Consider the following 68,387-nt stretch of genomic DNA (forward strand, 5'->3'; position numbering starts at 1 on the left):
TATATATATTTAAAAAATAAAAAATTTAATTAGGTGGCCACGTCATCACTGATGATGTGGCCACTTATGCTAGGTGTCGTATTTTAATTGGTCCACGTGTTAGTGACGTGGACTTCCGTTAAGTCAACTAACAATCAATGGATGGAATGACCAATTTAGTCTTTATCAAAACCACAGGTACCTCCTGTGATACAAATCAAAACCTAGGGGGAAAAAATAAAGTGTCCAAACCTTAGGAGGTTTTTAGTATTTAACACTTAAAAAAATAAGAATATTAAGAATTAAATTTTATAAATAAATAGTAACATGCTCGTGCCAAATGGTGCCTAATAGTCATTGATTCGAATATTCAAGGATTTTTTTTTTTTCTATTTAAAAATGGTAGGCTGTGGAGACCAATTGTGGCTATCCTATATGAGCGTAACCATAGTAATATTTACCTACTGAGAGCCGCACATAAGAGTCTTAGACGATGAGAATCGCAAATGTTTCCTCAAGTTTAATTGAACCATAGAGCTCTATCCTAAGTGGACAGCAACGCTTGTGTTGCCGAGCCTCACTAGTCACTAGTTTTGAAGAAAAAAAAAAAAATAGGCTTGATTGGGCCCCTCATAGGCTCCCAGAGATGGAGAGATGGAGGGCATTTCCCACCACCACTCAAATTTGTCATCTTCCACTTTTCCTTGAACTAAAGTTTATCTCATGTCAATCTCAACCTTAAATTTTGTCCTTCTTTTTTCTACACTATTCTATAATAACAACTTTATGCGAACCATTTTGTAACTTTTGAAAAAATACGAAAAAAATCTGATTTCGTACATTTACTTATATTTATGTATCAAACGTTTACATAAAATTCAAACAAAACAAAAATTCCAACTGAATAATGGAAAGCAACCTTGTGATTTTTTTTTTTTTTTTAAAAAAAAATGTACTTTATTCTCCTATAAATTTATATGTTCTTTTCTAACTCGTACTTTATTCTCCTATAAATTTATATGTTAGAAAATATATATATATATATATATATATATATATATATATAATCAACAAAAATCTTGTCTGAAATTATCAATCAAACGTGATTTTATGAATTTTGAAAAAAAAAAAATTATACCTACTTTTTTAAACTATCATTTAATTTGCAATGTCTTTCAAATTTTAAAAGAATACAATATATCTTACCAATTTATCAAGCCCTTCTATTTTGCCCTTACCTCAAAATGTTTCATTAACTTAGACCGATAATGCATCACGTGATATAAAATATCCGTTATATCTCATTAAATTTATGCAAATACAACTATATATGTTCTTGAATTAACAAAAAAAAATTCAAAAAAAAAAAAGAAAAAAAAGAAGAAAGAAATCACTAAAACAAATAGTTTTTTTTTTTTCATTTTTTATTTAACATAGTATTTTTGTTATTTTTATTCTTTCTTTAGCATTCAAAAAAAAAAAAAAAAAAAATTTAATAGAAGAATAATTAAATGGCTTGGTATATTAATAAGGTAGATTTGAAAAACATTTTAAATTAGATAATAATTTGAAAGGTTAAGTAATAGTTTCCGCATCAATTTTTTTTCTCCAAATTGGGTTGGAGGAATTTTTTTCAACGTAATTTATAAAAGTGATATGTTTCCTTTGAACATGTGAGATACATATGTTTTTTTAATAGAATGGACAAAGTTATAATATATTTTATTAAAAATTCATATACATCTCATCTATTATTAAAAAAAGACAAAGTTTTCCTTCAAACTGAATTGAAAGAATTTCCTTCAACCTACTCTATAAAAGTGACATGTGTTCATTTTTTTTTTTTTGTAAAATATGTTTAATTTTTTTAATAATATATCAGATGCACATGGGTTTTTAATAAAATTTATTTTAACTTTGTCTCTGCCATTAAAAAAACATGTACATCTCACATATTCAAATGACACATATCACTTTTATAGAGTAAGTTGAAAGAAATTCCTCTAACCCAATTTATAAAAAAACTTTGTCCTTAAAAAAATAGATACATATCACTTTTATAAACTAAGTTAAAAAATATTATTTCAACTCAGTTTAAAGAAAAATTTTATGCTTTAGAAAATAATATCCACAATATTAATATATATAACATGAACTTAACATTTTCCTTTTATCATCTTGTACTAATAACCTTCGCAATCAGATTTGATACCCGTATTAGATTCTCAAATTTTTAAGGCAAACTTAAAAAAAAAAAAAAAAAAAAAAAAAAAAGTTGGGAAAGCGAAAAGGACGACGGTTCCTTAGTCAATATAAAGACTAGAAGCACCTCACAGAAAACAGCTACAGAAGCGAGAAAGAAAGCAAGACCAAGAGGCCATTGTCGCCAGAGAGAAACACAAACACCAACACCAACACCAAGAAGAAGGGAGAGAAAATGGGTAACTGTAACTTGCCCATCTTGATGACCATTGTGGTGTTATCCGTGGTGGGTTTCGCGAATTTAGCAGGGGCGCAGACCCCATCTTGCGCCCAGAACCTGATCCCGTGCGCCGCCTACATCAACTCCAGCACCCCAGCAGCCAACTGCTGCACCTCAATCAAAGATGCCGTCGACACCCAGCTCGACTGCCTCTGCGGCCTCTACACCAGCCCTGGTTTGCTCCAGTCTTTCGGCATCACCGTCCAACAGGCTCTCAATCTCTCCCGGAACTGTAATGTTACCACAGATATCACTAAATGCAGCAATGGTAATTTTTTTTTTTTTCATTTTTTTATTCTTATTTTTATTTTTTAACTTCTTATAATTTTTTTCTTCTTGTTGATCAACCTCAATCAGATTGGGTTTGGTCCACCCGTTTATTTATATGGGCCACTAACTGTCTCTATAATTTCAAAAGAATTTTGTATTTATCTGGAAATTATTACCAAATTAACTTAAATTTGTCTCTCAATTTCCTAATCTTTCTTCAACTTCAAGAATCTTGGATTTTCTATATTTCGTTTGAATTTCCTAATTTATGGAGATTGTTCATATGGATTTGAGGAATTGAAGAGGATCTCTTGATCCAAATTTTTTACCGTCGCTCAGCTTGATTCACCCTGTTTTAATATGCTTTTTTTAACTAAGCTAGTTATAGAATTCTATTGCCAGAACTTCAATTTCATACCCAAGTTGTTTTTTTTTGTTTTTTCGATTTACTTTTGTATATTACCTGATTTTATGTTTATTTCTCTAATTTTTCCTACCACATGCACTGCAGCTTCGTCTCCTACATCTCCAACCCCAGGTAACAGCTTCTCACTAATTGCCCTTTTTTTTTTTTTTTTGAGTGCAGAAAGGGGTTGGGAAAAAACTTAGAATTCGAAACATGGTTGTTACTATTGATTGAACAGAAGCAAATATCATGATCTTTTAGTTTACTCAATTGCTCTGAGGTCAAACTTTTGATCATTGGACTCTTTGAATACATAGAGTTAGACGCCTCGTAATGGTGAATATTGGGGTTAGGTGCATCCACTACAGCTCTTCTACCATTCTTTTGGTTATTTTAGGTGAGCTGATTGGCCTGCCCCACGCCAGCTCAATTCTTGGGAAGAATCTTTCCAATAATTCAGTTGCTCAAGTTTTTTTTTTTATCATTTCTTTTTATGGGGGTGTCAATAGCCAGCCTAGTCTATCCGAATTGTCAAAAGTTTTTAGTGTTTGAGAAGAAGAAAGTCAAGAATAGCTAATCTCTTATATATATATACATCCAATAGATACATGAAAGTATATAATATGCACATCTATAAGAAATATTGTTCTCTTCTGCTGGTGGGGTCATAATTATCATTTTTCTTTTAGGAATATATGGGCATAACAGTTTTAGGGTGAAAATTTTTGTGACTCTACTTTCAAATATGGTTCCTAGCCTCTTTTCACTGTTGACTTTAAAGGGGTACAGCCATTAGGCCACTTAGCTCTCTTATATAGTCATAACTCGATTCTTTGCTTCTCTTATAAGGCATGATAGTGGCCGTTTAACTTCGATGACTCATTCTTGCTACCATGGATTCTGCATAATAGATCAATTTTGGCCTTTTAAGTGTCTAGGTTTGTTTGTGTTAGGACTCATTGGGTAACAGACTTTTGTAATACTGGTGTTGAAAGCATCTGGGGCTTTGCTAACATGTCAAAATTGTTTTGTTTTGAGATCATAATTATAAAAAGAAAATAATTTGGGAAACTTCACCAAACCCTCATAAATTTTCACGTGTTTTGAAATTTCCCCCCGAAGTTTAAAAACTTTCGGTTAAGGGTATCCAATTTTCAATTTCTTTCAATTACCCAATTCTATTAAATGTTTTTGTGGCGTGGCATCTTGATCACACAAGATTATGGTATCAAGTCTTATTAAATGTTTCTACTTCTGAAGCATAAAAGTGCATGGAGAATTACATTTTTGCCTACTTATTTAGCAATTTACATCCATCCATTTTGTCCTTCTTGTTAAATCACCACTCATTTTAAAAGTTTAAGCTAATAGGAAAGAAATGATAAATTAAGATTCTAATACTTTCCTTCACGTGTGGGCTAAAACTCTCCTTAAGTGAGACCCAATAAGAAGTGTTATACATCCTCTCTTTGTCCTTCTCCCACCCATTGGATCTGTGGAGCTTAATTGGGTTTCAACATGAGCTCCACAGATCCAATGGTGCTTTTAAAAAGTGGGAAGATGGGAGAAGGACCAATGGAGGAAATTAATCATTTTTCGAGACCCAACACTTGAAATATTTAATTGAAATAAGAGGTGAATTGATGGAGATAACTTTTGAACTCAAGACTTTTAATTCTGAAACCATGTTAAATTACAACTTATCCCAAAAATTTAATATTGTGAATTTAATCATTTAATTAATATTATAACACTCTTTAACATTCTTGTCCAGGAAAGGACAACAATGGAGCAGGCAAGATAGGGTGGACTGGCGGTTCTACTTTATTCCTTGTCTTGGGTTCTATGATGTTTTGTTAGGGCTACCTACACATAGGAATATATATCATGGTAAATAATATTAATACTGAGATCATTTCAGTATTAGGCAGCTGCCTTCCGAGATCTTATTTGTAATTTTTACATGTTCACTATTGATATTTAATTGATTTGAACAATATTATTATCCCAGATGATCTACTTAATCATGTTTGTGTCCAATTTTAGTCCGGCCTACTGCATTATTCAATATTACATTGATGTCGTGCTTCGTATAATTGTATGGTATGAGATCATTGCGTTATTTTCCCTTTACATATCGTTTGAAACATGTTCATATTCAATTTCTAAAGCATATATAATCAACATATTTTTGCTATGGATGGAGTACTGTTGATTTGGTTTTATGTACTTGAATTGTGGTATTTTATATAATTTAACATTTTGTTTTCTGGTGGCATGCAAAGAAAGTGGTATGAACATACTACTGCTATGAGAAATTGAGAAATTAGGGTTTTGCTTCAAGAGTGTGAACTAAATTAGTGAAATGGGATGTTGTGCGAAGCTCTACCATAAGGATTTCTATGGTTGGATATATGAAAATAACAATAAAATTAAAGAGAGAGAGAGGGAAATGATCTCTGTGAGGGGATCGGGTCTCCTAGTATTGCTCAACCAATTGTATTATTTCTTGGAAATCTTCCATACGGTGTCTACATCTCTAGCCCCCTCCCCTCTCTGCTAGGATTTTAGCTCTAGCAACCATTGGAGGGGGAGAACCTTTGTTCTCCCCCTCTGGCTCTCTTCCTCTCTCCCTCTTTTGCCTCCTCCCTCCTTTCTCATCGCCCTCTTTCGCTTAGCGAACTAGCTTATTTACTTGATGCCCCTAACTCTTTGGGCCTTTTTTTCTTTTCCATTCCTCACAGCCTCTTCCCCCTCCTTTAGTCCCTAGTTGTTTTTGTTTCTTCCTGTATTTGCTTTTGTTGTTTTTTCTGCTTACTTAGGTACATTTTGTGGGCGATGCTCTTGGAGTTTCACTCAAACTTCTCCCTCCATTTGAGTGCGCCGCCGATCTCTTCCACGTGCTCCGCCGCTCACCGTCCTCTGCTGGGCCTTTTCTCGCTCCCCCACCACAATAAGCTTCCAACGCCCCTTCCGTTTTTGGTTTCCGGCGAGCGCGCGATCAGCTCTTCTTTCCGGCTGTTGTCATCCTCTTGATGTGCTTTTTATGTGGTTTATTTCCATGTAATTTTGTTTGACTTTTCTTTTTTTGTTTTTTCTGTCTTGTTTTGTTTTCTTGTAATCGCTTTTTGCTTTTGCTTGTAATAATGCTCGGTCTTCTCTCTGGATCTGTCCGCCTGATGTCCTTCGGGTTTGTTGTTTTGGTCCAGACCTTTGGGTTGTGGATGTGAATGTTATCCTGGCTTTCTAATTGAAGAGGATGAGCTTTGGCTTGGGGTTTTCTACCCTTAGTGCCAACTGTCAAGGAATAAGAGCTACCTATGCATTGGTTTGAGTTTGTTTGGCGTAGATCTGCTGTTTAATTTGAAAATTAGTTATAGATTAGCGGATTTTGTTTGAGTTTGGAATATAATACGTCATCGTTGTCGCTTGTAATCTCGTAACTTCGGCTATGATTGATTCAGAGCTTTTGCTTGGTGTTATTTGAACTTTATGCTCATTTATCAATGAATGTGACTAAACTGATTCCTTATATATATATATATATATATATATATATGGATGGAATCAAAACGCTTTGATATCATTTGTTGGATAGTTACATTTAGGGAGAATTTTGAAGTGGGAATTTGGTACAACATGTTTGAATATCATCTCAACTAAAAAGCCTAAACATATGGGTTTAAATTCAATTACGTTATTTCAATCACCCACTCGTGACTATTTCATACACGGATTTGTATATTATTTAGATTAAGCTGACTTCAATTGTTAAAAGGCTATGTCATTGAATTGATTGGTAAAGGTATACTGGTTTTAGCTAGTATACTGTTTATATAACATCTAATGCTCAGAGGAAATTAACTATTAATTGATTTCACGACGCTTTACCTCATTTCTATTTGGACAAAATGGAAATACAGGAGGACATTTAACTCCTTTTATAAAAGAGAGTGTATGTAGCGGAAGACTTCACTTAGTAAAACAAATGATATAGCCTCTAATTAATCCACAATAGATAATCACCATAATTAAATTAAAGCATCAAAAGATAATATAAATATCCATCAAATATTACCATCTAAGATTGATCATCAAGTCAAGAAGAAAATATTACAAACCAAGACTAAAATCACTAAAGCATATTAGACACACAAAGTTAAGCTTGTCATGGTCCTCATAAAATCACAAATATGAATAATCTCAACCATAGGTTCGTAGTCAATATGAGGAGTTTTACTCCAAACACACTGAATAAGATAAACACAAGAAACAGTCAACTTCTTTTTCCCGTGTATGCTTGGTCATCACAATTTTTGACAATTCATAGTCCAACTCCTCAAAAATAATCTAGGCTACGTTTGCCAAGGTTATTGGGAAAATGGCTCTTTCTGTGCCATTTATGCTATCCTCAAAGCTCAACTATATAAGACAACACATGTTTTAAAAGTGGAAGGACACAATTGTAAGTCAACAACCTAAGCAAAATACCCATTAATAAAATGTTAGTTATGTAGTGAACTCAGTTGGTTGTCAATTTTTTCATAAATCACAATCAGCGATAAAATAAGATTATCAGTTCAAAGATTGTATGACAATGACATGATAATGCAATATAGAGAAAACTTTTAGTCCTCAACTCAAACTCCGAATTTTGTATTTACTTTTTCCACATACTATTTTGACTTAAGTATCATAACTATCTCTAGTTGGAATACACTTTCAAGTTCTTATGCTCTCAATTTTCTAAATTATGTCACATGTCCCCCAACTACATAAAACAACACATATTTTACTGGTGGAAAGACACAATTGTAAGTCAACATCCTCGTGAGCAAAATATCCATTAATAAAATGTTAGTTATGCAGTGAATTCAGTTGGTTGTCAATTTTTTCATAAATCATAATAGCAATAAAATAAGATTATCAGTTTATAGATCATATGACAATGACATGATAATGCAATATAGAGAGAACTTTTAGCCCTCAACTCAAACTCCGAATGTTATATCTACTTTTCTCAATTACCATTTTGACTTAAGTATCATAACTATCATAACTATGCTCACAATTTTCTACATTATGTCACATGTCCAAATTAATGATATATTTTCTGAAGAGCCATATTTTAATATACCACAAGGGGGAAGTAAGCAGAAAATAAAGATTTATTTTAAATAACATTATTCATCTACAACATCAAAACTTTTGTGCATGTCCCAAACAAAAAGGATCAAAACCATAATGGGCTGTTCAAAGTTAAAACCCAATAAAAATTGGCCAATTTAGAAATGAATCCGAGTAAACATTTTCCTTTGAAAAATTGAACAAACAATTGGCATGAGCTTACCGGCTCACTCACTGGAGTAACGTGTGTCAACCGGCCCACAGTTTTCAAAAGTGAAAACCAGACCCTACCTTAATTACATCCATATCCAATAGAATCTACTAGAAGTCTACTTAACACAGTCTCGCCGCTTTTGTTCTCTCTAGAAGAGAGAAGAGAAAACCGATAGAAAAGCTACCGATCCACAAGAGAAAATGGACGCCGCGAAGCTAAATCAGTTGAAGCAATTCGTCGAGCAGGTGAAGTCCAATCCCTCCATTCTCACCGACCCTTCCCTCTCCTTCTTCCGCGACTATCTCGAAAGGTATAAATCCATTCCTAAGAACTCGCTGTTTCAATTTCCTATTTCATATCTGTTTAATCGCGTCAAAACGATCCGTTTCAGCCTCGGCGCCCAGCTCCCTCCCTCTCCGTACGAGCATGGCGACTCCAAATCCGTACTCTTCTCTCACTCTCTCGTTGGCTTTTTTATTTCTAGGGTTTATCACGTGTATTTGAGTGTGTATGTATGTGTGTGTGATTGGGGGTGCAGGGGAGCTTCGTGGTGGAGGAGAGCGACGATGACATGGCTGACATGGATGGCGGGAAGGGAAATGCGGACGAGGAAGTAGAAGAGGACGAGATAGTTGAGTCGGATATCGAGCTCGAGGGGGAGACTGTGGAGCCTGATAGTGATCCTCCGCAGAAGGTCTTCTTCCTCCTCTTCGAATTAAAATCGCATTTCTATTGCATTGTGATCTTTTTGGTGTTTATGTGTCGTATTGATGGAGGATCTGATATATTTGCAGATGGGAGATCCGTCGGTCGAGGTCACCGAAGAGAGCCGTGATGCCGCCCAGGCTGCTAAGGCCAAAGCCGTTGAAGCCATTTCTGAAGGTATTGAATAAGAATAATAATACATATAGATGTGGATGTGTGCCATGAGGCATTTTGTGAATGGTGTATTATTGTGGAAATGTAGGCAATTTAGAGGAGGCGATTGAGAATCTCACGGAGGCGATTTTGCTCAATCCGACGTCGGCCATTATGTATGGGACCAGAGGTACGATTTTGCTTTAGCATTCATAGTGTTACTATACGTGTTTTTTGTTTGAACATGTGAGATAATTTTTGGTTTTCTAAAATGTTAATAATTGGATTTTGTATGATGTTTTTCTACAGCTAGTGTTTATATCAAGATGAAGAAACCAAATGCGGCTATTCGTGACGCCAATGCAGCTTTGGAGGTCAGTATTGTTTTCTTTATATGTTACGAATAAATGTGTTTGTACTTTTACTTGCGGTTCACAGCGATGCCCTCTAAGTATGCATATGCTTGTATATATGTATGATTGATAAATATAGTTCCATACATACTACTTTGATCTAGTTGTGGATGATTGAGCTATTAAAGCCATAGTAAGGTAGTTTGTCATTAGTGTATAAGGAATTATGTTACTATGTTTAACTGTGTTTGGTACTTGACATCTGGTGCTGGAGAAACTCTTTCAGCAATTACAAACTTAATTTTTTGCCCTCCCTTTCTCCTCCTAGGTGGTGCGTGTAGGCACGTGCCACTATCTCTCTGCGTTGGTCCTTCGGTTCTCTTTGTATTGTAGCATTTCTTGTATTGGGTTGGTGAAGGTGGTTACGGGTTGATTCTGTTGAAGCTGTTTGGAGGGATTGTTGCATGGTCTCTGTTACTTTGAGTCTATTGGTATAATGAAAGACCCACGAGGAGGTTTTTCTTTGTAGCCAAAGAGCCTCGCTCTCATTCGTATATCTCCAAAGTCATTTTCCCAATAGAGCTTGGTTAAACTTATGCATCTTCCAAATGCGAAGACCACCGGCACGCAAAGGATGGCAGACTTGATTCCAGCTTACAAGATGCAACTTAGGCTCATCTCCCATTCCTCCCCACAAGAAATCTCTTTGGACTTTTTCAAGTCTTTTTGCTACACTCATAGGAATAGGAAACAGAGACAAAAAGTAAGTTGGAAGATTAGACAATGTACTCTTGATGAGAGTTAATCGGCTTCCCTTAGAAATATACATTTTCTTCCAACCAGCCATCTGACGCTCCGACTGTTCAGTCACATAATTCCACATAATCGTATCCTTATACGACGCCCCAAGAGGCAAAACCCAAATACTTCATAGGCAAAGCAGCAATACTACACCCAAGGATATTAGCTAAAGCCCCAATGTTCTCTACCTCACCAATAGCCACAATTACTGACTTACCAAGATTCCTCTTTGTCTTATGTGGTGTTTATGGAGTGAAAGAAATGTTAAATGCTTTGAAAATTCCACTAGGACTTTAGAGAAACTTATTCATTTTTTCCTCTTTACTCTTTACTCTTGGATGTCTGCTTGGTTAGCTGCATTAGTGACTAGTTTTTCTGACTTTCTTTTTCATTTTTCTCCCTCTTAGGCGCTCTCTCTTTATACCTCCCGTGTAATTGGGTTGCGCCTCTTTGCGCTTTTTATATCAACATTACTTATCCAAAAAAGAATTGAAATCATTTGAGTTCATTCTCAAGCTAGGGGTAACTCCTTTAAGCTTCGAGTTGTAGAACATGGGAAGGGTTACCGTCGATTGATTTATATGGGCAAGGGAAGGTGCTATTTGGTTGCTTGTGACGGTTGATGGTGTGGCTAGGTTGGGAAGCAGTGTGGGCTTCATCCGTAAGTTTAGAGATTTGCAGAGTGCATTATTGGGTTAGTGTTGCTGCAACCACTATGGTAGTTACATGGCCCTTGAAGAGTTCAACGACAACAAGCGCGGGGGGAGGGGGGTGGTTCTTTTGATCACCGAAGGGCAAGGAGAAATGGGGGTGGCAAGGGTTCGTGGAGGTGATGCGTTATTTGTTGTCCCCGTATACATTTGAGAGGCGTGCTCCCTTGGCTGTCTTTTCACACTCAACATAGCCTCAATATGCTTTTGTGGACCACTCCATTGCGTAGGTGGTGGTCGGACAAAGTGGTTTGATCACTTCATAAGGTAGGGGTGCTAGAGTGTAACACCTTGCTCAAAGTGGTATTATATTGTCCGCTTTGGGCCAAACCCGCACGGTTTTATTATTTGCTTTACCCCAAAAGGCCTCATACTATTTATAGAGAGTATGCTCTACATAAGCGCATCCCCTTTCTCACACCCAGACAATGTGGGATGTCACAATTACCCCTTCTTGGGACCCAACGCCCTTGTTGGGGACCCTCATGGGCTTGTGCACACTCCCCCTATCTCGGGCTGAGCTACTCATCTCCTCTCGATATAGGACTGGGGTGTTACAAACTCCCTTTCTTGAATTCCTAATGTCCACGTCAAGGCCACGTCATACAGTGCTCGAACACTACATGACTTGATGTTATTAGGTGGCTCTCATACCATTTGTAACGATCCAGAAAAAAGTGCTAGTTATATTTGCGCTATCACCCCAGAATGACTAGTCAATTTAGAGCTTCTCTATAATTCATTATAAATCTCAGTTTCACCTAACAACTAGGTAATGTGGGACTTAGCACTCATGACTCTTATAAACTACCAATTTCATGTGGGCTACTCATCTCTTCCCTATATGGGATGGGTGTGTTACATGGAGGGGTACTCCTAGTGACGCATTACAGAATTCCAACCGCCAGGTCCGCCCAGAGAGAAGCAACACAGCCGTCTAGTGCTGACTTGGCTACGACCCACCCATCATTCAAAAATGGCCAAAAATTGACGAGAAGGGTAGTTAGGTTGGAGCACTATATCTCTCTTGCGCGGAAGATACATAAGTTCCAAAGAGTACGTCTCTTCTAGCAATCCTAACGCTGGTAGTAGCCGTTGTTTGTGTCTATGTAGTCGAGAGTGAGAAGTGACACGCTTTGGTGGGTCTGTTTGGGTTTCTTGTGGGTGCTTGCTCCTTGCGAGTATAGGGTCTTTTTTGGGTGCTCCTAGGCGCTCTTTGTTATACTTCCTGTGTAATAAGGTTGCGCCCTTTTAAATTTGCGCTTTTTGATATATACAATATTACTTATCAAAAAAAAAAAAAAAAAGAGAGAAAAAAACTTGGCTGATTCCTGTGTGGGTCTCACGCTAAAACAAAAACTACAAGGCCTTGGAGCAAGTTTGGCCTGGGTATCACTCTCCTAGTAGGCTTTTACCTTTTGCAATTTGTATGAGTGGGGCCTCTTGTGATTCCTAGTAGTTTCGGTTGACTTTATGTATGGCTATGATAGGGATGAGTCCAACCTTTTTGTGGATTCTAACATAGCTGAAACTGAGTGCTCCAGTCCATTTGATGTAATGGCTTCCCCGTGCAAAGAGGGTACCCTCTGTATTGATTCCATGTATTCCCATTTAATTCCTCAATTCCTAGTGCAAGGCAAAAGGAGAGCTCATAATGGTGGGTTAAGAGACATGCATGGTTTAGAAAAGATTTTGGGGGTTTCTTACGAAGGGTTTGAATAGGAGGTTTCAGAGCTGTTCCTTGCTATAGAATACAAATGCAAGGGTTAAAAAGAAGTGCTGGGTTCTATCAAAAGAAATACTGGGAGCATGGTTAAAGGATTTAGAGAACTTCTCAATTTGGCAAGTTTAGTGAACTATGATGCCAAAAGGAACCCACGCAAACCCCACCCATCTTCTTGGTATCGTCTTAAGTCTTGTACTTTGTTATGAATCTAAAAATTATTAGTTGGAATGTTAGAGGTCTTAACGACGCAGGGAAAAAGCTCAGCATTGGCAATTTATTTAGAAATTGGAAGCCTGACTTGGTGTGTCTTCAAGAAACAAAAATGGAGTGGATTTCTGCTAGTATTGTACAGGGTTTGTGGGGTGGATCATTCACCGGGTGGACTGTTTTGCCACCCTCATGAGCCTCAAATGGTATTCTCTTAATGTGGGATAAACGAGCAGTGGAATGTATTGAAGAGGTGGTGGGCACTTTCTCCATCTCCTGCAAATTCAAACGTGTTATGGACTAGTTTGTTTGGGCTTTCTTATGCATCTATGGTCCCAATACTGATTTTGAAAGCCATTATTTGTGGATGGAATTGTTAGGGGTTTTCAGTTGGTGGGAAGTCCCTTGGTTCATTGGGGGAAGACTTCAATGTTACTTGTTTTCCGAACAAAAGGGTGGGGGCGACTCGATTGCCGTCTGCCATGTTGGAATTTTTAGATTTCATTTTAGAGCAAGGGTTGATGGATATTCTGTTGGCTGGAGGCTAGGGGAGGTGGATAGAATGATGTGGATGCCAATTAGCAATCATGGCTTTGAAGTGAAGCGATATTATAAATCTTTACAATTTGGAGAACTTGGTTCGTTCCTTGGAGAAGTGTTTAGAAGGTTGGGGCCCTGCCTTGCATTGCTTTCTTTACTTGGTCTGCAGCTTTGGATAGAATCGATTATCTTAGAAGATGGTGTTTCACTCTTGTAAATTGGTGTTTCGTATGCAAAAGGGTGAGGAGACAATTAATCAGCTCTTCTTCCATTGTGAGTACTCTAGCACTTGGTTCTCAATTTGTTTGGAATTTCATGGGCTAAGCTTAACAACCTCCTAGAGTTGCTCCATTGCTCGAAGACTCAAGGGTGGGGACATCTTGAAGAGGTATTTGAAAAGTTATTCATACACTCTTCATGTGGAGCATTTGGAGAAAAATGAATTGGGGCCTGTTCGAGGACTGCGAATCTAATGTGCTTAGTTAAAATCTGTCTTTTTAAGCTCTCTTTTTGGATTGGGCCGTACTCTATGTTCCAAGTTTCACCTCTTTGAATCTTTTAAATCTAGTTAACTTTTTGGATTTTCAACACCCTTGGGGTAGTTCTATCTCTTGTATACTTTTCGTGCACGGCTTTGCCCTTTTTTATTTATTTTTATTTTTTTTAATTAATTATTATTGATAAAAAATGTATCACATTTATCAGCTTGAATACATGTATTCTTATTTTCATGAGATGAATTGACTCCTGTAAAGTCGTGACTTCATGGTTGATTAAGACATCCTGTGATGTGCATAGTCAGATGCACAATTTTTTTTATTAGGATCTATTGTGATTTTTGTTTTGAAATATGTTTATTTTATTCGCGTTTATATTCTAAGTTAAGCTACATGTTCAAATCCGTGTTTTAGAGCTAGTTGTATTGTGCAATGTGACAGTCTGAAAAGTGAGATTACATTTTCGCAGATTAACCCAGATTCTGCTAAAGGCTACAAGTCTCGTGGCATGGCAAAAGCAATGCTTGGTCACTGGGAAGAGGCTGCAAAGGATCTTCACCTGGCATCAACGCTAGACTATGATGAGGAAATCAAAGCTGTTCTTAAGGAGGTTTCTTTTCTCTCTTTCTCTCTCTTCAATAAGTTGTCCCATAAGTGACTGATTCTTAGTTTTAGGAATTCTGTATTCTTTAGATATGTTGATATGTCTGGTTTTTGCACCATGTATTGTACCATATACTGTTAAAGACATACTCTTAGACATCCACATAAGTTGGATATGTGCTAAATAAATGTTTATACTTTGCAATTAAATTACTCTTCTCTTCTTGGCCATGTAAAGAAAATGTTTTTATCCACTCAGGTAGTTAAAGATTGTAAATGAGTTTATTGCTAATGTGCTTAGGTGCAATTAAAAAAATACATGTAAATGAGTTTGATGGATAGCTAGGCTTATTCTTTCTCATTTTCAAAGAAGTGGTTTCTCACTGTTTTTTGAAATGAAAATGAACTTACAATTGTCATTTTATCTTTTGGAGAAAGATTGAGAACTGGTCTGCTTATCTATAGCTGACCAGCTTTTGAGTTTACGAGTAGCCTTTTCTTGCCTATTTAAAGATGCAGTTATGATTTTAGCATCTAGAAGGTGCAAATTGTTTTTGCATATGAAACATATCGTATTAAATGTATTTTGTGATGCTGATAACATTCAAATTGGCACATTTGACATGGCTAAATATGCCAGCACAGGAGACTTGTTGTGGCATAAGTTTTTACTTATTTAGGCATCTCTCTCTCTCTCTCTCTTGCATCTCACTGACTGCTGGACTGTCCAGGTGGAACCAAATGCACACAGGATTGAGGAACACCGCCGGAAGTATGAAAGGTTGCACAAGGAAAGAGAGGAGAGAAAAATTGAGCGTGAAAGACAACGTCGCCGTGCAGAAGCTCAGGTGACCTTTTTATGTTTGGCTCCTTACAAAATTATCCAGCAACCTTTTTGCTATGAGAATGACAATTTGCTTGTGCATTCTGTTTAAGGCTGCATACGAGAAGGCCAAGAAGCAAGAGGAGTCATCTTCCAGTAAGAAACCTGGAGGCTTCCCGGGAGGTATGCCTGGAGGCTTCCCTGGAGGTATGCCTGGAGGCTTCCCTGGAGGTATGCCTGGAGGCATGCCTGGAGGTATGCCGGGGGGTATGCCTGGAGGTATGCCGGGAGGTATGCCTGGAGGTATGCCGGGTTTCCCTGGTAGCATGCCAGGAGGGGTTCCTGGAAATGTTGATTTTGGCAAAATATTGAAGGTAAGTTTGATGGGACTTTGTAGATTTTTATTTAATATTAATATGTTCAGCATGATATTGGTGATGCTTTCTAGCTAAGTACTACAATCGAGTCTGAATATTTGAGCTAAATGTTAGTATTTTTTGCAAATTTCTTTGTGGCTCTACTACAGAAAAATATGCTATGCGATGAGCTATTTTTTGCATATGTTCTATCTCTTCTTCCATAGGGTTATATCATGCAATGCAGTGTTTAAGTCAGGGATGTGTTTCATAGACTGGTTCTTTGATGTGTTTTTGCTTTCTATTTGTTGAGTAGGACCCTGAACTGATGGCGGCATTTAGTGATCCAGAAGTCATGGCTGCTCTTCAAGATGGTACATATTCTATTATCTAACTCTTTTTTTAACTACGACTATTTTTCACTTTTTCTTAGTTATTTTAGTCATTTTTCATAATTTTTTTTGTATTTGGATTGAACAGATTTTACTTGAAACAAAAAAAGAGTTGGGTTACATATATTTAAATTCTAGTCTATTTAAGTTGTATGACGTCAACTCTAGTCTCATCCATTAATATCTCAAGCTTCTGCTATCTTTTTGATACATGAATTTGCAATTACATCGTCCCTACAATTCTTTAGTCGATATTTAGGCATTCTTTACTGTAAGGGTTAGCACTTACTAGCTTTTTAGGGGCTCAATTATTTTGTATGGTATAAAGGCTGCATAGGTTGTGTCCTGGTTGGCGCTTTAAAAAAGGTTCTTGCTTCTCAAAAACTTGAAAAAGAAAATAAAAAACAAAAACAAAAGGTGCATCCTAGATACACTTGAAGGGGCACTGAAATTATAAGAAGCATTTAATACGTCCACTCTAATCAGAATAACATGAACTACATCTTTTACTTAGTAGGTGAAAGCAGACTTGAGATTTTCTTAGTTTTGCCTTCACAATTTGCAAGGTACAAAAGGCCACCAGATGGTGGGGTGTGAATTGTAAGAGTACCTTGTTGATAAGATGATAGATTTCTTTTGTGAACGGTATTTCTTGTAGCTTGAGAAAGTGAATATCTTCTGTTAGATCACATTAGAAAGAGTGAATTTAATCATTTAATTACTATTTAAACATCTTCTCTAGCTTTCGGTATGTGCCACCATAGTTGTCCTGCAGGGGGCAGTTTTGGAAAGAAAGTGGTTCTAGTAGAATTGAGTTACAAAACAGAAATAGATATTAATACATTACATGAACATAGACGGCATAGCAATAAGTTGGAACATACTCTTGAAAAGGTTCTCTCCTGCCAAATGATAAAAGGAAAGAGACTTGAAGGTGAGAAAGCAATAATGAATCATGTTTATGTTCTGATGCATGTTGTTGGATGATCTGGTCGAATCTATGGCATATGCAAGTGTGGAATGTCCATCGAAGTAGGATCCATTGAGCTTGTATGTATTTTATTTTTTTCGTCTTTGCACATTACTTCTACTGGTGATCTTGTCCAGTGTATCTTTGGTCATCTGGTATTGAATATTGAGCGTGTTAATATCTCAATGAACTTAATTTAGAACTCAAAGGGAGTTTATAATTATTTTCCTTAAGAAGTATATGTCAATGTAACATGATGTGGCTAATACTGTCAAAATATGCTCATGAAAGGGCTGATTGTTTTCTCTCTACGTTTTTGTGTGTGAAAACTACTTGATCTTGCTGTATCATTAGAACTTCCCCTTTCCCTCAGAAACTTGCTGTGTGTATAGATAGATGGGTCACAAAGCTTTATAGGCTGTTTGACTGTTATCCTTTCCTCATCTTTGGCTGATAATTTTGCAGTAATGAAGAACCCTGCTAATCTTTCGAAGCATCAAGGAAATCCCAAGGTGGCTCCCGTAATTGCAAAGATGATGAGCGAATTTGCAGGACCTAAGTAGTAAACTGTTTCAATATTAAAATCGTGTTTGTGGGAGATCAACTTGGTGTAAGTTATGGCAGGCAGGATCCTCTATGTTACATTGGGGTGATTTTGTCAGTTTCAACATCCAAAACCATGGTGGTGGTGTGAGCAACGATACCTGTTTATTTCAGATTTGAAAAATGGTTTAATAGAATGGTGGCTTGATATGATATCCTTGAGTTGTATGCACTGTCAATACTGTCGGAAAAATCACCCCCCCTTTTTTTATTTTTTATTTTTATTTCTTTTTAGGCAATTCAAATTTGTTCCTAGAAAGCAAAAGTACAAAATAGAGGTCGAGATCTAAAAGATCCAGCCCATGCCGATCCAGAAATGGTTGAAGGTCCAGCACAACCAGGTTAGCTCCAAAGGCCTAATAAGGGCTGGTGGTGAAGAACCGATTGTTGGAAGATATACCTGTCTTATTGAGGGTTGATCGGTGTTTGGAGGGGATGAAACCTCAACAGGAAAGGGCCCGCACCGGATCCATGGATGGTTGCTTGGGATCTAGCTGCACTGTTTACAGAGGATGGATCTGTGTTGGTGGGCACCTAACGTTGAGAAAAAGGTGACTACTGGTTAAGGAGGCAGAGAGGGAATCGAAAGAGGCAGGGGATATACAATACGTGTCATAATTCTGTTATGCGAAAAGGAGGTGGCGCGTGATTATGCCAAGTAAGGGGTAGAGGAGGCGGAGAAGAGGTCGGAGGATGACTGGAGGGCATGTGGGTGGGTGGCAGACGGTAGCATAACTGGCGTACAAAACATGGAAAAGAAAAAGAAAAAAAGAAAGAAAGAACAAGAGAGAAAATGAGAGAGTGGGTGGGTGGCAGACGGTACCTTAACTGGCCTACAAAACATGGAAAAGAAAAAGAAAAAGAAAAAAAAGTAAGAAAGAAAGAACAATAGAGAAAATGAGAGAATGAAACTGGAGAAAATAAGTGGGGGGTGCCAGGGGCAGGGAGGACTTCTCTTGGTGGGCTTTTACAGAGGACGAGACTTGTTAAGAAAGTGGGAATTACTATGTCAATAATGTTGGATAAGAAAGAAAGAAATAAACTACCGTCTTCCACAAATTTTCCAAATTGTTTTTTTTTGAAAAAAAAAGAAAAGGATTCTTTGTTTTCTTTTTTCTTTTTCCAGTTGCTTCAAAAACATGTTAATCGTCGTTTGTACGTCAATTTCATATTTTGAGAGGTCCGTAGTACCAAAGCAAAGCAAAGACCTCAAATATTAATGGCGGCTAATCTGGGGTTGATTTTGAAGAAGAAACGGAAGCCCGTAGTGCGTACGTTTTTTCAGACCCCAAATTCAAGTTGATTATGATGTTGATTTCTTTGCCCACCACTCATATGTCTCTCTCATCTTCGAATAGAAAGAAAGCCCCTTCATTCATCAACGCCATAGGTGAGATATCCTCCTCAGCCATGCTCCTCTCCAGAGCACTCATACAACGACCATCAACACAAAAATAAATTACAAAAAAAAAAGTGAGATCAAATTTTGCTTTCGTGGGGTGTTTATGTTTGTGGGATGGGATGCATGGTGTCATTTAGTTTATTATCGTTTTCTGACCACATAAAAAGCTGAAACAAAATTTCCATACCAAGACGAAACAAGTCATTGCATCTACTCTTGAAGAAAGTATATTCAGAAAGTATAAAGCTTTTGGGTCTAAATCACCACCACCTAAGCTGCTTGTCTTCATCACTTAATTTTGATTGGCCATTTTTTAGGTCCACAATGTAACAAATATATATTTATATACACATCAAACTTTCTTTTCTGATTTCCTACCAACCTTTCTTTTTCTCTCCCATTAGACATTTATTCTACCTCTGATGTGTGTTGTGGGACAAAAAGCAACAAAATCTTGGCTTCACCCAAAAAAATCAAGATATTCTATCCATGGGATGTCTTATCTTATGACCACTATTTTAGGGAAGTGATTGTTTGGAGCTTTCAGATTCTGAAAAATGGTCTCCCTTCTAATTGAGTGCTTTAGATGTTTCAGCGGGTCTGATTAGCTCTCAAGTGTGTGACCCATTTGCTAATCCTCCGCTTCAACGCTATACTTTTGGCTTTGCATGTCGGTCTTAGCGGCCGATACTCAGTACTCTTATACATTCCTTAAACATTGGGTAACCTATAATACTACCCAATGCACTTTAATTTTATCAATTATTTTAATAAAAAATATTTCTTTATCATCTCTCTTTTCATAGGGACTGTACTAAAATTTTTGTAAAAAATATGAACGTACGTGAGAACTTGAATTTTGTTAAAAAAGAAAAAAGAAGAAATATTGTAATGATATAAGAAAACTATTATAGAATGTATTTTAACAGAGAAATGCTAGGTGTTCTCATAATCTTAGGTGTGTATTATTTTTTAAAATTTGAGTGAGAAATAAGTGTCCGTTTATTTTTTATTTTTTATTTTTTTTAAAAAAATAATATTTATTAGGACCAAAAAAATACTCAGCATTCTCCATTTTAATGGACTTAAAAAGTAATTTTGTTCCTTAATTCTTTTTTTTTTTTTTAAAAAAAGAAAAGAAATAAAAGGCAGTTAATAGTGGTATTAGACAAAGTTGTACCGAGTTAGTGTGGTATTTTTAGTTGTTAATTAAAATGTATACCTTAATGACGAGTGCATTACCCTCTAATTACGTAATTGAGATGACTTTTGGAAATACAAAAAGCATATAATTCAACGGCTGTGGAGAATAGTTACCGCCACGTAAGGTGAATTTCAATGTGGTAGCTAGTCTGTCAATTTAAGCTGTCCTTTGATGGTTGCTTCAGCCATGATGATGATGTCATTTAGGCTTCGGCCTTCTCATCACCATCATCATCTTACACTCTACACACTTTTTTAAGACATGAAAAAAAGAGAGGCTAAAATGGTGTTTACACTGTACACAGGTCTCACAATTTATAAAATTGCAACTCGAAATGAAAATTTTTCTTAGGATCATAATTGTGTGCCAGAAAGTTGATGTATATCTGAAATAATGTTCATAATCACCAACGTTCTTTGTACATGAGAGTTGCGAAAGGAGGCAACGCGGGTGGTGTTGAGGGAACTCTGGGTACTTTATGGTCTTTGAAGGGCCGGACTAATATAAGCAATATTGGTAAAACTTTATTTATCCCATCTAACGTTTTATCGTTTTTGTAATCATACCTTCAAAGTTTTAAACGTAGGATTGTTAAGTTTAAAAAATTAGGAATGTCATTCCCCAATTAGAATTTTTTGTTAAATCATAATAAGGGTGTGAAAATTTCAAAATACATTTAGTGACCCATGACCAAGCTGGCTATGGCTTTTTATTTATTTATTTTTTTGAGTAAAGTCCACTTAACCCCCTCAAATTATCACAGTGTAATAGTACACTGAACGTTTGCCCATAGTACCGAATGTTCGGTGATGGTCTAAAAAGTATTTTTAACCTATTCTCCACCTTTTTAGAAGGGAGCATGCCTTGCCACCCCTATAAATACCACCCCTTTGACCCTTAACCTTCTCTTACACCAGAAATACTAACCCTAGAGTAAGAGGATATTTTTCTTGAGAGGAAGGGAGAAGGTTTTGGGGGATTATTGCTATCTTCAAGGTAACTCTTGACCTTTCATCAAGCCTTTATGTTATCTTGATATTATCCTTGCTTTCTTGAAGTTTTTAAAGATGCCATGACTTGTGCGTCATTTCTTCTTAGAAGAAATGAGTGGTTTTCAAATGGTTTAGAAACGCTCATTGTTTTCTTTGGTTTTCTTATGTATCATGCTTCCCTATGTTGGTATAAACATGTTTAGAGCCTAGGGTGTAGTTTGTAACATGGTGACTTAAGGATAAAAGCTCAAACTTTGTATTTTTGACTCTTCCTGAACGTTCTCTACCCATTCTGGCCGAACGTTCGACTAGAGCCCAAAATGCATATCGGTAGGGTTTTGTGACGTTTTGGCTAGACGTACTCGCTTAGGACCTTTTTGTGTATTTAGTAAACCCTCTAGCATTGTGTATAACAATAGCCATGTTTTGTTATAGCAGGGATTTGGAATGTCTGAAGACTTGAGCGAGCGTATGAGGTAAAAGTAAACACTTATGACTATTTTTCTTAAGAACGTGCTATATGTCAGCTGATTGAGTATGTGTATGATATGAACATATTTATTCTTTTACGTAACTTGGTAACTGTCTTAATAATCGGTTGATGAGATGCATCGTATAATATGGTACACCGGTATGTGCGGTATAATGGCCATGAGCTTACTATATATACTTGATTCTATGGTCAATCATGTGCGTATGAGTTATATAGGCCTTGGATCTAATGGTTGTTTTGTGATTGGTGCAACCATGATTGGCGAGTCACTATAAGACGTACATTATTAGTAGCATGGGTCACCCGAGGTTGGACTCGGTCTGGTTGCTAGTATATGAACGGTAGCGTACAACGGCCAGGGCACCGGCGTTGTATTACAGGTCCCTCGGGACAGCGCCAACCCTGCTGAGAATGGGTAATATCTTGGGTAGACCATATATAATAGTTAAAACCTATTAAAGCATTAGTTTTTCGCATCAAAACTCTTAGGCGATTGTGTAGGAAAATTGTTACAAGGATCTTTATGTAGAAGGATTTATCTTGTTAGGGTAGAAATCCAATAGAGGACCAAAGTGAAGAGAGAAAACAGATTGTCTATAAAATATGATTGAATGAATGTTACGTACTGTTTTCTCCATATATATACTATTGCAATGCAACTCTTCATGAAGAGTTGTATTGTTCTCTTCTATCTCTAATCTCTATGGAAGTTATCACCTTCCATGGAGATGATTAAGTGTGGGGGATGACCACACTAATAATGGCGTGATCACCCTTACGTCTATATTTCACACTTGATTACACTATAACATTTGGTGATAAACTCTAGTAGTGCATGATTACTATGATAGTAATATTTTTAACTCATGCCTACTCTCATCTATAAAAGCTATAGATTGGCATCAGATTACGACATGATTCCATGTGTGCACGTTTTGTCATTTAATCTAACCACATCTTTTACCATATACTGTTAAACAAACAACATATTAGAGATGACTTCATCTCGTTATCTTACTAACGAATGTCATCAATTCTCCTTGGTTGGGAGTATAGTCCATACCCATTCTATAATTGACGACTACAACCATACACAAAATCATGTGTTGACTTGTTGTAACACCGCACCCAATGACACAATATTGTTTACTTTTGGCTCCCCTGAACCACACTTCCCAGGAGGTCACCCATCCTGGTACTACTCTCGCAGAAACACGCTTAACTACAGAGTTCTGATGGGTTGTAACACCTCGGTCCCATAGTGGGAAGATGAGAAGAAGCCCACATAGAGTGGGTGGTTTATAAAGATAGTCATGGGTATTAAGTCCTACATTGCCTAGTTACTAGGTGAAACTAGGCTTTATAATGAATTCTAGGGAAGCTCCAAATTCACTAGTTCTTTTGGAGTAATAGCGTAGATGTGGTTAGCGCTTTTCCCTGGGTCATTATAAGTGGTATCAGAGCCACCTAGTAATGTCAAGTCATGCGGTACTCGAGCACTGCATGACGTGGCCTTGACGAGGACGTTAGAAATTTAAGAGGGAGAGTTTGTAACACCTCGGTCCCATATTGGAAAAATGAGAAGAAGCTCACATAGAGTGAGAGATTTATAAAGATAGTCATGGGTGCTAAGTCCCACATTGCCTAGTTACAAGGTGAAACTGGGCTTTATAATGAATTCTAAGGAAGCTCCAAATTGACCAGTCCTTTTGGGGTAGGATAATACTAGACATCCCAACACTTTTTTCCAAATGATCTAGTCCATTCAATAAATAAATAGATTTATATATTTTTTTTCTTAAATGAATGTGGGGTCTAGATCTTTTGGGAAAGGGAATTTGGGAAAAAGTGTTGGGATGCCTAGTAGCCCTCTTTGGGGTAATAGTGTAGATGTGGCTAGCGCTTTTCCCTAGGTAGTTACAAATGGTATCAAAGCCACCTAATAATGTTAGGTCATGTGGTACTGGAGCACGGAATGACATGACCCTGACGAGGACGTCAGGAATTTAAGAGGGGGAGTTTGTAACACCTCGGTCTCGTATTGGGAAGAAGAGAAGAAGTCCACATAGAGTGAGTGGTTTATAAAAATATTCATGGGTGCTAAGTTCCACATTGTCTACTCACTAGGTGAAATTGGGCTTTATAATGAATTCTAGGAAAGCTCCAAATTGACTAGTCATTTTGGAGTAATAGCGCAGATGTGGATAGCGCTTTTTCTTAGGTCGTTATAAGTTTGTAATGACCCAGGGAAAAGTGCTAGCAACATCTGCGCTATCACCCCAAAATGACTAGTCCTTTTGGGGTAATAGCGCAGATGTGGTCATTTTGGGGTGATAGAGCAGATGTGGCTAGCGCTTTTCACTGGGTCGTTACAAATGGTATTAGAGCCACCTAATAATATCAGGTCACATGGTACTAGAGCACTACATGACGTGGCCCTGACGAGGATGTCATAAATTTAAGAGAAGGAGTTTGTAACACCCCAGTTCCATATTGCAAAGATGAGAAGAATCCCACATAGAGTGAGTGGTTTATAAAGATAGTCATGGGTGCTAAGTCCCGCATTGTTTAGTTACTAGGTAAAACTGAGCTTTATAAGTTCCAAATTGACTAGTCCTTTTAGGGGTAATAGCATAGATGTGGCTAGCGCTTTCCCTGGGTCGTTTGTAACACCCTGGTCTCATATTGAGAAGATGAGAAGAAGCCCACATAGAGTGAGTCGTTTATAAAGATAGTCATAGGTGCTAAGTCCCACATTTCCTAGTTACTTGGTGAAATAGGGCATTATAATGAATTCTAGGGAAGCTCCAAATTGACTAGTTCTTTTGGAGTAATAGCACAGATGTGGCTAGCGCTTTTCTCTGGGTCGTTACACCTGTACTAAGCTTTTGATCAAGTACTTCCTAAAACATCACTATTGTTAAAGTTTTTCCTTGATTCACCTTATTAGTGTCTTTAACACTTTTAGAGCATAGATATTACTCAAATTCAACAAAATACCTTTTAATAGACTTTGCATTTATGTAAAATCTAATATCTGTTCCTCGTAGTTGTGATGTGCCCTTAATTGACCAATTATTCTATATTAGGCAGAAAAGCATAGAATCATTCTTTCAGGCGTCCCCGAATCCTTCTGTTTCATGCGTCAACCTCATCTAGATGTATCTTAACCCCATTGTTGCGACATGCCCTTTGAATTTATCCAAAGGCAATCACTTGGTCATAGGATCGGCTACCATCTCTATTGATGAAATAAATTCAACCTTTATTTCACCTTTCTCCACTATATCTTGAATATAATGATAATTTCTATCAATGTGTTTGCCTTTGGAGTTATGTGCTCCACTTTTTATTAAGAGATAGCAGACCTATTGTCACAAAACTTATTGACCGGTCTAATAGGTATACGTAAATTTAAACTTTCATTGAAACGCCCAATCTAGATTGCGTTGCTTACTGTTGTGCCGCATGAAATATACTCAGCCTCCATAGTGGATTTTGCAACACAATTCTGTTTTTTGCTAGACTAAGAAATAGATGTTCCACCAAATAGGAACACATATCCACTTGTAGATTTTCTATCATTTGCATCACCTGCAAAATCTGCATCGGTGTATCTTGCAATTTTTACATCACTTAAACCAAAACATAGCTTGATATTTTTGGTGCCTTGCAAATATCTAAATATTCGCTTTACAGCTTGCAAGTGTTCCTTCCCTGGATTGGACTGATATCTACTCACCAATCCTACCGCATGACAAATGTCAAGTCTTGTATTTGTCATGGCATACATGAGACTACCGACTGCTTGAGCATATGGAACTGATTCCATTTCTATGATCTCTATCTCATTTTGGGGACACATTGTTTTGCTTAAATGTTGACCCTTTGAAATGGGTATACTTAATGGTTTACAATTAGACATATTAAACTTTCTAAGTATCTTTTCCAGATATTTTTCCTAATCCAAGTATAATAATTTTGAATTTCTATTTCTAGAGATTCTTATACCCAAGACATATTTAGCAATGCCCATGTCTTTCATTTCAAACTTGAATGCTAAGAAAGCTTTAGTGTCGTTTATCATATCTAGATAATTTCTAGTCAACAATATATCATCTACATAAAACTTTAGTGTCGTTTATCATATCTGGATAATTTCTAGTCAACAATATATCATCTACATATAATGACAATATGGTTAAATGCCGTGATCTAGTGGACTTACCTCGAAACCATATTCAAGTATAGCTTGGTGGAACTTCAAATACCATTGTCTCGAAGATTGTTGATAAGTGCTGAATGTTACACATTCTAGCCTCTTAATTCATATATGTTAATATCTTAGTTTCGTTATTATTTGATGTTTTGTATTGTTTTTATGTTTTCTAGCATTTTTAGAGTTTTAAAGAAAAGAAGGGGATTCCTGCAAGTTTCAGAGTTTCAAGGACATTTTTTGAAAGAAAGCTGGGATGCATGTGCACAAGCATCCAAGCTCGAACGCATCAATGCTCAAGCACAAAAGCCAAAGGATCAATCGCAGCAATGCGATCGAGCGCATTCGTGCCCTTGGAGGTAGAGACACAGTTTCATTGACTAAAATCCAATTCCAACTCAATTTGTGAGTTGATTGGCTACACTAGAACGTATAGGGTTGTTCCCAAGCCTATAAATAGACCCTCTATTCATACAATTTGATATTCAATCTTGGAGATAAGAATTGGAGGCTCAAGCTAGAAGCGTTTTCGGTTTCTTCTTTTTCCATTTTAGTTTTATTTTCATTATGTGTAACTAAACCCTTGTTAGGGGCTAGATTGAAGCCCTAGTCATGTTTTTTTAGGATTTCAATATTGGCGCCTGGGCTACAATTATATTTAAGTGCTTAACTTGATTATTTCTTATTTGATTGAATGCCTCCTATGATTGTGCCTAATAAACATACGCATGTGTTTGGGTTTTTTTAACTGAGTCAATTTGGATGACCAAGTCCTGGGGTTAATAAAGTGACAAAAGAACCTCATCATGGGTTCTTGAATTAATCAACATGGAAAACCGGGAGTGGATACCATGCCCTAGGCTTCATGTGTTTGTTGATTTTTATTGATTTATGCTTTCTTGAAGAACAACTTAGTAGAAACCATACTAAATCCTTTTAGAAAGAAAAGAATTAGAGTAGATACCATGCATAATTCTTTGCTTAGGAAAATCAATAGCTTAAGGAGTAGATCCTTTAGGTTGGCAAGCATTAAGTACATTAGTATAATTGCTAGCATTGGCATATTGTTATCTTAATTAGTTCTGATAAGTGGTGGATGTCGAAACCCTAACCCTAGTTCTTATTTTTATCTTTTTTTACCTTTTTATTTTATTATTAAATTCAATCTGTGACAATTGGTTTAATTCCGTTAATTAATTAAGAAATTATTTTTAAACATAATTTACCAATCCTCTTGGGAATGATCTCGTATTTGCCTACTATACTATCGTTTTGATCTTGGGCACTTGCGAGTAAAACGTACTAAATATTTGCCTATGAATTTAGGTGGGTATTTGGCATTACAAGTTTTTGGCGTCGTTGCTGAGGATTGTGTTAAATTTTGTTTAGAATTTTTTTTTCCTTAAGATTTAGCTCAATTCTTTTTTGTTTCTCAATTTGTTTATTTTGTTTCTGTTTTTAGTTTTTGTGTCAATTTCCTTTTGTTTTTCTAATCGTTTTGTTTTTTGTTCTACAGCCCTGTCTTCAATCAGCAGTAGTGCGATCGATCGCACCTCTATAGCGATCGAGTGCACCAGACAACACTATTTCCACACGTAGCAGTGCGATCGAGCGCACCTTTTCTAGAGAGGAGCATGAAGCTGCTGTAATTACAACATCTAATTTTCTTTAATTTTGTCTTCATGTTGGGTCATCGATCTCATAGTTTAGCCATCCTTTAGTACGATCCAGAAATTGAACGGACCCTTCAACGAAGGCAAAGAGAAAACTCCGATACAGAAGAAGTTTCTGAAGTTGAGGAAAATATGGAAGTCCTTGTTGCGGATCCACCACTGGTGCGAAGACCTATGAAAAATTCCTTCATCCCCCAAAACCTCGACCAGCCATCATGCATTGATTTTCAGCCCAGTGTTCAAAGGAAAATTACAACTTATCTCCACATTTGCTCAATTTAGTTCCACACTATAGAGGCACACCTTCTGAGAATCCATACTTGCACATAAGGGATTTCTTTGATCTTTGCAAGACTCAGAATGTCCAGGGTTTAACCGTAGAGGGAATCAGGTTAATTCGCTTTCTTTTTTCCTTGAAAGATAATGCTAAGCTATGGTTAAATTCCTTGGCTGCAGGTTCTATTCACAACTGGGAGGAGTTGACCACAAAGATCTTAAAGAAGTTCTTTCCAGCTCAAAAGACAAGGCAACTTAGAAGGGAGATTCTAACCTTTCAACAAAAAGATGGAGACATTTTCTTTGAAGCATGGGAGCACTTCAACGAGCTGTGTCTCAAATGCCCACATCACAACTTAGCTCAAGACAATTAGGTGCAAGCCTTTTACGAAGATTTAAATGATCCTAACAAAAGTGTTGTAGATTTAGGTTGTGGTGGCATGCTAATGGAGAAAAGTAGTGATGAAGCCATAGAACTATTTGCCACTTTAAGTGAGAACTCCCAACAATCTCACCCAGAGGGAGACAAGGACTCAAAGAATAGGGCATACATGAAGAGAGCACAAATGGTGGAGCTCAAACTCAAATGGCTACCATGGAGAGAAAGCTGAATATGATAGTAGAAGCCATGACTAGTCATAACATTTTCCCTCTTCAACAAATTGCACAAGTTGAGGTATGTGCCATATGTTCCCATCTTGACCACACCACTGAAACTTGTCCCATGTTTTCAATTGCAGATCAGGAGCCGAAAAAGAATGACCTTGAAGGTGCCCTGATCTAGTTCTTGACTATGCAGCAACAGACAAATGCTCATACTAGTCAAACAATTCAGAAATTGAAAGCAACACAACCAGTCAATCCATCCAGAGATTGGAGGTGCAGGTAGGGTAATTGGCTAGGGAGTTGAGCGAAGGAGAGAGGGGCGAATTTCCAGCCCAAAAAATACCCAATCCAAGAGGTCACAAGCAACTAGAGGCTGTAACAACCCTAAAAAATGGTAAGAATGCTGACAACAAGGTGAGGACAGATGAGATTGATGAGACAATACAAGAACCCCCAACTAAAGCCACAAATTCAAAGGTAAGTGAAAAGGAGAAGGTGAATGCACCACCCTTCCCTGAGAGATTAGTAAAACCAAAGAAAGAAAAACAACTTTTGGATATTTTTGAAACTTTGAGAAAAGTTGAAATAAACATTCCTTTATTAGATGCAATTCAGCAACTTCATGCTTATGCTAAATTTTTAAAGGACTGTTGAACTCATAAAAGAAAGTTTCAGGGTCATGAAAAAGTGTTTTTAACAGAAGAGGTAAGTACGATGTTGGTGAGAAAATTGCGACAAAAGCTGAAAGATCCAGGTAGTTTCACTATTCCTTGCAAGAAAGGTGACCAGCTTTTTGATCATGCATTACTAGATCTCGGAGTGGGTGTTAATTTACTGCCATACACTGTGTATGAGACATTGGGATTGGGGGAGCTTCAACCAACCTCGATCACCTTACAATTTGTAGACAGATGCATTAAAAGACCAAGAGGTATCCTGGAGGATGTCTTGGTTAAGGTAAATCAATTTATCCTACCAACTGATTTTATTGTACTAGATATGGAAGAATCCCCTATGCTCTTAACTTTGCCCATTATCTTGGCAATACCCTTTATGAGAACTACAGATACAAAAATTTGTGTGAAAAAGGGTATTGTGAGTATGAAGGTGAATGGGAAGAAGATAGAGTTTAAAATTTGGGGAAAATTTACTTTACTCCCCTAAAGTTTCAGGAGTTTTTCAATTCGAACCCTAATATTTAAAAATTGGCAATTACCCCCATAATGTTTCAAAAATTTTCAATTTAGACCCTCCATTACTAATTTCTGTCTAATTGGACAAAAATTAGACACACATGGGATTTTGATGCCCTCTATTCCAATTTTGCCCTTATTAAAACCTATAAAATTATGTAATTACCCTCATTAAAACCTATGAAATTGAGGGTAATTACGTAATTTCATAGGTTTTTAATGAGGGCAAAATTAGAATAGAGGGCATCAAAATCCCATGTGAGATGCACGTGGGATGATTTCCATCCAATTAGATGAAAATTAGTAGCGGAGGGTCTGAATTGAAATTTTTTGAAATATTAGGCGGGTACATTACCATTTTTAAACATTGGAGTTTGAATTGAAAAACTCAGAAACTTCAGGGGGTAAAGTGAATTTAACCCTTAAAATTTTTGATGCATTGAAATTACCCTAAGATGATCTCGATTGCTTTAATGTCTGTATAATTCAAAGTGCTGTTGAGAACATTTTTATGTTCATCATATTGATTCGTTGGAGGACACCCTCATTCATAGTCTCACAAGACAAGACATTGAGCTAGATTTTGAGGATGTCATGGATGATATCATTGAGGCCGTGCAATACACCAAGATGATCTTGATTGCTTTAATGTTTGTATAATTCAAAGTGCTATTGAGAACGTTTTTTACGTTCATCATATTGATTCGTTGGAGGCCACCCTCATTCACAATCTCAGAAGACAAGACATTGAGCCAGATTTTGAGGATGTCACAGATGATATCATTGAGGCCGTGCAATACCTTGAGGCCTCTCCTCCTCATCCAAGTATGGATCCTTTTTTGAGAATCTTATACCAAATATAACTACTCGTGTTCTGTCTATTGTCTAGGCACCAGTTTTAGAGTTGAAGTAGCTACCTACCCATTTGAAATATGTCTACCTGAGGGACAATCAGACATTACCTGTGATTATTGCTTCAGAATTAAGTTTTGGGGAAGTGGAAAAGCTTTTAAGGGTTCTCAAAGAACATAAAACTGCACTAGGGTGGACTATTGCCGACATCAAAGGAATAAGTCCAGCCAAATGCATGCATCAAATTCTCCTTGAGGACGAAGCAAAGCCAACCAGGGACGCATAAAGAAGACTTAACCCACACATGAAGGATGTGGTCAGGGCTGAAGTTCTAAAGTTGCTAGAAGTTGGCATTATCTATCCCATCTTAGATAGTAAATGGTTAAGTCTTGTTCAAATAGTGCTGAAAAAAAGTGGAATCACTGTGGTGAAAAACAAAGAGGATGAGCTAGTACCTGCAAGAATGACCACCGGGTGGAGGGTATGTATTGAATACCGAAGGCTCAGCAAGGTCACACGAAAAGACCACTTTCCTCTGCCCTTTATTGGTCAAATGCTAGAGAGGTTAGTAGACCATAAGTATTACTGCTTCCTGGATGGGTACAGTGGTGACAATCAAATTGCAATAGCACCAGAGGATCAAGAAAAGATCACCTTCACGTGTCCCTTTGGCACATTTGCCTATAAAAGGATGTCATTTGAATTATGCAATGCACCAGCCACGTTTCAAAGATACATGATGAGCATTTTCTCAGACATGGTGAAAAAATTCATCGAGGTATTTATGAATGACTTCAATGTTTTTGGTTCTAACTTTGATGAATGTCTCAACCATTTGCAGCTGGTCCTTAAGAGATGTGAAGACTGCAATCTAGTGCTTAATTGGGAAAAAAATGCCATTTTATGGTACAACAAGGCATCGTGTTGGGTTATGTTATTTCCAGGAAGGGCATTGAGGTAGATAAAGCAAAAATTGACATCATTTCCAAACTTCCTCCTCCTATGATGGTCAGGGGTGTGAGAAGTTTTTTGGGGCATGCAGGATTTTATAGAAGATTCATCAAAGATTTCTCCAAGATCTCTAGACCCCTTTATGTACTGTTGGCGAAAGATGTCAAGTTTTTATGGACTGATGAATGCATGGATGCATTTGACAGACTAAAAAAGTTGCTCACCTCTGCACCAATAATGATGGCACCGGATTGGAACCATCTGCTCGAACTTATATGTGATGCCAATGACTTTGCTTTGGGAGCTATTTTGGGTCAGCGAGTTGATAAGGTACCTCATACGATTTATTATGCTTCTAAGACCTTAAATGATGCTCAGCTAAATTATTCCACCACCGAAAAAGAGCTGTTAGCCGTCATCTTTGAATTGGAAAAGTTTAGGTCATATCTTATTGGATTTAAAGTTATCATCTTCATTGATCATGCTGCTTTAAGGTACCTGTTTACAAAGAAAGATGCAAAACCTAGGTTGATCAGATGGGTCTTACTGTTACAAGAATTTGACCTAGAAATCAACGACAAAAGAGGTAGTGAGAATGTGGTTGCAGATCATTTATCCAAGTTGCTTCATGAAGAAGAAGGGAGTGAACTTTCTTTAGGCGAACAATTTCCTGACGAGCAGCTATTTGCTGAATGTCCTCCCACCTTGGTATGTTGACATTGTGAACTACATCACTACAAGGGTCTTTCCCCCAGGTATGTCCAGTTAAGAAAGGAAGAGGTTGATGTCCATATCTCGACAGTACCACTGGGATGAACCTTATCTATTCAAATTCTGCACTGATCAAATCATCTAGAGATGTGTACCATAGGAAGAGCATATCAGCATCTTATAGCATTGTCATCATCTTGCATGCGGAGGACATTTTGGAGCCAAGAAAATGGCTCTCAAGGTAGTACAATCTGGATTCTTTTGGCCTCATATATTTGAAAATGCTTTTGGGTTTTGTAGTGCCTGTGACAGATGCCAAAGGACCGAGAACATCATTTTCAGAAATCAAATGCCATTACAAAACAGTTAAGAGGTCGAACTCTTCGATGTATGGGGTATTGATTTTATGGGCCCATTTCTTAACTCATTCGGGTATTTATATATTGTTGTGGGTGTAGATTATGTGTCCAAATGGGTTGAGACTGTCCCCTCAAAGACTAATGATCATCAAGTTGTTGTGAAGTTCTTATAAGAAAATATTTTCACTCGATTTGGGACACCAAGAGTAATAATTAGTGATGGAGGAACCTTTTGCTTCTTTGATAAAGAAGTATGGAATCACACATAAGGTGGGCACTTCGTATCATCCCCAGACAAGTGGATAAGGGGAGATCAGCAATTGAGAAATCAAGAACATCCTGGAGAAGACGGTCCTCACTAACAAAAAGGATTGGTCCCTGAGATTGAATGATGCACTATGGGCCTATCGAGCTGCTTACAAGACCCCCAATGGCATGTCACCATATCGGTTAGTATTTGGAAAGGCATGTCATCTACTGGTAGAATTGGAGCATCGAGCATATTGGGCCATAAAGAAATTCAATTTTGATATGATGCAAGCGGGTGAAAAGCGGAAACTTCAGTTGGTAGAGCTAGAAGAAGTGAGGTAAGATGCTTATGAAAATGCAAAGCTGTACAAGGAAAGGACTAAGGCATATCATGACAAGCAACATGTTAGTAAAGAGTTTCATGTAGGACATAAAGTATTGCTGTACAATTCAAGGTTGAGACTTTTTCCTGGTAAGCTCATGTCTCGGGGGTACGGCCCATACACTGTCACTAAAGTGTTTCCCTATGGAGCATTAGAGTTTCATAACCCAAAAGAAAATCAAACATTCAAGGTTAATGGACACAAAGCAAAGCCCTATTTGGAGATGGACTTTGAGCCAAGAGATGAGGATGTGGCACTCTAGTTTGTCCAATATGTAGCATTACCGAGAGCGCTAGAGCCCTAGTTAGAGGAGCTCGAGCGCATCTCCCTAAAATAGTAGCATTGAAGCTACTGCCAAAGGCACTCGAGCTAGAATCTGAACGAGCTCGAGTGCATCTGCTCAGATCAGTGGTACTGAGACCAATTCATGCATAAGAGTCACATCAGTCTGGTTGAATATGTTAAACTTCGTGCTCATGGGAGGCAACCCATTTATGGGAGAAGTGTTCTTACATTCATGTTTGGGGGTATGCTGTGAGCCATACCTATGCCAACCAGTTTTCTCATCTCCAAGGTATGGTCTTTCCATTATCTCTACACATTGAGGGCAATGTGTAATTCAAGTTTAGGGGTATGGGAGACACACACACACACTTTGTCCAAATTTTTTTTAAAAAAGCATGTCTATGTTATTCTTGAGATTTTGGTTGATCTAAAAACTGTGATTTGAATTTCATTGCTAAGCTTAAAATGTTGAACACATGATCTGATTATTACAATTTCTAAAGTCTTGTTACTTAATTTTGGCATTTGAGAATTTACTTGTTTTGATTTTAATTTGCCACAATCACATTAGCACATATTTTGTGAGGTATGACATATGAATCTGATTGTGTATGATCCAAAGTCTTGTCCCAGCCCTATCCATCACGGGACAAGACTCAAGGATTCCAACCTCTCATAGACGAGAGACCTCAGTGGAAGACTTTCTAAACTATAGGAATAAAGAGCATTATATACACAACCACACATTCATACACCAAAGTAAACAAAATACCTCATAATATAAAGATAATCATTAAATGTACCTGTCTTCAAACCATCATCAAATAAGGTTACAACCCATAATATAATTGTCTTAACAAAAGATCAACATATCAAATCCTAAGTTTAAGCAAAGCTAAAGAGATAACAATCTTGATCATGTCTGCTCGGGTGGTTCCTCCATCAGTCCACATAGAATGTAACCAAACTGGATCCAAGTCCTAAAAAATTATTTGAATTAAATCCTGCGTGTTCACCCATGTTTGCTCCAAAGGCTTCTTCCTTTAAGCTAACTAAACCGCACAATTATTAGTAATAGAGGGGGAAAAACATAAAATAAAGGAGTAAGTCTTAAGAGTTAGTGAATGTTAACACATATAATGCCCATGCCAATTTTTGTAATGAACTCTGGTTTTTATAAAGTATGCAATAGTTCTATCATGATAATTTTCCATAGATGTGATATAGATATATGATATATGCATATGATATAAGATAACAGTCATAGTTCAACAGTATGGTCTACCCGAGATATTACCCCTTCTCAGCAGGGTTGGCGCTGTCACGAGGGACCTGTAATACAATCCTAGTGCCCCAGCCATTGTATGCTACCGTACACAACACTAGCGGCATGACCGAGTTCGACCTCGGGTGGCCCACACCGCTAATGATGTCCGTCCTGAAGTGACCACCCATTAAGGCTGCACCGGCCATGAAACAACCATTGGATCCAAGGCCCATATAACAACACACACATTTGATCATAAAGTTAACATGTATAGTAAGCCCATAGCCATTATACCGCATGTACCGGTGTATCATGTCATATGATGTAATTTATCTTATCTGTATTTTACATGCTTGCTTTGTATAAGTCTCACTTTATTAACATATTTAGCACAATGTTTTTCTCAAAAATGCTAGAGTTCATGTGCAACAAGTGTAAATCGTGAGAGTTTCAAATATGCATGTTTTGGTACACAAAATAGACGTGCAGTCATGGAAAATAACAGCAAGAATTCTGTGAGTTAAAATTCAGTTGGGTCGATTAAATCTTTCGAGTACTCCTTCAACAAGTTTGGGTCCTCCAAATCTGTGAAAAACCTTCTATTAGTCCTAGGTATGACTAAACCAACCATAGAGCATGAAAACAGGAGCTATCAGACGGCCGACCAAAATAATGTTCCTTGTAACGCTTCTGATCGTACGTCCGGGCTCGATGCTGTATGACCACCCAAAATGTTTCAGGTAGAACCTCATTTTGTCCATTCGTCCTCCTATCCTCCCACATTGATTTCTAAGGCTACCAAAAGGTCTCCTAAGGCTACCTATCTCAAAAAAATGCCTCCATGCAATAACAAACATAATGGAATGCTAAACCCAATTCTAAACAACATCAAAGGTATAATATGTCTAAGTTTCAAACCAACGTTTAAGCTACTCTAGAAAGCATTAAAAGAGCATAACGACTTAGAAAGAAAAGTTAAGCACATAGGGTTACCTCCTAGAAGCAACCTTCAAGAAAACACCTCTCATTCTCCACAAAACACACAATCTCACATGAACACACTCACAAGCGGTTTCTGGGAGCCTAGGGGCGAGTTTGAACAAGAAAAGGGTGAGGGTAGGGTTAGTATTTATAGAGGAGAAAAGCTGGAGACGCTTACCAACTCTTCTGAAAAGTAGCAGACGTTCGGTATTATTGGGGCGTACGTTCGGTACTATTTACCAGTGGTCCAAATGTTGTATCGTACATCCAAGTATTATCTAGAGGTTTTCCAAAAATTAGTGTAGGTGGTCCCCACCGTACGTCCTTGTACTATTTGCAAGCGTACGTACTGTGGTCCCCCCGCGTACATCCTCTACTAACGATATGAGCGTACATCCGGCAACTCTAGCGTACGTCTGGTCAGAAAGTCCAAAATACCCAAAGTGCCCTTCCAACTGTTCCTAGTGACCCCAAACCCAAATTAATCCTCTAACTAAGTTACCTAAGCTTAGTTAATTATTTGGGTCACTATAAAGGACATTTTTGGAAAGAAAATTGGAATGCATGGGATCGATCACAGGGCATGCCCTTAGGCTAGCAAGCATTATTTGGGTCACTACAAATGCCGCTTTCACATCTAGCTGATGTAATTCTAAATCCATTTTGCTACGGTAGACATGATTATTCTTACTGAAGCGAACTTTGCTACTGGTGAATAAGTGTCTACAAAGTCAATACCGAGTTGCTGAGTAAACCCTTTAGCTACCAACCAAGCTTTGTACTTGTCAAAGCTTCCATCTGTTTTGAATTTCTTTCTGAGTACCCACTTACATCTAGTTGCTTTCCTTTGTGTTGGTAAATCTATGAGTTCCCATACGTTATTGTTTTTTATTGAATTAATCTCATCATTCATAGCTTCGATCCATTCATTAGCATCATTACTGTTCATAGCCTCTTTAAAATTCATTGGATCATCTTGTATATTTATGTCATCTACAGTTGGAACATAATGATCTATGAGTATAATGGATGGGCGCCTTTGTCTTTACTCCCATTGTTTTGATGATTTGTTCCCATGTTAGAAAGATTATCAGATTTTTAGGATAGATCATCAGATTTCCTTTTAATCCTCCCACTAATCTGGGGATCTATCTCATGTTGCTCTTGTAAATGAGTATGTGTTGACGTTGGGGTCTGAGGCTTTTCTTCTTCTTGAAAAAATATAATATGGTTTATAGGAATTATTTGATTGGTGCCTTCCAGTAATACATCATCCTAACTCTCTATCAATCCTTTTTTAGAATGATGAAATCTGTGACCACTACCATTTTCCACGTAACCAATGAACCTACATTCCCATGTTTTGCTTCTTAATATATTTCTTAAAGGTTTTGGAATTAGAAATCTGCTTTGCATCCCCATACCTTGAGATGTTCAAAATATGGTTTGAGGCCTGTCCAACATTCATAGGGTGTGACTGGTTTTGATTTCGTTTTAACTCTGTTAAGAATATATGCCGCATATGCCATCATAGATCTTGTCATTTCTATTAAAGTTCTATTTCTTTTTTTCTGCAATTCCATTTTGTTGAGGCTTATAAGGCATTGTAAACAATTGCCTTATTCCATTTTCTTTACGGAAAAAATCCATGTCTTCGTAACTCACCTCCACTATCATTATTCAAGCTTTTGATGGATCTATCAAGTTAATTTTCTACCTTTAACTTGTATTCTTTGAATTTTTTAAAAGCCTCAGACTTATGTCTCATTAGGTAGATGTATCCATATCTTGAATAGTCATAAGTAAAAGTGATGAAATATTCCATTTCTTTTATTTTTTTTAGTTATTAAAGGTCCACATATATGTGAGTGAATTACTTCCAATAATTCTGATGATTTCCAATGTTTTGAAAAAGACTTATAAGTCATTTTCCCTTTAATACATGATTCACATATATTAAAATTTTCAGAAAGAATTTTTGGTAATAATCCACTCGCGCTCATACGAATTAATTTATCCTTATTTATGTAACCTAATCTTAAATGCCATAAGAAAGAACTATCAATTGACACATTCAGATAATCAGAAATAGATTTTTTATTATCAACTTTTAGAAAGTACATATTGTCTATTTTTGTACCCTTTACTGATATATTCCCTCTCCTAATGTAGACTTTCATGGACTTGAACTTTATACCATATCCTTTGTCATCTAATACAGGTACAAATATTAGATTTCTACGGATACTTGGTACATACAATACATTGTATAAAACAATAATAAACCCATTAACATAAATCTTACATTTTCCTTCTCTTAAGACATCACTGTAAGTGTTGTTTCCCATGTAAACTTTGTGTTCACCGACTGTTTTTTCATTGAAATCAAGAAAAAATTCACGGTTTCTTGTGATATGTCTAGTAGCTGCCGAATCTATCCACCAGGAATTTGTGGTCGGTTTTGTCATCATTACTTCAATGATTGTTATAGGAATTTCTTTCTGTTCTTGCTGCCATTGTTGTTTGGATAGTTAGCTTTAAAATGTCCCGTCTTTCCACATCTGTAGCATGTTCTTTTGTTTTTGAAGTTATCTTTTGGTTTTCCCTTCCATTTTCGTTTGAATTTCTTCGATTTTCCATGGAATGTGGGTGCATTCAATTGTTGTGCAGTTGCAGGGGCCATCAGTAGATTTATAGCTGTCCCTTCTATTCGTATTCGCTTCATTCTCTGATCTTCTAACACAAGTAATACTGGGAGAGATGTCATGGAAATTTCTTTACCACAATGTGTCAAAGAAGTTACCACATGCTCCCATGATAGATGAAGACTATTGAGTATGGTTGTAACTTGTATTTTGTTTGACACTAGGTAACCCGCATTTGATAATTCTTTTGCAACAAGTTCCATTTAATTAACATAATCACCTACATAATCATTTTCTTCCATATGAGCACTGTTATATTTATTTAGAAACAATTGTATGTGTGTGTCAAATCTAGGTCCATACTTTTGATCTGAAGCCTCTATCATACCTTCTACTGTTTCATGTTCTTCAAAAAGAGGAATGCTATTATCTTTCATATTGTGAAAAGGGTAGCTCTTGCCTTAAGTGATAAGTGCTAAAATAAACATATTTTAGCCCTTTAATTTACGTATGTTAATCCCTTAGTCTTGTTATCTTGTGATGTTTTGATTCCCTTTTGTGTTTTCTGTCTTTTTATAGGTTCTTGAAGAAAAGAAAGAATTTCTAGAAAGTTCGGACTTAAATGACATTTTTGGAAAAATTTGGAGGTTGAGATCGAGCACACAAGAAGTAGGCTCGAGTGCAGAAGAGGATAGAACGAGTGCAAGACCCTGCGATCGATCGCACTCGAGCGGCTCAGATGCAGAAAGGCTCCTATTCCACTTTAAATTAGGTTTTAAAAGTCCTAATTGGACTAGGGAGCTATCCTCCGATTTGATTAGGTTTTCTAGAACCTCTAAGGTTTTCCTAAGACTATAAATAGACCTCTAAGCCTCGAAAAGATATACAATCTTGGAGAGAAGAATTGGAGGCTACTTCAAGAAGCGGTTTTGGGTTTTTTCCATTTCCTTTTTATTTTATTGTTAGGATGATTAGCATCCAAAGCATGTGTAGATAAACCTTTTGTTAGGGGCTAGATTGAAGCCCTAATCGTGTCTTTTTAGGATTTCAATATTGGTGCCTTTCTGACAATCATATTTTGGTATATTTAAATTGATTATTTTCTGGTTAATTGAATTCCTCATATGAATGTTCATGATCATCATATGCATGTGTTTGGATGTGCTAATTAAGTGAATAAAGTGACAAAAGAACCTCATCATGGGTTCTTGTATTAATCAACATGCAAAACCGGGAGTAGACACCATGCTAAATCCTTTGAGAAAGAAAAGAATTAGAGTGGATATCATGCCTAATTCATTGCTTAGGGAAATCAATAGCTTAAGGAGTAGATACCATGCCCTTAGGTTGGCAAACATTGAATATCTAGATATAATTGGAATACTAGCATATTGTTAATCTTATTTGAGTATCGTTAGTGGTGGATTTCAAAACCCTAATCCTTTTTAGGTTAGTTAATCTTTTAGTTTTTATTTCATTAATTCAATTAAATGTGTGACATCTATTTAATTCAATTAATTAATTAGGAAATTACATTCGAAGAATAATTTACCAATCATTGTGGGAATGATGCCGTATTTGCCAGCTATACTATCATTTTGATCTTGTGCACTTGCGACTAAAAAATACCGAATATTCATCTATTAATTTAAGTGGGTAATTGTCACAACAAGTTTTTGGCGCCGTTGCTTGGGATTGTGTTAAATTTTGTTTAGAATTTTTTTTCACTTAGTTAATTTTTGCTTAATTTTAATGTTATTATGTCTAGTTTCTTTATTGTAAGTCCCGTTCTATAGCGGTGAGATCGAGCACACCTTTGGTGTGATCGAGTGCACTGCTACAGTACGTCAAAGCTGCTGTAGTTCTCTTCTATTTTTCTTTTGCACGAGTACGATCGAGCGCACCCGACTGTGTGATCGAGTGTACCGGTGCTTGCGCGCCAATGCTCGCGTGAGCACACCCACACACACACACACCTCTACCCGTGTGCAATCGAGCGCACTCGTTTAGAACACATTAGGCTAGCAGTAAGTAGATCTTTTTATTTTTATTTTTTTTAATTTTCTTTTTGTTATTTAATTTTCCTTTTGCTTTAATCATGTGGAGAGACAATCCACCCCCAGTGTTAAGGCTGATAAAAAGTTCATTCAATCCCCAAATCCTCGACTAGCCATCATGCATTGATTTCTAGCCCATTGTGCAAAGCAATTACAAATTATCACCACATATGCTCAATTTGGTTCCACACTATAGAGGCACACCTACAAAAGACCCATATCTGCATTTTCGGGATTTTTTTTTTAAATTTTTTTTAAAAATTTTATTTTATTTTATTTTATTTTATTTTATTTTATTTTTTTTTTATCTCTGCAAGATTCAGAATATCTAGGATTTAACTCCAGAAGGAATTAGCTTAATTCTCTTTCCTTTTTCTTTACAAGATAATGCTAAGTTATGGTTCAATTCTTTGGCTATAGGTTCTATTCACAACTGGGAGGAGTTGGCAACAAAATTTTTTAAAAAGTTCTTCCTAGCCCAAAAGATAAGGAAATTGAGAAGGGTGATTCAAACCTTCCAACAAAAAGACTGGGACGTTTTTTGCGAGGCATGGGGGAGCACTTTAATGGGCTACTTCTCAAATGTCCACATCACAACGTATCTCAAGACAATCAGGTACAAGCCTTCTATGAGGGTTTAAATGATTCTAACAAAGGTCTGGTAGATTTAGCTTGTGGTGGCATGTTGATGGAGAAAAGTAGTGATGAAGCCATGGAACTCTTTGGGACCTTAAGTGAGAACTCCCAACAATTCTCATCCAGAGGGAGACAAGGACTTAAAGGAAAGGACATACATGAAGTGAGCACAAATGGTGGAATTTAGACTCAAATGGCCACCATGGAGAGGAAGCTGGATATGATAGTCAAAGCCATGACTACTCATAGCATTTCCCCAGTTCAGTAAGTGGCACAAGTCGAGGTATGTGCAATATGTTCCCATTCTAATCACACCACTGAGACTTGTCCGATATTCTCATTTGTAGATTAGGAGCCAGCAAATTATGTGGACCAAAACAGTGACCCTCCACCACAAGTGGTCAAACCAAAGCTAGAGCCAAAAAAGAATGACCTTGAAGGTGCCATGATCTAGTTCTTGAATGTGCAACAAAATACTGATGCTCAAACCAGTCAAGCCATTCAGAAACTGGATGCAACAACCAGTTAAGCCATTTAGAGATTGGAGGCACAAGTGGGGCAGATGGCCAAAGAGTTGAGCGAAGAAGATAGGGATGAATTTCCAACACCTAATCCAAGAGGTCACGAGCAACTAAAGGTTGTACCAACCGTCAGAAGTGGTAAGGTCATTGATAACTAGGTGGGAACTGATGAGACAATACAAGTTTCTCTAGCTGAAGTCACAACTTCCAAGGTAAGTGAAAAGGAGAAGGTGAATGAACCACCCTTCCCTCAGAGGTTAGTAAAACCAAAGAAAGAAAAGCATCTTTTAGATATTTTTGAAACTTTGAGAAAAGTTGAAATAAACATTCTTTTATTAGATGCAATTTAGCAAATTCCTGCTTATGCTAAATTTTTAAAGGACCGTTGCACTCATAAAAGGAAGTTTCAAGATCATGAAAAAGTGTTTTTAACAGAGGAGGTAAGTGCGGTGTTGTTGAGAAAGTTGCCACCAAAGCTAAAAGATCCACGCAGTTTCACTATTCCTTGCAAGATTGGTAATCAGCTATTTGAGTGTGCATTATTGGATCTAGGAGCGAGTATCAACCTAATGCCATACATTGTGTATGTAACATTGGGTTTGTGGGAGTTGCAACCAACCTCAATCACCTTACAATTGGCAGACAGAAGCATTAGAATACCGAGAGGTATCTTGGAAGATGTCCTCGTTAAGGTAGATTGATTTATCTTACCTACTGATTTCATTGTGTTAGATATGGAAGAATCCCTAATGCTTTTGCCCTTGCCTATTATCTTGGGAAGACCCTTGATGAGAATGGTAGATACTAAAATTAGTGTTAAAAAGGGTACTGTAAGTATGAAGGTGAATGGGGAGAAAATAGAGTTCAAAATTTTTGATGCATTGGAATTACCCCAAGATAATCTGAATTGTTTTAATGTCTATCTAATTCAAGATGCTGTAAAGAAAGTCTTTCAGGTCCATCCTATTGATCTACCCCGATCTGTGAACATTTGGAGTCTCCCTGCGGTAGAAAAAATTCATTCTCTTTGGTCCAAGAGAAGAAAAGATTGGAGCTTCAAATTTAGACTGCAGTGAGAGGAGTACAGTCTGGCTAAAAACGTTAAACTTAGCGCTTATGGGGAGGCAACCCCATATTATATCCTTTTTATTTTTGTGTTTATTTTTCATTTCATTTTTGTTGTTTATGTCCTTGTTGTTATCCTTTGTTATTTTAGTAGTTTGCCTTTTAGGGAAAAGTGTGCTTGCATTCAAGTTTGGGGGTATGCTATGAGCCGTACCTGTTCCAACCAGTTTCCCAATCTCCCTGGTAAGATCTTTCCATGTAATATACACAGTGAGGACAATGTGTAATTTAATTTTGGGGGTATGGGAGACAATTACACACACTTTGTCCATATTTTTTTGAAAAAAATGCATGTTCATGTTTGTCTTGGGATTTTGGTTGATCTGAAAAATTATGAATTGATTTTCATTGGTGCACTTAAAATTTTGAACACATGCTCTGATGATAGAGTTTCTAAGTTTGGTTACTTACTTTAGGCAATTGATAATTCACCTGTTTAATTTGATTTGACACAAGCACACTAGCACATCATTTGTAAGGTAAGCCATATGAACCTGATGTGTATGTTTCTATGTCTTGGGTGAAGCTGGGTGACTTGTTGGATTATACTTTGGCATGAATTAAAAAAAAAAAAAAAAATTGATAATTTTTGAGCTTTTCACTAAGTAACTAGACATCTTGCCTCATTAAGCAATGAGTGTTCACGTCAAAAGGTGAGAATTTTGATTTGGTTAATATCATGCCTAGTTTAGTTCCATAGCCTTTTTGACTCGAGTTAGTAAGTCCTTAGGGGTGTCTTTACACCTAATGCCCTAAAACCATTTGCTTTGGGAGTCATTGGCTTAACACTTGTTACATGGGTCAATTAGAAAGCTTAATGGAACTAAGCACTGCACAACTTGACCAAAAAGAAAGAAAATAAAACTATGCCTTAGTTTTTTTTCATTCTGATAGGAATCCTAGTGAACTTTTAGATATTGAGATATTACACATTGGAAATAATTGGAAGCTTCATATTTATGTGCTAGTCCACTTTATACTATTTTGAGCTTGTGATACCCTTGCCTGTCTTTTGAAAGTAGTTAGACTTTTGACATTCCAATGAAAATCATGTTTTTCAAGTTTGCTAATGAATGAAAATCATGGTTTTCAATGATACCTTAATCTTTTGAATAAACATGAACATTGCATAATGTTTGTGGGTAATATTTCTGTTAAACCCTCACGAGACTTTAGTCGTCCTACTAAGGATGCCTAGGGGTTTAAAAGGCTTGTTGCATATGCTTAAATGCAATCGTGTTTCCTACGACAGTGGAGATAGAGTAGTTTTTGTTTTGTGTTTCTTTCTGCTTTTAGTTTCGTATTGCTATTGGACTAGCAATATGTAAGTTTGGGGGTGATAAGTGCCAAAATATACATATTTTATCCCCCTAATTTACATATGTTAATCCCTTAATCTTGTTATCTTGGGATGTTTTGATTCCTTTTTGTGTTTTCTGTCTCTTTATAGGTTCTTGAAGAAAAGGAAGCATTTCTGGAAAGTTCGGACTTAAATGATATTTTTGGGAAAATCTGGAGGTTGAGACCGAGTGCACAAGAAGTAGGCTCGAGCACGGAAGAGTACAAATCGAGCGCAAGACCCTGCGATTGATCGCACTCGCACGGCCCAGATGCGGAAATGCGCCTATTCCACTTTAAATTAGGTTTTAAAAGTCCTAGTTGGAATAGGGAGCTATCCTTTGATTTTATTAGGTTTTCTAGAGCCTCTAGGGTTTTCCTAAGACTATAAATAGACCTCTAAGCCTCACAGAAAGATATACAATCTTGGAGAGAAGAATTGGAGGCTACTTCAAGAAGCAGTTTTGGGTTTTTCCTTTTCCTTTTTATTTTATTGTTAGGATGATTAACATCCAAAGCATGTGTAGCTAAACCTTTTGTTCGTGGCTAGATTGAAGCCCTAATCATGTCTTTTTAGGATTTCAATATTGGCGCCTTTGTGACAATCATATTTTGGTATATTTAAATTGATTATTTTTTGGTTAATTGAATTCCTCAGATGAATGTGCCTGATCATCATATGCATGTGTTTGGATGTGTTAATTAAGTCAATTTAGATGACCGAGTCCTGGGCTTAATAAAGTGACAAAAGAACCACATCACAGGTTCTTGGCTTAATCAACATGGGGAATCGGGAGTAGATACCATGCCCTAGGCTTCATGTGGTTATCGATTTCCATAGATTTATGCTTTCTTAAAAAACTACTTTGTGTAATGCTGAATCCTTTAGAAAGAAAAGAATTAAAGTAGATACCATGCCTAATTCGTTGCTTAGGAAAATCAAAAGCTTAAGGAGTAGATACCATGCCCTTACGTTAGCAAACATTGAGTATCTAGATATAATTGGAATACTAGCATATTGTTAATCTTATTTGAGTATGGTTAGCAGTGGATTTCAAAGCCTTAATCCCTTTTAGGTTAGTTAATCTTTTAGTTTTTATTTCATTAATTCAATTAAATGTGTGACATCTATTTAATTCAATTAATTAATTAGAAAATTACATTCTAAGCATAATTTACCATTTCTGGTGGGAATGATCTCGTATTTGCGTGCTATACTATCGTTTTGATCTGTGCACTTGCGAGTAAAACATACCAAATATTCGTCTATTAATTTAGGTGGGTATTTGTCACAACAATAAGGTCGTCTTCTAACCATTTTTCTTGTTTCTTGACAACCTCTTCATCTTTTTGACCATTTAATTCTAGTTTAACAGAATTTATAGTGTATAATATTTTGTCATGCGTTAGTACATAAGAAAGTTTCCGTTTCCACATTCTAAAATTGATGCTGTTAAGGATTTCAACCTTGGAGGCATCTATACTGCTTTTTATAGCCATTTTAAAATGTGGATATGACAACATATAAGTAATAAAGGTTAATTATTACAAACCAATACAAATGTATCTGTATCATACATAAAACACAAAATAAATATGTGGTTCCAAATAAATAAACAGTTGGGAATTCAGTTGTTAGGAGGATAAGTGAGACTGGCCTGATAATTGTTCAAATAGGCCCGATAATATGCTAGATCTGGATCTGGTGGATTGACCCCTTCACCTCTTTTAGGAAGAGCGTATTGATGTGTGTCTAAAGGCCAAGGGTCCCTCGGGTGCTGTGCAACGGTTTGAACAATCCTTAAAAGCTGTGGACCCTTTAATTGTCAGTCAGTTGTAATCTCTGATCGTGCCAAATCTGGAGTGTTGGAGACAACCAACAAGATCGAACAAGTTGTCGATGCACGTCTCAATTGCCTTGATTAGAAGATTCTCCCCTTTCCCAATGCGTTCTCTGATATTTATTCTGAAAATTGTTGTGAGAGAAACCTATAGTTTTCTTCCCCTACCAATGAGCTTTCCATTGGTTTTGGAATCATCTGAATCAAGGTTGAAATGAGATAGAATGATCAAAAACATTGAAAGGACCTTGATTCGGGCGGTTTGGGTGAACCAGGTGGTTTGGGCGAACTGGGCTATATGGGTGAAGTTGGCGGTTTGGATGAATCGAGTCTTCTTTCATGAAATTGAGTGGGTCGACTTGCAGTTTCAAGCGCCACGTCGCATGACCTGGTAGCTGGGCAATGGGGGCACCAATATGATACCTGGTCAGATCTCGGTTCCGGGTTGGCAACTGAATTCGGAGCAGAAGCTAGTTCTTTCACCGGTTTGGGCTCTGGATCTGGGTCTGAAACTTGGTTGGGTGAGATGGAGGCGTGGGCCTTGAGCTTCTGGGCTTGGGCTTGGGCTTTGAGGATGGATTTAGGGGCCGTGTGTTTCCACTTAGTGCCGGTGCGGGTTGTAGTTCAAGTCGGATCAGATTCTAGTACGTTGTCCAAAACGACATTGTGTACCTTATTTTGCGTGCCTTCTAGGATTATTGGATTGGCGTCTTTTCATGGACGAATTCGTACTATATGTGTGGAGGAAATGGTTCAGGCGGCTTTGAAATGGTGTCGTTTGTAGTGGATGAGACGACGTCATTCCCAGAAGGGCCTTGAGGTGCCTTCTGGTAGGGATGCGAAACGCGTCATTTCCAAAAGGGCCAAAAGGCACCTTCTGGTTTGGATGCGAAACGGTGCTGTTCCACTATTAGGGTGACAGGGGTTGATTTTTTTTTTTTTTTTTGACAAAAAACGCTGCCGTTTTGACAAAAAATGGGTTATCTTTAGCCTCTGAATCATAATTGGAAATTTTAAAGGGAAAAGATGAAGAAAAACCTGAAATTTTTGAGTCTTCTAAAGCTGATTCTTCTTCTTTTTGCAAAATTGCAGAAATCTCCTTGCTTTTTGGGGATGATTCTACTACATGCTCAAAACCCAGTGGAAGAGTTGCTTCCTCTTGGGAAAGAAAATTTTTCTCAATGTCCGTTGATGGAGTTTGTAGATAATTATTCCAATAATTCTCCTCCAACAAATAATGCCACTCCAAAATCTCAACATTGCTAGTATATTGTAAACCTCCCACGGTAACGGTAAGAGTTTTTTTCTTTGGATTTGCAAGCTGTTGATGTAGATTGAATAAAACAATTGTAGATGCCAAATTGTAGTGACCCAAATAATCAACTAGGCTAAGATAGCTTGGTTGGGGGATTAATTGGATCTTTGGGTCACTAGGTGATAAGTGCTGAAATATTCATATTTTCAGCCCTTAACTTGCATGTTTTATTCCTTTGGTTTTACTTAATTAGGCCATTTTAATTCCTTTTTGTGTTTTTTATATTTTTACAGGCTTTTGGAAGAAAATGAAGTAAAACTGGGTGATTTGGGCTCAAAGAGAGAAGATGGGAAAAATCGAAACTCCCTGACACTGCGATCAATCGCAGGGTACCTGCGATCAAGCGCAGTACCCGAGAGGACATATCACAAAGCTGGCCAGGAGCGATTGAGCGCATGCTAGAAGAAGGGTCGATCGTAGACCTGTGATCGAGCGCACTCAGGCTGCGATTGATCGCACCTGTGCGCAAGAGACAACCCTAGGTGGCGGCTAAGATGTCCCTATTTCCATATTAGAGTTTTCCAACTCCCAATTGTAATAGGATTGAAACCCTACGAAATCCCTAGCGTTTACTACTTTTCCAAGGACTTTTAAAGCCTATAAATAGACTCCTAAGCCTTGAGAATAGGGAGGCTTGGAGAAGGAGAAGAATAGGAGCTCTCAAGTTCAAGTCTCGGGTTTATTCTTTTCCATTCTTTTCTTTTATGATAATGTTTAACATCAACTCTATGTGTAGCTAATTTATTTAGTAGGGCTGGATTGAAGCCCTAGTTATGTTTTGTTAATATTTCAATATTGGCGCCTTTGTGATGATCTTGTTGTGCTATTTAACTTGATTAATACCTACTTGCATGAATTCCTCATATATGTGTGCCTGATCAACATATGCATGTGGTATGGACTAGTTAGTTAAATCAATTTGGATGACCGAGTCCTGGGTGTAACATAAGTAACAAGAGATATCCATGCCGGATTCTTGGGTTAATCAACATTGGGAACCGGGAGTATATACCATGCCCTAGGCCTCGTGTGTTTGTCGATTTCCATAGAACATATGCTTTTCTAAAGAACAACTTAGTATATACCATGCTAAATCCTTTAGAGAAGAAAAGAGTTAGAGTATACACCATGCCTAACTTGTTGCTTAGGGAAATCTATAGCTTAAGGAGTATACACCATGCCTTTAGGTTGACAAATATTAAATATACATAACTTGATCAAAGCATTGGCATATTGATATATTAGCTTAATATAATTAGTGATGGATATCAAAGCCCTGCTCTTTATTATCATCACTTCAACAATCAATCTTTATTTTACTTTTGCTTAAGGAATTTACTTTTAAACGAAAATTCAGCAATCCTCGTGGGAATGATCCTGTACTTGCACCCTATTCTACCATGTTGACCTTGTGCATTTGCAGGTAAAACGTACAATTATTTACCTATTAATTTAGGTAGATAATTTGCACATCACTAGGGACAACTGGAGGGTCATTTTGGGAAATTTGACTTTTTGGCCGAACGCTCGTGTGGGGACCACGCGTGCACTTGCCTGTCAATAGCACACGAGCGCTCGTGTAGGGACCAGCCAGTGCGGATGTTGACTTTTGGTTGACCACTAGATATTGCTCGAGTGTACGACTGCAACCTAAAAACCACTGGGTAAACAGTACGCGAACGTTCGGGACTGTAGTACTGAGCACTCGTTGCCTTGCATGCCTACTCATGCAGAGCCATCAGCTTTTTCTCGCTATATATAGAACCCCCCATTTGACACTTGAACCCCATTTAGCCTCTGTGCCCTCTAGAATTGCTGCATGATTGTTGCTGTGAGCCTTGAGTGATTACCTTGGTGTTCTTGGAGAGAAGGAGGAGCTTCTTGAGGTTCTTGCTATGTTAAGATAATCATCTCTCTAAGTGTTTTTCCTTAGATATTGTGCTAATAATAGCTTAGTTGTTGGTTCGAGCTTCTAGCTAGGTTGTGTCTTTAATCTTGACTTAAGCTTGGTTTAGCCTTTCTTTCTTGTTGAAATTATTTCCTTATGCATGGAGACGTAGTTTTGGGTTAGGAAGTGTTAGAGTCCCTTTTGAAGCCTTAGGACTAGTTTAGGGAGGCTTAGGAGACCATTGGACCAAATGAGGTTCTGCTTGAACCTCTTTGGCTGAATGCTCGGCGTAGGGCATGAGATCTCGCCCATAAGTGTCTTAGGGGAACACCATCCTAACTCCAACTCCCACAGCTTTGTTCTTATGTTCTAGGTTCGTTTTAGTTTGGACTTAAGAGTAATATTAGGTTTTCCACATATTTAGAGAACCCAGAACCTTTGGAGGAGTTTTTGGAGGACTTGTAAGATCCGGGTGAGTACGAACTCACATAATGCTCGCTATTTATTTTCCCGCATTGCACGACTATTTTGTGTACCAAACATGCATATTTACAACTCTTATGAAATATAGTTTGCTGCATCATGAACTCTATCATTTGTGAAAATCTACTACTTAACAAGATAATGAAGATGATGCTTGTAAAAGCATGCATGTAAAATACATACAAGACTAATTGCATCGTATCACATGATACACCGGTATGTGCGGGATAATGGCCATGGGCTTACTATATATGTTAACTCTATGGTCAAATGTGTGTGTGAATGTGATATATAGGTCTTGGATCTAATAGTTATTTCATGACCGGCGTAGCCTTAACGGGTTGGTCACTACAGGACGTACATCATTAGTAGCGTGGGCCACTCGAGGTCGGACTCGTTCGGGCTACTAGTGTTATGGATAGTAGTGTATAATGGTCGGGTCACTGGCATTGTATTACAGGTCTCTCTGGACAGAGCTAACCCTATTGAGAAGGGGTAATATCTTGGGTAGACCATACGGTTGAATTATCACTGATTCTCATGATTATAGCATGTACTATACCTATAGTGCACTCATGGATGACTGTAATACCTAAAATGTTGCATACTTTACTAAATGGAGTTCATCACTAAATGGCATGGGTATTATGTGCATAATACTCACTAAGTCTTTGGACTTACCCCTTTTATTTCCCCCCTCCATTATATATAATTGTGCAGTTTAGCTAGGATAGAGGAGGATCCCTTCAGACAGAATAATAGTGCTGGCCCAGGACCTGATCCAGGTCATTTTTGAGGATATCAACCTGGTTTGGCTGAAGTCCATGTGGGACGATGGAGGAACTATATGGGCAGAAATGACCTGGATCAATTACTAGTTAATTGATTTCCACGGGTGTCACACAAACCCTCCACTTGTCTGTTGATCGTTTGGATTATTTGCATCAGAAGAGTCTGAACTTCTTGAGATTGTTTGGATTCTTCTTCAAATTGTTCTTTCCCTTTGTCCATAATTTCTTGTGCTCAAATACCACTGTAGGAAAATTGTTATGAGGATCTTTATGTAGAAGGATTTTATTCCGTTAGGCTAGAAATCCAATAGAGGACCAAAAAGAAGAGAGAAAACAGATTGTGTGTAAAATATAATTGAATGAATGTTACGTACTATTTTCTCCATATATATACTATGGAGATGATTACGTGTGGGGATCACTACACAAATTATGGTGTGATCACCCTTACATCAATAGAATGCACCTATTTATTTCAAATAAAATTATACTTTTATAGTGCATTAACAGAGACAACATCTCACTTAAATTCTTATTGAAAATGCACGTTTATTTTCGTTCACCAATAACTGGCTCATTTCATACCCACCTATGAGGTTTACTTACTGAGTCTTTGGACTTACGCAGTTATTACATCTTGTAGGGAACCTCTTTCTTTGAAAAAAAGATAGTGGTGAGATTGCCACTTTAGGTTATTACGATAAGTCGTAGACAAACCATGTGTAAACAGGTTTGACTAGAATATATGTACTTCGATTAGTAGCTCCATGTCTATGCTTGATGATGATACATGTCTTTGTGATAATTTTAGATTACTCAGATTTATTTTACCTTTCTATGCATTTACTTTGATTATGCTAAAGATGGACAGTTCCCCAGTTAGCTACCAATTAGCAAGACTTGGGGTAATTCTCAGTAACCCTACTAGACTGGTCAATGCCATATTTGGGGGCGTTACACATGGCCACCACGCCATTTGCCATTTTTTAGGAAGATAAAAATTCTAACAGGAAACACCACATCTGTAAAATTGTACTTGTATTTAGTTATTTTTTTTAGACTTGTTTTGTATTTTATCTTTTGAGCAATGCATTTTTTTTTTTTTTTTTTTAAAAAAAAAGATTTTTGTGTTTTGTTCGAAAAGTGTGTTTAGTGGTATGAGTTAGATTTAAGGATTAACTACTTTATTAGTACCTCGATTTAAAAAAAAAGATTTTTGTGGTTTGTTCGAAAAGTGTGTTTAGTGGTATGAGTTAGATTTAAGGATTAACTACTTTATTAGTACCTCGATTTACACATTTTTATTTTTTCCCTTCTATGTTTTCAAAACAGCCAAATGTGTACGTCACCTATGGGAAAATGCAAAATCGATACCTCGTTAGTTTCCGTCGATCTAAATTAACAAAATTCCACGTTATTGCCATGTGTCACTCCTAAAATATGCCATGTGTCATAAAAATTAAAAATATTTAAAAATAATAAAATAATAATAATAAATTAAACTAAACCTAAAAAAAAAAAAAAGAAAAAATTAAAAAGTTGAAAATTCTAGGGGGTGGTCGGCCACCCCATTTTGGCGAATGGAGGGTGGCTTAGCCACCCCCAAGGCTGGTCTAGGGGTGGCCAAACCACCCCCATTCCAACCGGTTTGCTGGATCCACCAAAGTGTTGAGAAAACATTGTAGAAAAATCGTTCGTGAGTTTTTTCACCGACTATGCTAGCTTCAACCTTATATTTGGCTTCACTCTTAGTCCTAAACCTCTTTCTTTATCTATCTTTGTGACAATCTGTTGAGACTAGGGCACATAATTGAATTGATTGATATGGCATAATGCCCCAGAAAGTGGCTAATGATTTGGTTTGTTTATTTTGGAGCTCAGATCCATATCCAAACCCTAGTTAATTTAACATTCTCGTTTGAGATCTCAACAGGGTTTATCCTAAGCGCGGGTATAGGGATTTTGGTATTTTGGGTGACGATCTCGTCATTGCTGACCATAAGAAAATCCTTACTAATTTGGGAGTCATGATATCAGGATCGAAATCACTGGTCTCCCAAATAGGGGCTGCCAAATTTTCCAAGTGTCGAAAACATGGGGTGGTTTGGCCACCTCTTTTTTTGGTCCTGGGGGGTGGCCGAACCACCTCCATTGCCCTTGGGGGTGGTTCAGCTACCCCCAGACCGATCAGCCACCCCCATTGGCCAAAATGGGGTGGCTGGCCACCCCCATTGGCCAAAATGGGGTGGCTGGCCACTCCATAAAATTTTCAACTTTTTAATTTTTTAATTAATTAATTAATTTATTTTTTAAGGTTTAGTTTATTTTGTCATTTTAATTTTTAATTTTTATGACATGTGGCATATTTTGGGAATGACACATGGCGATGACGTGGAATTCTGTTAATTTAGACTGACAGAAACTAACGAGGTATCAATTTTGCATTTTCCCATAGGTGGGGTATCACATTTGGCTGTTTTGAAAACATTGGGAGGAAAAAATAAAAATGTGTAAATCAAGGTACTAATTAAGTAGTTGACCCTAGATTTAAATATCCATTTGAACAACTTATATATGAGAAAAAATTTCAACTTTTGAGGAGCAAAAAGAATTTTTCATAACTTTGCCAACAAACCAAAGTATCTCAATTAAATATTTCATTGGTATTGGAAGGATGTTGTCATACAAAATTGGCTCAATGTGTTAAAATAGTGGCATCCATGAATTTATTTTAATAGGGACAAAAATAAAATAATAAAATATAATGATAAAATATTTTTTTTGTTCTCTTTATATATTATATTTTTATTATAATATGGTAAATACAATTCAAAATATAAATTATAACATAATATGTGTATCACAAAAAGCATATTTGTGAGACTTCATAAATATATGCTAAATTGATATATCAATTAACATGTAGGCGCTAGTACAAAAATAAAGAAAAATTCAAAATACAAAGCGTCTAAAATTGCATTTTGCGTGGTCTTAGAGAAACAAAATCATCAAGTATCAAATCTTAATTGAAACTTATGGAAATTTCCTTTTCAATGTAGACAACTAAATGATCCGAAAGATACTCATCCTCCATTTTGTTATGAAGTTTTGTTTTAATAATTTTCATAGCTGAGAATGCTCGTTTGGTAGTTGCTATGGATACTGGAAGAGTCAAAACAAGACGAATCAATATATCAATAAGATAGTACGTATATGATTTTCTTGTCTTTGTCAATCCTTGACATAATTCCGCAATGGAAGACAATCTTTCTAATTTCGGATAATTAATGATGAGTGTCAAATATTGCATATTTGAGCCCCTTAATTTGCATGTATTTATCCTTTAGCTGTATCATAATCTAATGTTTTGTTTTACTTTTATGATTTTAGTGTTTTGCAGGTTGCTAAGGGAAAATTGCGGACTAAACGAAAGAAATGCAAGTACTAGAAAAGGGCATCAAGAAGTGCCCGTTCGAACAGATGTGCGCTCGAGCGCACTAATCACACGCTCAACCGCACACAGGCGAAGCACCCATCCTGACGATGAGCAGTCCCATCCGGATGGATCACTTATCAGACAAATTCCAGCCACCATTTTTTAGGTTAAAATCCCTAGAAAACCCTAGAATATGCCCTATAAATAGAAGGGACTTCAGAGGAGGCTATAGACCCTGCTTAGTACAAAATTTCAGAGTCGAGAGAAGAAAGTGAAGGGTTTTCCTAGCCTTTGGAGCTCTCAATTCTGGGGTTTTCAATTTGTAAGCATCTCAAAACCTCCATGGATTCAATTATTCTTGTATTACTTTTCAATTCCATGAGAGGCTAAACCCTCAACTAAGGTTTCAGAATCCGCAGTCACAAAATCATAGCAACATATTCTCATTGATCAATAATATTTCCAAAGTTCTCACAATAAAAATCTTATGTATGTTCTACTTTGCTTCAAAGAATTAATTAAAACTTCCAATGTATCCATTCATGCACAAATCACAAAAGATATCCAATTTAAATCAAATCGTAGATGTATCTGTAAATCACAAACAATATCCGATTTAAATCAAATCATCAAATGTATCCGTAGAATAAATCACAAGGGATATCCAATTTTTTTGACAAAGAAAATCAAAGCAATCAATTAAATGAACGTTTTCAACTAATTGAATTGAAATAGAACAACTGGAAAATCAAACTCATTTAATTGGAAAATATTACATCACATGAAAATATTTGCCTTCATGTTTTGTAGCTTCTGCCGCAGCATTGTCTAGAAGGATTAACATTGGCGTTCGGAAGCAATGGGTTAGCATCTGCGACGTTCAATAGCTGAAAACTTTGCCAAATTTATTTTTGGTCCTTTTTAAGAATGGTTAATGTTTCATGTGGAGGTATGTTTTTGTTTTAAAGAGTGAGAGTGAACATGGATTTTCCATTTGATGATTCTAATAATTTTTCTGTACAACATGCTTCTCCTAGTTGTAGGATATCGGCTCCTTCCAACTACCCTCACAATTTCTACCCACATGAACCATGTTCACACTACTCTAATCCTTATCATCTTGTTAGCAATTGTCCGTCCTTTGGACAATTTTCTAATTTTTCATACGAGCAAATGAACAACAATTTCTCTAGCCCGGGGTTTGAATCAAATTCCAATTTTTACAACCTGGGATGGGGCAGCCATTCTGATTTCTTGTGGCAAGCTCAAGCTACGGGAAATTATGCTCCCCAATTTCATGAACTGCACCATCCAAATTATCTATAGTTCGATAACCAAGTTCTCCATCCTTCATCATACGACTATCCTCCTCAACAATCTTCGTTGGTAGACTTTCGCAAATCCTTCATGCACTTAATCGTCCAATCCACCACTCAAGTGCCTGCACCACAATCATCATTGGAAGACATGTTTAAAGCGTTCATGCAGCTCACTAGCCAATCCATATAAGAGTTGAAAATTTTCAACATGATCAACTTCCAATCCCTACAAAAGATTAAAAATTCCAACATGATCAACTCCCAAGCCACCGTGGCCAACACTCAAGCAATTGCAAAGTTGGAAGGACAGATCGATCATCTAGTTGCCAAATTCAACAGAATAGAGGTTGAAGTGCTTCTAAGTCAGCTGATGGCTAGAGGGCACTACATGATTGGTGATTATGATTCCAGTAATTCTTATCATGAGCATGTTCAAGCCAGCACCACACTTGGGAGTGAGGAAATTGTTGATAACAATGACGAGGAAGAAAAAGAGGAGCTAGTTGAGCCCCCAACAAATCCTAATCTGTCCAGAGACAAGTGAGTACTAAAGCTCCTCCCTGCATCACTCTCCCTCTTGAGACACATCATGAACCCAAAGCTTCAGCCCCTCGATGTCTCAAAGAGACATCTTATGCCAAAATCCTCAAGGACTTATGCACACAAGCGCTAAAATCTAGGAACCATTTTCCTAAGAAGATCTTTCGAAGCAAGCAAGTTGAATTCCTAAGATGGCGAAACATCCTTCCAAACTGTTATGAGTTTTCAAGAAGAAAGGGTGGAAGTGATTGATTGGACATCCAAATGATTGGGGAAAGCACTGTAACTTTTCTTTTCCACTTTATTTTCTGCACTTCATTCTTGATTTCTTTTCCTTTCTCATTTTATTTTATTTTCTTTTTTTAACAGCAGTTAATCTTTTGATGTTTGTTTCTGTGATAAAATATTGCTGTTAGTTTTGACAGGTGTTTTGGTGTTTAAGTTTGGGAGACGCCCTACCTTTTGCACACTCTGATCTTTCCTTACTTCTGGTAATGTATTCCTATACTATACATTGAGGACAATGTGTAATTCAAGTTTGGGGTATGGAAAGACACACTATCTGTTTATTTGTTTTAATTTGTCTGTTTTCTTTTTATTTGTGCTATGTTGTTGTCAAGTATGAATTCAGCTGTAACTATAGTTTGCAATTCATTGGATTGCTTAAAGTGGTGAACACATGATCATTGTTGTGAGATTTAAAGTACTCGCAAGTGCACGAGTCATTTGCAATATAGCTTTTGCAAATGCAAGGTCAAATCCACAGGGAATTGCACTGTAAAAATCAAATTTTAATCTAAATTAAATCTATCTTAACCTAGTTTTGAAGTTCGAGTGGTTTTTTTCATGCAAAATAAAATAAACTAAACTAGAACCTAAAATGTAATCACATGATAAAAGACTAATGTTTCAAAATTCACCTCACTAAATCAAAGCACACATTCTCATGTTTTGTTCATACATCTGACAAGTAATTAAACCTTATGCATGTTCTATTGTTTTTAAAAAATTAACCTATTGCAACATTCAATGAATCCATCCTTATTACAAATCACAATGAATATCCAATTGAGACCAAAACATCTAATGTATCTGTTTGAATAATGAAAAACAATGGATATCCAATTTCAATCAAAAGATTCGATGTATCCGTTGGATGAAAAGCAATGAATATCCAATGTTTTAACAATTTTCTAAACAACAATCGATCACATTTTCTCACATAATTGAATTGAAATGAACATACACGACATTAAAGGTCAGAATTGTACGAATCACATGAGAAATATAAAACAAATCAACGGTGAGGCTTCATCTTTAACCTTAGTTGAAGAATTAGCCTCTCATGACAAAAGGAATCATAAAGAAACTAATTAACTTGATTAAAATTGAATGCTTACAAAAGAATTCTAGTTCAAAGTGACAAAATGCCCAGAAAACACGAAAACAACAATGAATGGCACCCCTGGCGTGCCTCTGTACGTTTACAAAGTAAAATTATGATATTTATAATAAAAAACTAGGGTTTCAGCCCTGCCAGGTCGAACAAGTGCCCTCGATCACACTCATGCAAATATCAAGTCTTCTTGGGGCATAGTGCTCGTGCGCTAGTTGCTTGGGTGTATGCGGGAGTGCGCTCGAGCACGCCTGTGATGCGCTTGAGCACGGATGCGCTCGAGTGTGGGTGCCATGCACTCCATCGCAATTCCTGAATTTCACTTTTTCCCACTTCTTTGCAATTTTGACCTTAATGCCGCATTTTTCTCTTAACAACCTGAAAAAACGCTAAGACACCAAAACCAACAAAAAAAATTCAGAAAGTAATAAAGCTAAAAATTTAGCAAACATAAATTAAGGGGCCCAAATATGCAATATTTGGCGCTCAACAAATACCCCCAAACTTACATTTTGTTAGTCCCTTAGCAAAACAAAGTGAAAAACAAAATCAAAGCATGAAGCATAAATCCGCTGTCGTGGGAGAGATGATTGCATTTAGCATATACAACAAGCCTTTTAAACCCCTAGGCATCCCTAATGGACGAGTGAAGTCTTATGAAGGTTTAACAGGAATGATACCTACAAACATTGTCAATGCTATGTTTATTGAAAAGAATAAAGTTTCACACAAACCATGGTTCTCATTCATAAGCAAGGTTAAAAAGAAAAACACCATCATCACACACATTACGGCATCCAAAGTCAAAGAACTCATATATGGACTATTGATACATCGTATGTTTTGATAGGTGCAAGGTGAAATTAGCATATAGTCATGGGGCTTCAATTTACTCACAAGATAGATACCTCAAAATTCTTTGGAATCCCTATTAAATGAAACAACTAAGGCAAGATATATATATATATATATATATATATATATATATATATATATATATATATATATATATTGTATGTAGGCTGTGCAATGCTTAGCTCCCTTAAGCTTTCTAATTGACATATGTAATGAGTGTTGGGCCAGTGACTCCCAAACCAGATGGTTTTAGGGCACTAGATGCGGAAACATCCCTAAGGGCTTAATTACTCAAGTCGAAAAGGCTATGAAGCCAAACCAACCATACAATCAACCAAATTGAATTTTACATCTTTTTAGGTGAACACTTGATGCTTAGTGAGGCAAGAGGTCCGGTTACTCAATGAGAAACTCAAACTGATTTATTTATTTTCAAGCCAAGGTTATTCATCAAAAATCATCCAACAAATCTCAAGATACACATGATTAAGTTCAAATTTCATTCCTCACAGACTCTATGCTAATGTGCTCATAATAGTCAACTCAAAACAAATGAAGTCTCTCTAACCCAAAATTGAGTCAAAGGACTCAGATTCCTAATGACTTGATGATATGTTCAAAATGTTGAGCAAGCAAATGAAAATTAAACCACAGGCAGAGCTAACTCATGCTTAACAACAACATAGCAAATAATTTTTTTTTTTAAACAAAACAAACAGACAAAATAAAACAAACAAACAAACAAACAGAGTTTTGTTCCACACCCCAAAACTTAAGTGGCACATTGTCCCCAATGTGTCAAGAGATACAATACCGTGGGTTGAGGAAACTAGAGTGTGCAAAAGCTTGGGCGTCCCTTAAACTTGAACACCAAAACACTTGTCAACAAAACTAACAGCGATATTTTCTCATACAAACACGCATCACAAGGTTAATTGCTATTAAAAATAAAAGAAAATGACACAAAATAAAATGACAAAAGAAAAAGAATTCTAAAAATGAAGTGCGAAAAAATAAAAAAGAAAAAATACCGCACTTTCCTCTATCATTTGGATGTCCGACCAATCCCTTCCACCATTTCTTCTTTAGAATTTGATAGCCCTTTGGAAGGATGTTTTGCCATCTTATGTAGCCAACTTGCTTGCTTCGAAGGATCTTCTTAGGAACATTGTCCCTAGATTTGTGATCTTGTGTGCATAGATCCTTGAAAAGTTTAGCCTGAGATGGCTCTTTGAGACATTGAAGAATTAAAGCTTGGGGTTCATGAAATGGCTCAAGAGGGATTGTGTCGAAGGAATGAGCTTCAGTACTTACTTCCTTGTCATTGGACAAATTTGGAGTTGACGGGGGCTCAATTTGCTCCTCTTCTTCTCCCACCTTGTTGTTCTTAGGAGTGGAATCCAATAAGGCCTTAGCTTGCTCACGTATCATGTCAAAGTCCAAATCAAATTCAAATTGAGCAAAGCATTCTTCCAAAGGATCCTCTAGACTTGGCTCATTAAAATTCTCAACTTGCTCAAGGAACTTGTCAAGATCTAGTTCACATTTAGATTGAGCAAAGTACTCTCCCAAAGGATCCTGAAGACTTGGCTCATTAAAATTCTCAACTTGCTCAAGGAACTTGTCAAGGTCAAGATCACATTCAGATTGAGCAAAGTATTCTTCCAAAGGGTCCTCAAGACTTGGCTCATTAGAAGTCTTAGCTTGCTCAATGAACTTGTAAAGGTCTATGTCACATCCAAATGGAGCAAAGCATTCTCCTAAATGATCCTCAAGATTTGGCTCATTAATAATCTCCTCAACAATTTTCTCTCTCCCAATTGTGGTGGTGGCCTGGACATGCTCATGATAAGGATTGCTGGTGTCGTCCTCATCAATCATGTATTGCCCTCTCGCCATCTCCTAACTTTGAAGCTCCTCTTCCTCGATTCTGTTGAATTCAGCAACTAGATGACCGAGCTGTCCTTCCAACCTTGCAATTGCTTCAGTGTTTGCCACAGTGGCATCCTTGAGTTATTTAATGGGTTGGTTGGCTGTTTGACTGAACTCCTTGAGTGCGTCCTCCAACAATACTTGTGGTTGTTGCATTTGAATAGTGGATTGGCCGATTAGTTGCTTGAAGGAGTTGAGAGAGTCTTCCAACGAAGTTTTATAGTCGTAGGATGAAGGATGGGAAGATTGGTTGTCGAACTGCAGGTATTCAGGATGGTGCAGTTCATCGACTTGGGGAGCATAATTTCCTGTAGCATGAGCTTGCCACAAGAAATTAGAACGGTTGCTCTAGTCTGGGGTGTAAAGATTAGAATTTGATTCAAATCCCGGACTGTAGAAATTGGTATTCATCTGCTCATATAAAAAATTGGAAAATTGTCCAAAGGATGGACAATTTCCAACTTGATGACGAGGATTGGAGCAGTATGAACATGGTTCATGTGGGTTAAAATGGTGAGATGATTTGATAGGAGCGGATAGTAGTTGTCCTATAACTATTTGGAACATGTTGCGGGTGTCCACTCTTGAAAATGCAAATATCCCACACAAAACAATAACCATTTTTTTTTTGTTTTTTTTTTTAAAGAAATAAAATAAACAAAAATGAAAACTGACACAGAAACACAAAACTGAACAAAAACACCAAAAATTACAAACTAAAACCCAAACACTCATAAAACGGACCAAACATAAGTTTGGCTAAATTTTAGGGATTGGTCCGTTTTGGTGCAGTCTGTGGAAGTGCATTCAAGCGTAGGAGTGCGCTGGTCCGTCAGAAGTGCTGCTACTGCACTGGTGCGCTCGAGCATAAGTGACTTGCACACGAGCTTATGTCTGCTGTGCACTTGAGCGCAGCTGGGGAGGATCGAGCGCAGGTGCACAGGATCCTCACTACGATATGCTCGAGTGTGATGGAGCGTTCTAAAGTGCGCTCGAGCATCTTGGCAGGGACTGGGCTCCTTCGAACTATAGAAAAAGAAAAACACAAAATTTTCTCTTTTTGTTTTTTATTTTTTTTAGATCAAAACATTGAAACAAATAAAAATAAAATAAAATGAAATTGTAAAAAGAAAATAAAAGAAAAAAGTTAATTATAACTAGTAGAAAAATAAAATTAATTCAAACAAAAATCAATTTCACAAATCAACAAGTCCTTGGCAACGGCGCCAAAAAACTTGTTGTGAGTTTTAAAGTACTCGCAAGTGCACGAGTCGTTTGCTATATAGCTTTTGCAAGTGCGAGGTCGAATTCACAGGAAATTGTGTTGCAAAAATCAATTTTTAATTTAAATTAATTCTATCTTAACCTAGTTCTGAAGTTCGAGTGGTTTTGTAGTGCAAAATAAAATAAACTAAATTAAAAACTAAAATGTAATCAACTGATAAAAGACTAAGGTTTCAAAATTCACCTCACCAAATCAAAGCACACATTCTCATGTTTTGTTCATACATCCGACAAGCAATTAAACCCTATGCATGTTCTATTGTTTTTATAAAATTAACCTATTAAAACATTCGATGAATCCATCCTTATTACAAATCACAATGAATATCCAATTGAGACCAAAACATCCAATGTATCCATTTGAATAACGAAAAACAATGGATATCCAATTTCAATCAAAAGATTCGATGTATCCATTGGATGAAACACAAGGAATATCCAATGTTTTCACAATTTTATGAACAACAATCAATCACAATTTTCTCATATAATTGAATTGAAATGAACATACACTACATTAAAGGTCAGAATTGTACGAACCACATGAGAAATATAAAACAAATCAATGGTGAGGCTTCATCTTCAACCTTAGTTGAAGACTTAACCTCTCATGACAAAAGGAATCATAAAGAAACTAATTAACTTCATTAAAATGAAATACTTACAAAAGAATTCATGTTCAAAGTGACAAAATGTCTAGAAAACAAGAAAATGACAAAGAACGGCGCCCCTGGCGCGCCTCCGTACGCTTACAAAGAAAAAAATATATCATATTTATAATAAAAAACTAGGGTTTCAGCACTGTCAGGTCGAACGAGTGCACTCGATCGCACTCTTGCAAATATCAAGTCTTCTCGCGGCGCAGCGCTCGTGCGCTGGTTGCTTGGGTGTATGCTGGAGGGAGCTTGAGCGCGCCCATGATGCGCTCAAGCGTGGGTGCCATGAGCTCAATCGCACTTCCAGAATTCCACTTTTTCCCGCTTCTTTTCAATTTTCACCTTAAAGCCACATTTTTCTCTTAAAAACCTGCAAAACGCTAAGACACCAAAACTAACAAAAAAATCAGAAAATAACAAAGCTAAAGGCTTAGCAAACATAAATTAAGGGGCCCAAATATGCAATATTTGGCGCTCAACAATCATTTAATTATGAATCTGAGTCCTTTGACTTATTTTTGGGCAAAATAGATTGTAATCGTTTTGAGTTGGATTATCATGAGCACATTAGCATATTGTCTGGGAGGTATGAAATTTGAGCTTAATCGTGTTTGTCTTGAGGTTTGTTGGATGACTTATGGATGAATAACCTTGGCTTGTAGAAAAAAAGAAAAAAAAAAAGGAAAGAAAAAGAGAGATCATTTTGAGTTTTTCACTGAGTAACCGGACCTCTTGCCTCATTAAATATTGAGTGTTTGCATAAAAAGGTAAGAAGTTCAGATTGATTGATGGTTGGGCTAGTTTGGGTATGTAGCCTTTTTTACTTGAGTTAATAAGCCCTTAGGGATGTTCTGCATTCAGTGCCCTAAAGCCTAGTTTGGGAGTTACTAGCCTAACTCTCATTACATGGGTCAATTAGAAAGCTTAAGGGAGCTAAGCATTGCACTGCCTACACATAAAAAAAAAAAAAAATGCATATCTTGCGTTGGATGTTTCATCGGATAGGGGATTCCTACAAATTTTAAGGTTATAAACCATTTGTCTTGAGATTAAATTGAAGCCTCATGATTATATGCTAAATTCACTTTGCACCTATCTGAACATATGATGTCTCAATTGTCCATGTGTGAGTGATTTGATTTTGGATGACCTAAAGACTGTGAAGATGATGTTTGTTTTTTTAAGCTTGCTCATGAATAAGAACCATTGTTATAGTGCTGAGAATGTTTGTGGGTATCATTTCTGTTAAACCCTCACGAGACTTTACTCGTCCACTAGGGATGCCTAGGAGCTTAAAAGGCTTGTTGCATATGCCAAATGCAATTGTATTTCCCACAACAGAGAATTTATGTTTCATGTTTTCATTTTATTTTTTGTTTTGTATTGCTTAAGGACTAGCAATATGTAAGTTTGAGGGTGTTTAATGAGTGCCAAATATTGCATATTTGAGCCCTTTAATTTGCATGTGTTAATCCTTTAGTTGTATCATAATCTAATGTTTTGTTTTAGTTTTGTGATTTTAGTGTTTTGCAGGTTGCTAAGGGAAAATTGTGGACTAAATGAAAGAAATGCAAGTGCTGGAAAAGGGCATCAAGAAGTGACCATCTGGACAAGGAAAACTCCCGTCCAGACGGATGTGTGCTCGAGTGCATTAATCACACGCTCGAGCGCACATGGGCGAAGCACCCGTTCGGACGGTGAACAATCCCGTCCAGGTGGATCACTTATCAAACAAATTCCAGCCACCCTTTTTTAGGTTAAAATCCCTAGAAAACCCTAGTAAAAGCCCTATAAATAGAAGAGACTTTAGAGGAGGCTATAGAGGCTGCTAAGTACAAAATTTCAGAGTAGAGAGAAGAAAGTGTAGGATTTTCCTAGCCTTTGGAACTCTCAATTTTGGGGTTTTCAATTTGTAAGCATCTTAAAACCTCCATGGATTCAATTATTCTTGTATTATTTTTCAATTCCATGAGATGTTTAACCCTCAACTAAGGTTGAGGATGAAGCCTCACTTATGATTAGCAATAATGTTTTCCAATTAAATGAGTTTGATTTTCCAATTGTTCTATTTCAATTCAATTAGTAGAAGACGTTCATTTAATTGATTGGTTTGATTTTCTTTGTAAAAAAAAAATTGGATATCCCTTGTGATTTATTCTACGGATACATTTGATAATTTGATTTAAATTGGATATCTTTTGTAATTTACGGTTACATCTGATGATTTAATTTTAATTGGATATCTTTTGTGATTTGTGCATGAATGGATAGATTGGACGGTTTTAATTAATTCTTTGAAGCAAAGTAGAACATACAGAAGATTTTTATTGTGAGAACTTTGGAAATATTATTGATTAATGAGAATATGTTGCTATAATTTTGTGAGTGCGGATTCTGAAACCTTGGTGCTTCATTACTTGATTTATTTCACTTTGTTTTGCTTATGCTTTTGATTTCATATTCTTAAAAAATTGACTCACCTTTTGGAACTAGGTTAGGATTTACTTGGTTTGGATATATTTAGTTTTCAAAAACACAATTTCCTATGGGTTCGACCTCGCACTTGCATCCCTATATTGCAAACCGATTCTTGCACTTGTGAGTACAATAAAATTCCACAACAATTAAGCATATCAACTTCAAATTGCTTCAACTAAAATCTCAAAATAATTTTCTCATGCTCAGAAAAATCAAGAGAATGGTACTTCTCCGCAAGACTACATATATCATCAATATTAAATGATTTATAAGCATCATTTGGATCCAAAGCTGAACTAGATGTCAAGAGTTCCATTGCCTATTCACGAAATCTACTATTGAGCTCTTGCAATTGAAAGTCTATAGTAGCATTGAATATGTCAAAATGATAATCATGGTCCACTATAATGTGATCCCGTTGATGAGGACCTCGGCCTTCAGCTTAACAATCACACAAATTTGGAATGTCAATTTCAAACTGCTTGGAGAAAGAGACTATTTTCTCAAGCAAATTATCCCAATCTTCATTTTTCAATTTTTGAAGAAGTACTTCTGTATTAGAAACTAAGTGTATAGCATCCAAGATGTCTTGAGATTTTTGTTGCAAATGTTGACAAAGACAATCGGTTGTACCCATGATTTCCCTCATCAAATGTAAAATGAATATAAATTTGAAGGGTGTAATCATTTTATAAGCAGTATTATCATCTTCACCTTGAGAGTAAGAGGATCCTTATTTTATAATATTTTCAAGCATTGAACAAGTAGGATTAAACATCCCTAGTAGGCTACAAATAAAATGAAAATGAGAACCCCAACGAGAATCAGCAGCTTGTTTCAAAGTGCCAATTTGGTTAGCTCATTTTCCAGTTTCAAGTTTATCAATAGCTATCAAATGTGTGATATCTACTTCTTGAGCATCTTGCAGTCCACCATGATATTTACAGGAAGCATCAGCCACATTGATAATGAGATTCAAATTTAAGAAGAACTCATGAACATAAACTATCTCTCAAGATGCAGTAACTAATGCTAATTATAATCAATGTGGAAAAAAATTTAGTATGCACAAGGAAAATCATTAAGAAATACTGCGTGCAATTCTTTCCATTCACCACACATATTGGTAGCACCATCATACCCTTGTCCACGAATACTTTGAATATCAAGATGATTTTGAGAAAGAACATGAGATGTGTTATCCATTAAAGTGGATGCCGATGTATCTTTAACATGGGCAATATCAAAGAAGCGTTCTTGTAGAAAACCATCTTTGTTAATAAATCTAAAAACAATGGCCATTTGTTCTCAGACTCATCTCGTGCTTCATCAATAATAATGCAAAATTTTGAATTACCAATTTCTTCACGAATTGCATCTCATACACTTTTTGCCAAGACATGTAAAATATCTTTTTGGACATAATGTGAAGTATATTTTGCATTTTGTGGAGAATTTTCTAAAACAACCTTAGCAATATCCTCGTTGTAAATGGACATAGGTTTTATCAACTCAAGAAAATTGCCATGATTTTTTGAATCGGGACCTTCATCATGACCTCTAAAAGCACATAATTGAGAAGTTAAATATGGAACAGAATCGATTGAAGTCTTCAATTGCAATCGATTCTTCAATTTTTCTTCTAAAGTTTGCTTATCTATCACCTTATCAATTTGTTGAGATTAGTTCATCAAACTGTCATAACACTTAACAGCATTATTATGAGGTGAACATGGCCCATTTTCCATATGGACCAAAAAAGCACAATGCATATTATCATTAACTTTCTTTCAATTACGAAATCCCTCAATAGTAAATGCATGAGCTCCAAACCGTCCCGTTGGCTCTTTAGTGAAAAGATAACAGGGTAAACAATAAATAACATCTTTTGCAAAAGAATATTTTAACCAATTAAACATCTTATACCATGATGATTGAAATCTTCGGCGATTTTGTTCATTTTCCGAAAACGGGTATTCAAAACTATTAAAATGAATGAATCTATATGGACCGACTTTAAGATAAGCACGTCCCATTTTATCATGTTGATTAATAGTATATTCCCATATTTGAGGACATAACCCAAGATCATGTTGTGGAGTAGAAATGTCAACTAACTCTACTACTTGAGATTCAATTCTTGGTATCTTAGAAGGACGTTGCTCAAAAGCTAAATTTTGCGGATTAGATGTCGAGGAAGACATTTTAGAATTTGAATCATCAACTTTTTTTATTAAAAAATGCATCAATTGTTTTTTACTTGCCTATGATGCAATCTAAGATTTTTCGGAAACCTGAAAAAATTATTTGTCTATTAGTTTTAATACTTCTCACGCTAAACAATTCATGCCTAATGGCACATACTCCAATGATGTTATAATAAAATTAATAGCATATTCCAATAGCTATTAATCTAACAAATCAACAAAAAATGTATTAATAAAAAGAACAAACAATAACAAATAATATACATGAGATTGGCAATAATTTACTGATATGGTCTTTTTGTATGCAAAAATAATCAATGATAAAATTACCATTCTCAATTGAATGAATTCTTAGAGGATAGGGCTATGTTGAGGGTGTTGAACCTCAAGGACTGCACATGCCTTGTTATCAAGTTTGTCAAGATTAAAAGTAACTTAAAAGAAGGTGTTGATTTAGTTTGGAAGACTTAAGTGCATAAAGTAAACGTAAAAGATAATTGGAATAGAATAAGTAGAGAGTAGGGTATTGACTTCACCGCTATCCGCACAACAATGGTTATTCATATTTAATCAGAGAAATTCATTATATGCATGATAAAAATAATCAAGAAAGTACAATTATTAAGAAATAAGTATAATCTATCTTCGGTTGGCACGGACTGTCCACCTAACCACTAAGATGTGGTACGATCCGTCTTTCCTAGCTTTGGACTATCTAATTCCTTAATAGGCTACACATAATCAAGGGATAAGCATAACCCATCTTCGGTTGGTACGAACCGTCTACCTAAATTACACTAAACTAGGGTGCAGTACAATTTGTCTTCTCTAGGCATGGCCAATCAAACCCTCTTGATCATGTGTCAACTAAAATCGTTGTATAATCATCATTCTCATAATCACAGAAAACAAGAATGATTTGAGTTCAATAAAGGTAAAAAGCTTTCTAAGACAAGAGAAGAATTTTACCAATATTGAGTTTTGAATTTAAGAACAATTGCAATAAAACCTTAAGAACAATAACAAATAGTAGCAATCCTCTAAATTATACAACTATCATACATGTGCTTGGATATGGCTACATCAATACCCCCACAAGGAGTTTAGCCATTCATGACTCTGCTAGGATGGCCTCTTGCCATGATCTTCTTCCTTTCAACTCTTAAAGCCTCAAAGAAAATTTTGTATGAATTTTGCTCGCAGCTAGCAATGTATCTTTCTTCATGAATTTAAGGCCTATTTATAAGGTGTAAACAAACCCTAGAAACCCTAGAAGTCCTAGAAAAACCGTAGTTCAGTCTACTAGTCCAAGTAGGAGACCTAAAACCCTTTCCATATTGGATTTGGACTTCTGCCGGATTCAGACACCCACGTGCACTCGAGCCCAAGGAATGGGGCGCTCAAGCGTAGGTGTGGTCGAGCTTAGAGGCTGGGGCACTCAAGTGTAAGTGCGCTCGAGCCCTTCTGCTTGTGTGCTTGATTCCAGGTCTTCAAAAGGCTCTCAAAGTGTGCTTTAAGCCCAATTTTCAATGGAGTTTTTTGCATATTTCATTTAAAACCTAAAAAAACCAAAACAAAAGTAAATAGATAATATTGCTAAGGAATTTACATATGCGAGTTAAGGGGCTTGAATG

The 68,387-nt window shown here is 36.7% G+C and overlaps 2 protein-coding genes and 1 non-coding gene across 3 annotated transcripts; 2 read left to right on the forward strand and 1 right to left on the reverse strand.

The window, feature by feature from the left end:
* Positions 1–2,304: 2,304 nt before the first annotated feature.
* Positions 2,305–5,164, forward strand: LOC132176368 (non-specific lipid transfer protein GPI-anchored 7-like). Its single transcript, XM_059588555.1, has 3 exons — positions 2,305–2,729; positions 3,243–3,269; positions 4,912–5,164. The coding sequence occupies exons 1-3, from the start codon at positions 2,417–2,419 to the stop codon at positions 4,995–4,997; spliced, it is 426 nt and encodes a 141-aa protein (XP_059444538.1). The 5' UTR covers positions 2,305–2,416; the 3' UTR covers positions 4,998–5,164.
* A 3,415-nt stretch (positions 5,165–8,579) lies between these two features.
* On the forward strand, positions 8,580–18,070 carry LOC132174920 (FAM10 family protein At4g22670). Its single transcript, XM_059586673.1, has 11 exons — positions 8,580–8,788; positions 8,870–8,921; positions 9,017–9,172; positions 9,273–9,360; positions 9,446–9,526; positions 9,646–9,710; positions 14,640–14,780; positions 15,505–15,621; positions 15,710–15,970; positions 16,269–16,326; positions 17,780–18,070. The coding sequence occupies exons 1-11, from the start codon at positions 8,679–8,681 to the stop codon at positions 17,875–17,877; spliced, it is 1,227 nt and encodes a 408-aa protein (XP_059442656.1). The 5' UTR covers positions 8,580–8,678; the 3' UTR covers positions 17,878–18,070.
* A 10,354-nt stretch (positions 18,071–28,424) lies between these two features.
* LOC132176754 (small nucleolar RNA R71) lies at positions 28,425–28,531 on the reverse strand. Its single transcript, XR_009439606.1, has one exon. It is a non-coding gene; the product is annotated as a small nucleolar RNA R71 (small nucleolar RNA).
* Positions 28,532–68,387: the final 39,856 nt, after the last annotated feature.

The sequence above is a fragment of the Corylus avellana genome, chromosome ca3, assembly GCF_901000735.1.
Source record: "Corylus avellana chromosome ca3, CavTom2PMs-1.0".
In the NCBI taxonomy this organism is placed as follows: Eukaryota; Viridiplantae; Streptophyta; class Magnoliopsida; order Fagales; family Betulaceae; genus Corylus; species Corylus avellana.

Coding starts and splice junctions, on each gene's coding strand:
- LOC132176368 (XM_059588555.1), top strand. CDS start 2,417: ATGGGTAACTGTAACTTGCCCATCTTGATGACCATTGTGGTGTTATCC. Junction 2,730..3,242: donor TATCACTAAATGCAGCAATG/GTAATTTTTTTT, acceptor CATGCACTGCAG/CTTCGTCTCCTACATCTCCA. Junction 3,270..4,911: donor TCCTACATCTCCAACCCCAG/GTAACAGCTTCT, acceptor ATTCTTGTCCAG/GAAAGGACAACAATGGAGCA.
- LOC132174920 (XM_059586673.1), top strand. CDS start 8,679: ATGGACGCCGCGAAGCTAAATCAGTTGAAGCAATTCGTCGAGCAGGTG. Junction 9,527..9,645: donor CATTATGTATGGGACCAGAG/GTACGATTTTGC, acceptor GTTTTTCTACAG/CTAGTGTTTATATCAAGATG. Junction 15,971..16,268: donor ATTTTGGCAAAATATTGAAG/GTAAGTTTGATG, acceptor TTTGTTGAGTAG/GACCCTGAACTGATGGCGGC.